Raw genomic sequence first — 64,466 nt, forward strand, 5'->3', positions numbered from 1 at the left:
GATCCTGGAAGGTTAGGTGTGAGAGCCCAAACAGTATATACAAATAAAGAGGTCTTACATTCCTATTTTCCTTCATTATTCTCTGAAGAGACAGCAGAAATCCCTGTGCTACTTCATATAAACAATGTCCATGCTGGAAGAAATTATCCTTCTATGAAACTGAAAGAGAAGATGACATTCAAAAAGAGAACCAGAGGGAAAGGAGAAAGAGAGAGGCTAGCAAAGACCTATGCCAGGAAGGGACACCAAGTGCTTCTGGAGCAGTAACAAGAAGAGCTGCTTTAGCGTCTACCGTTAAGGATGTTCCTCATGCTCTGAGACCATTTGAACTTTCACCTGTACAACTTATTGCAGTGATAGGAAATTATTGTATGTTAACAGTCTAAGCACTCTGTTGCTGCCTCCTCTTGCGCAGTATTAAAGATAATGTATGCAAATGTATACGTAAAAGCACAAGCTGGGCAGTGAGAAGTAGGTAAGCTCTGTTTCTCAGTGTCTGTCCTTGACTATACGCTACGTCACTCCAACATGCAGAGCTTGTGGAGTGGGTGGGTTTTCTCAGGAAAGGTCAGAGAGATTGCAGCGCTAGTTCTCAGGCTCCTACAAAGGGCCTCTTGTGCTCAGTATATCCTTAGGGCAAAAGGGCACCAGAGCCATGTTCAGTCAGGGTTTACAGCCAGTGATTTTTGCAGGCCTGAAAGACTGAATTCTTACATGCATGAAATCTTGATGTCATTACAGTCTCCTGATTGTAACCATAAGGAATACAGTGCACCCTTCCTTATGCTGCTTCCTCTCCAAGTTACAGAGTCTCTCTTCCTCCCATTTCTCCCACGCATGCAAAAGGGAAGTCAGTTGGATCTTGGCACTTTTCTTCTTCAAGTTGCTTTTGGGGCTCTTTGAGCTACCCTCAACAAGAGAGTCTACAAAGTGTTAAGAGCATGAAGTACGACTAAGAGAAGGAGTCAGCTGGGCATTTTTTTGAAGAAAACCATAAAAATAACAGAAAATGTGCTTTTTCTAAAACATGAATTGTTGGGATCTCCTTCCCATAAAGAATTTCCCAATTTCTGGTACTCATTCCAAACGATAACAATTTTTGGTGAATATTCTGTGGAGCAGAATGCTCCACAGTATGGTCCTGACCGTTTTCAGTGGTATCTTCTAAGCCAAAATACTACAGAAGTATCTCTTGGAAGGAAGAACCAAAAATAAGGCTTCAGTACTGAATGAAGCAATATTCACATTAAAACACCATCACTAGCAACCTCGCTGTCTCCTACTGTTGTCTTATGCTAATGGAGATACTCCTGAATCCATGGAAATGCTTATCTTGTGATTTATGGTCATAGAGTCTGTGGTGCAAACATTTGCCGAGGATAACAAGTCTTTTTAGATCAACTGGCCCCATGCGGTCAGAATACCTGTGTTTACTTGATTACATGAAGTGGAGAGACCTATATTTTGCCATCCTCTCTCCATATTGAACAAGGACTACCTGCACTTTGCTGTTAACTCTTTGAACCAAACCCACTGCAAATTTCCATTTGCAATGGAAATCTGGTGTACCACCAATGTTTCTTGCCATTAGTAATTCTCACAACAGAAACTGTTTCAGAAACCATCTGCTGTAATCAGTATTGCTGCAACGAGAAGAGCAAAGTAGAAAGCGGGCAAAGATTGAACGCTCCTGTGCCAGCGTTCCTCCGTTAGAAGAGACTAAAGAGGCCAAACTGCCTGGCTCACTCAAACCACTGACTTAATTCAGCTTTCTGTAGCCAACTGTTTTTGCCTCAGAGATGTATAAATGTACTGGTTAGCAAATATCCCATTTTCCCTAACATCTTTAGCGTTTTAATTTCTTCCTGCTATGTGTAGACTTTAAATACAATGTGAATCAAATTCTTACATTGCTTTCACCAGGCATCTGGTAAGAAAAGATTTACTTCATCTACTGTTCAGGTTTGAATCTAACCCCTGAATTTTTTTTTAATATTTCTTTTCTTTTGCTCATCATGCATGACTGATATTATGACTGACTAAGTGATCAATTATCGTGATTAAAACTGATCGTCTTTACAACATACTCCTGGCTTCACATTTCACAAACTAATGCACGTGAGCTCATTTGGCTCAGTCTTGCAACTATTACACATTGTGGGAATGCCATTGAATATAGTGGAATTATTGCTTACGTCAAGACTACAGTATTGGACTATCTGCAGAACAAAATGCATGCTGTGTTTGTATACTTTATGCCCAATGGTGAAGTCATATTTGGTTTTGAATACATTTTAGAAATGTGCCATTTTACAGCAAGAGGCAATGTTTAGGGCTTTTATACCATATGGGACCTTAGGTATCATGAAAGTAGAATATACCTTTGTTTCCTCTTACAAAATACAAAAAAATAACACCTACTTTTACAGTCGTTTGAAAAGCTTCACATAAATGCTATCTGTAACACTTTGTTATGCATTGATGAGCTCATCATAAACAAGCAGTGTGTAATGCTAAAGCACACACAGGAAAGGGGAAAAAAACAGAAAAAGGGGATGATGAAGAAAGAGTAAAAAATACAAGCAACAGAAAGTCTGAGTTAAAACACCACGGACAGAGAGGCAGAATTTTATTTATTTAATGAGTGTTTTAAACCTCCCTGCCTCATTCATGTCCTAAAAGCCACCACCACCTGTAAGTGTATGCATTAAAATAGCAAATCCATACACCTCCATCATGTTTGGAAATTGAATTCTACTGCAGTTTTTCAGCACTCTTATTTAATAATTCTGATTTTTTTTCTTATTTTCAGTACACTTTTTTTATTCTGGCTCACCCTCTTACCCAGCTTAGTTTGTCAGTTTTATTTCTGCAAAGTGCTATGGAGGGGGGCAACATATAATTCAGAAATCAATAAAATGTAAAGAAAAAATGGTTCTTGCATCAGAGATTAGATGGAGATTGTATAGGAGGGAAGGTGAGGGGGTAGTAGGGGACAGACTTTAACTAAATAGCTTCTTTTGGAAGAGTTCGGAGAATTGAGAGGAGGTAACTCAACAAAGTACAATGTGGCTGAGGTTCTAAAATGGACGTATCAAGAACTAAAATACAAAAAGCAGGAGAAAAGCATTCAGAAACCATGGCTGTGCAGTGTGATTTCAGCCTATAGAGAAGAAAGTGGTACTGGAAATCTATGTTATGATTTGTTTGAAGTAAGGTACTACTATGTTAAAAACCCAACCCCACTGGCTGGAAAGAGACAAGAAGTGCATCTTTCAAAAACAAAGGATACAGCAATCTCCTCGCTTTAGAGGACGAAAGCAGGAAGTCTGTACTAATGGTTCAGAGATTAGTCAACAGCACTATTCACTCCAAAGAGGTGCCAAATAACAGTGACTCAAATGTCAATATTATCAATATTCCTTTTCTTAAATAAGATAGGAGAGAGGGTCTTAGCGCTGAGTTACCATCAGTGATGTCTCGTTCTGCCCCCAAAACAGAGCTCCTGGCCAGCTGAAGAGCTACTAAAATGGAGCTGTACTGAAAAAAGCCTAATGGCAATATAGCTGCACCCTATATGGTATTTTGTTGTGGTGGGTTATACAGGATGCATTTATGTTGTGTTGCAACTTGCCAAAGTAGGACCGTTTTCCTCTCAGACCTGAACGATACTCGTGACAGAATTACAGTTTTCCAGACAGCAGGAGTGAGAAGTCTTGCCAGGAGGGCCCCTCTCTCTGCGTGCGTGGCCATCCCAGAGTCTTGCCCTAATTGTGTTCCCAGCATCTGAGATACCATCAAGAGACAGGAAGGAGGCAAGACTACGAGTCTTCCTGCAGCAATGTGCAGTGCAAGCTGGCTGTGCCAAGGGAGTAAATTGAATCAAAGGGATAATACAACTAACAGAGTTTGTAGTCAGTGATCTTTCAAGGAGGACTGAGCATTTAAGATGTGCTTCTTGCTTCTTCCGGTCCCTTTTCAACTCTTTCATCTGCAAAAGCAGCGCCACACTTCTCTCCTTCTAAGGCAAAAGAACTCTTACTGTTTTCTAAGCACCAGGCTTTTATTTGGATCTCTAATTAATAAAAAAACTTGAAAACTTTAAATGGTTAGGAATTTCAAGGGCAGCTTCCAGACTCCGTAGCTTTTGTGTAAACACTCCAACTGCAATGATAGCTATGGAATTACCCTTGATTTACAGAAGTGCAAGGAGAAACAGAAGTTGTTCCACTTTTGCCCAAGGGAAAAGGTACCCATCAGAGTAGCCTAAAACTGGATGGGGTCCCCTCGAAGCTAGCCAAGGAGGAAGGGAGATGAGGTAGCAGTAGGAGCACCTAGTAGCCCTCCGCTGGACTCACTCCAGGAGCTCCACGTCTCTCTTGTATTAGGGAGCCCAGAACTGGACACAGTACTCCAGATGTGGCCTCACCAGGGCTGAGTAGAGGGGCAGGATCACCTCCCTCGACCTGCTAGCAACACTCTTGCTAATGCAGCCCAGGATACCCTTGGCCTTCTTGGCCACAAGGGCACATTGCTGGCTCGTGGTCCACCTGGTGTCCACCAGGACTCCCAGGTCCTTCTCCACAGAGCTCCTTTCCAGCAGGTCAGTCCCCAGCCTGTACTGGTGCGTGGAGTTATTCCTCCCTAGGTGCAGGGCCCTGCACTTGCCTTGGTTGACCTTCATGAGGTTCCTCTCTGCTCATCTCTTCAGCCTTTCAAGGTCCCACCGAATGGCAGCACAGCCCTCTGAGGCAGCAGCCACTCCTCCCAGTTTTGTATCATTGGCAAGCTTGCTGAGGAGGCACTCTGTCCCTTCATCCAGGTCACTGATGAATAAGTTGTGCCCGTGTTATCTTAATCCTGGCACTTTGACCTTTAAAGAGGAGAACTGACATGGCACAAACTCTCTCTCTTCCATAGGCACTTGTATAACCTCCTGCAGGAAGATCCAGGTGGAACTAAGATTAGAATTACCCACTCTCTTCACGAAGATACTGGATTGTGCATTTGTCTGCAGATTCCCCAAGTTGTAAAACTAGCATTTTGAGAAATCTCAATTGATATGATTTAGCCTGACAGATTTATTCCTCTCTCCATGAAATAGTAAATTTCAAATGAAAGCATGCAGAGAATATGCAATTTTATATATTTTAATGTACTTCCAGTATGTTATTATAATGAAAATGATTACATATATATAAAACTTGTAAGTTGCTTTGCATTCTTTACTCACATCTTTGGGAGCGCCTCCATCTGCAGCCACAGCAGACAAGAAATTTAATTCAGGTTGCTGCAAATAAGTGTTGGGTAATGTGTATTTTCAAAATTTGTGCATGTTCTATTCAGTCAGGAAAATTCCGTGGTGTGTGTCAGTGAAAAAAAAAAAACTTTCTTTCCCTAGTAATGCTGCTTTCCTCTTAATCACTGTAAGAGTGATAGGATTTGATCATAAACAGGCCAATAATCCTTAAAATCTTCTCTACAGTTTAATCTTCTTAAAAACAACAGGACTATGTAGGGAATAATCTATGCCATCTGTGGATAAGCATAAAAGTAACAGGTGGATGAGAGGGTGGAGACCACCTGAATATTTACTTTTGCAGTTAAATGCTGTAGTCTAGCATAACTATATTTAAACAATTTGGTGCTTAGGGTGAAATCCATCACCCATTAGGTCAAAAGAAAACCAAATACTTTACATGCCATATATTGAAATTACCCTATCAAATAGTTGCAAAGCAATAAAATCCCTTTTTTATGACACAACCACAGTGACACTGCCGTCATGGCAATGACTGAGATTCACTTACTTACAATCCTCCAGCCATTTAAAGGGATGTTTCAAAAAAACAGAATAAATTATAGTGTGAACCAACAAAAACACTGGACTAATTTCTCTAAACATTTACTAATATTAAATTAGAAAACAATAATGTAGCAGTTCTCATAAGTGTTCTGCCTTATTAAGTTTATCTTAAACGATTCAACTGACCAATGCTCTGAACTTTACGATGGTAAATTTCATTTTAAGATCCAGCTTTTAAAGAACATCTTCTCTACTAGTGATGTCATGGCACTAATGTTTTTTGGTCTACAAAGAATTCATAGCTTGATTTCATCTTTCTAAACTTGCTGTGGCTCTTTATTAGGGGAACTATCGATGGAGAGTTTGAAAATGCAGCTAGCAGCCAAGTCAGAGGCAAACAGACTGATATCTCGAGGGCTTCCACAACACTCTTCTTGCTGCTGCCTTTGTTTTTCCTTCTGACGGCCATGCAGGATGTTAGATGAAGGACATGAGAGATTTAAGTGTCCAATTTAGGTATCTCTGCTGATGTGAATAACACAAGAGAAAAGGAAGGTAAGCGGTTCAATGGTCACAAGGGAAAAGAGACTGAAGATGGAATTCAACTCTGTTATCTTATGTCCTGAACAGTGCTGAATAGGTTGTGTGCTAGGTGACTCCCTCCTGTGTCAGCTGCGTGAATCTGATTTATACTTTCTCAGGTTTGACTTAGGTAACATTATATGCTGCTATTTCTGAGTGGTTTTTGCTTCTTTGCTCTTTAACATTGTTTTGGATAATTAGCTCAGTTCTACTTCTCTTTGACAACACTGTAATGAACCATTCTTTTCAAAGCAGATACTCACTCTATCTAATGTTGCTGCCACCTCCATATCATGTCCTAATTAATGAGTTCCAGTAATATTATGAAGAAAATGTGGCTATTCAATGATCCAGTGTCTGGTTCTGACCCTGGAAAACCTTAATCATTTAAGTAACTATTACTCATGAGAATCATTGCACAAGCTTCTAGGAGGTTGATTTCAGCAGGACTGTTCATACAGGAGTAGTCTGTTCACAGTCAGTTCCCTATTAAATACATTAAATCACTGCTACATCTCTCTACAAATTTGGTTTTTAAACCAGAGACAATAATACTTCCCTCATTATAGTAACTGAACTCTTGATATTGAGAATAGTGATATTGAGAATTACCTACCAACGTGAGTCAGATCTGGAAAATCATACACTGTAATTGTCTCTTCCCATCTCTTAGGAGCATGATCTTTCTCCTGAAAACATCCTTTACATGTCCCTTTCCTACTAAACCATAAAGCTGCAGTTGTTAGTCACTGCATGTTTGTCACATGTAAGCATTTCAAAGCTTTTGTAGTTAGGATTCAGCCATCTTTATCATTGTGAATTCAGGCTCTTGTGTTGAGATACAAGCTAGAATAATTACTAACTCGGGTGAAAAGTGTCTTCTGCCACACTCATTTGTTCATTTGTTTTTAAGTACTCCTACATCATTACCATATCTACAAGCTATTCATATGTGAATTTTGCTGGGGGTGGGGGTAAAAGAAGAAGCTCTCACAGTTTAGAGACATTAGGTTACTTGGCAGGGTTTTGCTTGAGATGCTTCAGCAGAACACATCATTAAAAATGCAGCAAGCAAGCTTCCTTTCCTCCTGCTGCTGTTCCTGTGACCAACTTAATGGGTCATCTCTCCTAGGCTGCCAGTCCAGAAGCTCCCACTGCCACAAAAGAGAGGCACTCCTTGACCCCCACCTCAGTCTTTGTTGCCCAGCCCCAGCTTTGGGAATTACATTCTTTGTTTATCAACAGTTGATATTGTATGGCATTTTCAGAAGTATCAAAATGAATGAAATGCTTTATTCCTGCTGTCTTCCCATAGAAAGAGTTAAATAATACTCATAAGCATATCCGAGAAATCCTATTTACTGTATCAAGAATTTAAAAGACATATAGACTGATCCTAATAAATAAATATGGATGTGAATTATCATAAAGCAGGATTCATTCCATGTTCCAACACCTTTTTGAGCACCCTGTTTTTGAAGAATACATATAAGCATGTTTAGGACTGAGACGTAAGCTCTTTCTCCTGAAGAAAAAATTATGACCTCACGTTTGAAAGCATCGGTCGCTACAGAGTAATAAATTAGTATTTTTTCCTAAAAATTGTGCTATCTAAAGAAATCCTCCCCTTATGGAAAACAAGCAGTGAAGACGAACTTCTTCTTCCAAATTATCATTGACCGATTTTCACTGCTTCTAACAGCTTCCAATTACAAATGCCAACATATCACAAGACTGCACTCACTTCTCTGGAACCTTGCTCCTCTTGTCCATGACGTATTCAGAAAGAAAATGATATCTACCTTAATACCTATTTGTGTAACAAACAGATGATTTATCGTTAAAAATAACACAGTATTTAAACAGTGTCAAAGAATTTTATAGAGAAAAGTCTATAGAGGGCTTTTACAGACTTTTCAGACTTTTATAGAGAAAAGCCTGAAAAATGCAGTCACTCCCCTAGCCCAAAACCTAATGCACCCAAAGTGAATAAGCCAATAAACTAGCAAGAATGTTCTTTAGGTTTCGGCAGGATTAATCCAGTTATGTTCACGGCAAGCTAGAAAGATTTGTTAAAGCAAAAAAGCTCTACTCTGATAGTTTATTTCATCTAAATTAAGTAATGATGAATGAAATGTAAAACTTTCCAGGGAAGATTAGGTTTTGAAGAGAAAAATATATTGACCTAAGTCTAAGTGCAAGTGATATGCCTCTAAAATATAGTGCATTTAAATTTTAGAAGCATTGCTTCATTTACGCTGGAGCAAGCAAAGTCTGACCAATAAAAAGTTACAGTTTTAACTTAGGGAGAAGAATATATTTGGCAGGAATTACAAAGCTTTTAGGATTTGAACTGAGTAGCTAAGGGTTTTGAATTAACAGTCAAGTGTTATCAGAAATGAAGCTCATGACACTTCTCAAATGTGGGATGTCAAGATTGTATGAGCTTCAGACACCACATGCTGAATTTCCTGTTCACCACAGCCCAACTAGAAGAGAATCAAACGCTAGAGATGGCAACTATGCTTCTGGGAATGATACTGAGAGGACTACCCCAATACTCTTCCAGGATACTGATAGAGAAGGGAGATTTACTTCATGGCTAGCTGATTGTTAATAATAAATTAGTGATTTGAGAGGTCTTTCAGTGTCATAAAAGATTAGAGCAAAACTGTCAGTTCCTGTACATGCTTGATATGCTGTTTGGAACTTCAGCAGGTGAAGTTCTAGCCCCATTTATCTAAAGAAATAAATGTTAAAAAGGAAATAAAAATAAAACAAAAATTATATGGCATTTTCATCTTAAAATATAACATCTATATTTTATATCTAACTAGGATGTATAATTTTGTATTACAAATACTAATTTCACTTCATCCTACTACACATAAATATTTAATTAAAAGCTGAAGGCATTCAGAAATACATTCTCCTAAAGTGATTTCAAGGTGAAAAAATCCTTCAGCTAACGATGAGCTTGTGAACTTTCTGCACTGTCTTTTTTGAAGTTCTGTTCCTGTAACTATGTTCTGTCTAGCAGTAAATGCAAAGGCATAAAATCTCATGTTTTTCACTCTTTCCAGGCGTTGAATAGTTTATTAGATATGGTGAAGGTTGCTGTCATTTTGTTTTGTTTCTTTTTTGACGAGGCTGGGTTTAGAGGGTGGGTCTTTGTCTCAGAAGAACTCTGTGTATAAAGAAATGCTGTTCTGAATTAGTATATATCACAGCTAGTGAGAGTCCTCCTCAATTCTTTCAAAATTATTGGTTCAGACTCTCAGTCTTGTAAAAATTAGATATTATAGCACTTCAACAACTTCTGACTGAACAATATAACTTCAGGAGAAACTTGCTTCTCAAGATATCAGAGTGACTCAGCAAGGTGACTCAAGAGAATAATTTAGCCCGCTGGAGGAATTATCACTTATTAAACCAAACTGTCACGAGCCTGGAAAATGACATCTACAGCACTTGAACACTGAACACAGCTCCCATTTGCTCCTTGTGTTCCAAGTGACCCAAAGTGAAACCTTGCACACTGAGTGGAGTTATCTTTTACTTAGGCATACTGGTATACAAGCAATAAACAGCAAAATTCTAGAACTTGTTGATAAACATGATAAAAATATAGCTTGGTATGAAATTCTTAAACTGGAGGGTTTTATATAGGTCATCCCCTGTGTTATGAAGAAGATGACGGCCTCGGTTCTCCAGAATATTAACCTTTGTATGTGTCACACTAACTACAAGTCGGTGAAAGTTCTTCTAGTAACTCCAGCGGGTGTTAAATCAGTATCTCTTTTCCAGATTATTTCTCTTTTTCTCAATGTAGTAAAAATCTGTAACTCAATCTATTTCTACTCTCTGCAGCTTCAAAAGGAAGAAAAGAGATTACAGTATCCCAGAATAGCCTACAGCTGCAGGTGGGATAGACCGTAAGGAATTCAGTTCATGGCCAGTAAAGTTTACAGAAAAATTGTGTGGGATTTATTGTTCATTTAGTTACCTATATGCAATAGTATTCTGCTTATTTAGAAAAGTAATTCCACTAGTTTCTTTAGCTATTGGAAGAAAAGAAAGAACAGTAGCAGAAGCATGTGATATTACAAGTTTCCAATATTTTGCCCAGTATATCAGAATTTGATATTATTTTCTTGTCAAGTTTAAAATGTATTACCACTAAAGAAGTATTACAATATATTAATATTACATTTCTTTTTTTTCCAAATGAAACATATCCCAAGAGGGAATAATCTTAAAAATAGAATAGAAAATCTTTATGAAAGTATAAATAAATTATAGGCAAGATCAATAAAAAGCTTTAGTCTGTGTCATCTTTGTCCTATATATATAATGCTTTCACGTGTGTGTGCATGCATAGAAGCATATATACGTGACATATTGTATGATAATCTAGCTTTTGCAAAAAGTTCACTAATAATATAAGCCGTAATAGTGTAAAGCAATTAAGCAGATGTTTATCTTTAAACTAATTGTTAAGCTAATTATTTTTTCAGGGGGAAAAAGGAAAGCATAGCTCACTGACTTTTTCATTTGTTTCCCAAGACAAATAAATATAATCCAGATTTTTTAACACATATTTTTCTGATATTTTGGAATTCTGAGATTACAGTCTCTCTAGAAAAATCCTTGTTCTTCAGCTATTACTATTTCATGCTTAGCTCTAGATACAATTACTTGTTTTATTAGCATCAACAGAGTGCTCATTATTAAACCTGCATGTAAGTGGACTGGGTTTTAAAATGCATCTCCTTAGAACGGCAATGGTATTTTATTTTGTGCTGGGCCATATTTACTGGGGACATCAGCTTGGGTTAGTAAATTCTTGGTAGAAAGGTGAGATCTGACTGTGAGGAACGGCAGACACTGAGTGACTGGACAATGAAATTGCAGATGAAATTCAGCGCCTCGCCCTCCCCGGCCGGCCGGCCGCATCGCGCACGCGCCCGGCGGTCGGCCCGAGGCTGAGGCCGTCCCTTCCCTGCGCGACCTGCGAAGGCGGGAGAGCTGAAAGGAGGGTGGCCGAGGCGAAGACCTCTGTGAGAGACAAGATGGGGCTGAGGGGCGGCTGGGAGACAGGGCGGGCAGGAGCGAGAGGAGACGGCGCGAAGGGGCAGGTGTGACACGAGATGGTGCGAAGGGGCAAATGTGTGAGGCAAGATGGCGCCAAGGGGGGAGCGTGAAACAAGATGGCGCGAAGCGGGAAATGTGTGACACGATAGCACGAAGGGGCAAATGTGTGAGGCAAGATGGTGTGAAGGGGCAAGTGTGTGACACGATGGCGTTAAGGGGGAAATGTGTGACAAGATGGCGCGAAGGGGCAAATGCGTGAGACAAGACGGCGCGAAGAGGGAAGTGTGAAACACGATGGCACCAAGGGGAAAACGTGACACGATGGCACGAAGGGGTAAGCGTGACAAGAGATGGAGCGAAGGGGCAAACGTCTGAGACAAGATGGCGCAAAGGCAGGCACGTGTGACAAGGTAAGCGTGAAGGGGCAAATGCGTGAGACAAGATGGCGCCAAGGGGAAAACGTGTGGCGCGACGGCACGAAGGGGCGAACGACAAGATGGAGCAAAGGGGCAAACGCGTGAGACAAGGCAGTGCGATGCGAAGGAGCCAGCGCGAGGCAGAGCGGGGACAAGGCCCGTTCGGCTCAGGCAGAGGAGCTGAGGCAAGGGGCGCCCGGCAGGGAGGTGACAGCCTGAGCGGGGAGGCGACCGGCCTGCGCGGAGCGCGGCCAGCGCGCCCCCCGCACCCCCGAGCAACCGGGCTGCCCGCGCGCGGCCGCCCCCCGCCCCCCGTGACTCGGCGCGACGCGCAGGCGCGCTCCGGCGCAGGCGGTCGGGGGCGGCGCGGCTGCGCGTGAGGCGGCGCGGGGCGGGGAAGCAGGAAGTCGGCGGCGCCTCGACGACAGCGGAGCCCGTGGGGGTAACGCCGGGCCGCAGCGTCTCGTCCCCCTCCCCTCTACCGGGCCGGCGGGGCCGGAGCCGCCATGTCCAACATGGAGAGTATCCTTGGGGCCGGACGAGGCCTGGGGCGGGCGGGGGAGGCCTGGCCAGGCCCGGTCCAGCAGCCGACGCGGCCCCTTGGGCTGGGCCAAGCCGTACGCGGTCTGGTACCGGCGGCCCCGGGCCCGGGGGAGTGAGGGGGGGGGGGTGCGAGGGGGCGTACGGCAGCTCTCCGCCGGGAGAGGAGCTGCCGAAAGGGTGCAGCCCCGCGGGGGGAAGGGGGAGCGGAGGAGGAAGAGCATCCTGCCTCAGCTGCCTGAGGGGCTGCTTGTGCCCGGTGGGTGGTAAGAGCCCCTCTACCAAAAGCCTTTCTCCACAGGGGGAAATTGTGAGTTGTTGGTGCGGAGCTGATAGAAACAGCGCTTCCTAAATTCGGGTTTCACCTTTCGTGTATTGATGGAAAAGGGAACGTGTGTATATATATCCCTTTTTGAGGACAAGATCAGGTCTGACTTTGTTTCATGCAAAGCAGTTAATCCTTGCTGCGGATGCGTGCAGGGGAAAGGTGAAGTTTGGTCGCACAGCTCTGTAGTGTAAAGAGGGGCAGCTCCGTCCCTGCTGCAGAAAACACACATTTGCCAGCAGTGCAAATTATCCTAAAACCCAGGAACATATGAAATGCCCGCACATGGGGAAAGGTTCTGTGTTGAGACAGCTGTAAAGTCAGCATCACTAACCTAATGGTAATTAGGCATTTTCTCAAATAGTGACTGCTGTCAGTGGAATAAACTGCTTGGTGTTTTCTGGTATTGAGAGGAAGTTAGCTGGGGAAAACCCTTGTGGACTTCCTTGCTCTAGAAAAAGATCTCAGCTCACAGGTTACAAAAAAGTTAAGTCTTAAAAGGTTATAGGTAAGGAGTTTGACTCGATGTAGTTGAAATGTGCTGCTAGTGGTGAGCACCATCCCTTACGATAGGGACTGACTGGATGGAAGCACTGGAGCAGCTGACTGTGTGAGTCACGGTTAATTGAGGAAATTAGTTTCACAGGAGTTTCTGCACATTGAGAAAGATGCTTGGAGGGAGGAGCAAGTATGCGTCTGTCATGCGGTGAAAGGTGAGTGAGGTAGCAGAGTGGGCTATTTTAGTGTCAAAGGTAGATGTCCCGAAGCAGTAATTGAGGAAGTTATTTCAAAATAAACTCTGAAAAGCTGTTTCTTATAGCGATCGCTGTAAATAAGTGATGTCATATTTTATCTAGTTATTCTGGTCACTGAGCTGAAGTATGATTTGAATGAATAACCTGCAGGTATCAGATTTCCTGTTTGGTAAATTACCTAATCTGTGACTGTGAACAGGTCAATGTAATGCACTTAGTAATGTTGAAAGGGACAGTGACCTAGCTTTTAAAGCACAAAAACATAAATTCAAGCAACAATTTTAGTATTACTGGTAGGTGCTTTAAAAGGATATTATAATGTGCAGGCATAGCTGTTACCTTTTTGTTACCTCCTTGTAACCTTTATAGGATAACAAATGCATCTGCAAACATTGTGATGTCTACAGGTTGCTGTCAGAGCTTCAGGATGGGTGCCTGGACTTTATTTAAAAAAAAAAAAAAAAGTTCTGGTATAAATTATATACTTAAAATGAAAGAAACCTAAAGTACCTCATAATGTTTAGCTTTATGTGCGTTCACTTAACTGTTAAGCATCATCTTACTGCATTCTTCCTCTTGGGATATAAGAAGGAGACATGAAAGAAATTTATAAAGCTTTCTCTTCATTTTTAGATGGGAAAGACTGATGTTATTTGGGAACTTTCATTAACAGGATTCTAAATATATGCTTTTTTTTTTTTTTTTGGCAACACATAGTTAGCCTCCATCAGTAACAGTTTAATGCAGATCATTCTAAATTACGGTCATGTCTCGTTCTACTGTCTTCTTAGAACTTTAAGCTTAAGCAGACCTTGGGGGGGAAAAAAAAAACAAAACAGAAGTTTCCTTCGCTGACATCAAGTATTTTTTCCCAAAAAAACAGATGATAGAACTTTTAGAGAACTCCAGAATCACTTGAGTGACCCGAGGGTGGGAGGCTGCTCTGTAAAGTGGCTTCATAAGCAATTTAAACCTGAGATCATACTGTTGCTTGACAAGACAGTCCTGCCTGCTAGTTTGTATCTGTGCGTGGCCAGCCAAGCCTCTTTACTACTGCACTGTAAACTTTTCTGTTGTTTGGGAGAGATGTCTTTTTTTTTTGTTTTTATTTCTTTTTTCAGGCAGGTCAATAATGAGCATATAACTTTCATATGCTTTGGTCTTCCAGTTCACTGAGAACCAAGGATGCTCTATCTGTCTGTCTGTGAAAGTAACTGACAGAATAAGGCTTTCAGAGTTTCTCTGGAAGAATGTTTGTTTTATTTGATCAGTCTGAACTAGTTTTACTTTCAAACAAAGCTAGTTTGGGATCTGAACTTATTTCTCTATCGTTTTAGAGTTCAGGTGATAACGATATGTGGCATTGTAATTTTAAAACAGCTTGATAGGTCTCTCTATTGTGTGAATTTCAAGGACTTGTTTAAATCACGTTCCACAAGTTCTAATGTGATTAAAAAGGAAATGCAATATACATTACGTTTGGTGGGGCACCAAACAAGAGCAAAATACTGTACGTAAGTATTGATCCTATTTTTGGACCCTTAACTTGTGCTGTAGAACACCTGTTTAACTTGAAGTTTGCTGCAAAGGAACTTAGCAGGAATTCAAAAAAATGTGACAAAGAAGAAAAGGCCGAAAAGGCAAAAATTAAGAAGGTAAGCAGTGAATCTAAAAGTATGCTTTTTAGATCTGTTATTTACAAATTGCGGCAGAATTTTTCTGGTTTTTTATCATTTTGCTGCTATTCATGCTAATACTATTATGATAGATGCTTGTAATTTAAGTTACATGGCTATAAAACTTATTAAGTATAAGAATACAGTCTTTTATTAAGAGCATGTGGCATTTATTTCCTTAGAAAATTGTCTTAAATGTATTTTGAGAGAGATTACATTATTCCCAAAGTTAGAAAAATTTAGCCTTAATGTTTATCATCTTGTTTTAAAAGTATTTAAGAAGGAAAACTTTAAAATAGTTTTTGAGTCCTTGAAGTAGTAAAGACAGCACCTAAATTTAGTTAACTATTTTTGAAATGCATTTATTCTTAACAGGCAATCCAGAAGGGTAACATGGAAGTTGCACGAATACATGCAGAGAATGCTATCCGACAGAAGAATCAAGCGATCAATTTCTTGCGCATGAGCGCCAGGGTAGATGCTGTAGCAGCAAGAGTTCAGACTGCAGTGACGATGGGCAAGGTAAAGCTGTTTTTGCAGTTCTCTGTATGAATCTTTTGCAAGGACAGGATCTCCAATCTTGTAAGTGTCTTAATTCTATCTGTAACGAGCTGAAAAGTTTGAGTTTTGTTTTTAGATGTAGCCAATAGTAAATCAGGAAATGGAATTCTACTGACAGTTGCTATTTAAAAATAAATTGCTCTCCACTGAGTCTTGTAGCTTGTAACCTATGTTGGTTTTAAAACAGTTTGATAGATCTTACTCATGCTCCTAAAGATACAGGGTCTTCTCTAGTTAGGCTGTTAAGATTATTGTGAAAGATACTGCTCCCTTTCACTTTACAAATGCATAAAGTTGTGACATAGGACTTCCTGATTTTAGACACCTTTTTAGCTCATGCAGTTGTTTAACATGGTACACTACTGTACTGCTGTTCAGACTGACAGGTTATTCTACCCCATAATCAGTATGCCAAGGATATCTCTTGACATTTGACCCTCTAATATGCCATAGAGATCTTGCTTTCTTTAGTGCATTTCAACTTGGAACGCTTATTTCAAGTGAATGAGTTAGTCTATAAACTGAAATGGCAGGAGGCATAAAAAGGGTGAAGGGTCTAGACAGCACTAATGCTTGCCCTAATTGGTATTGTAGAAGCTCTCAGCTAGAGAAAAGAGCTTGTTAAGAAACTTCTTTTTTCTTCCTTTTTTTCTTCTTGTAATAGTTTTCCTTTACCTCATTTCAGGTGACAAAGTCAATGGCAGGGGTAGTTAAATCTATGGATGCCACCCTGAAGAGCATGAACTTGGAAAAGGTAAATAGAAACTTACTCTTCTCGGAGGTGCACGTCGAAAGCACAAGGGGCGGTTGATGCAAGTTTTACATGCGAGGGTCGTTCCAATGAAGTGTAAGGAAAAAGGTTTTAGCAGTGAGGTTACTGCACGCTGGAATAGGTTGCTCAGAGTGATTGGAGAGTCTCCATCCTTGGAGATACTAAGAACTTGACTGCACAGGGCCCTGAGTGACCTGCTCTAACTTCGAAGTTAAATCAGTTTCAAATTTGGCCTTGCTGAGGGGTAGGGATGGATGTTGCACCAGATGAACTCTAGAAGTTGCGTGCAGTCTTAGTTGTTCTGTGATTCTAGTTTTACCTGTTGAGATATATTGCTCTTCTGTTATCTGCAGATCATTGACTGGATTGTTATTGTTTGTAGATATCTGCACTAATGGATAAATTTGAGCATCAGTTTGAAACACTAGATGTTCAGACGCAACAGATGGAAGACACAATGAGCAGCACTACTACACTAACAACGCCACAAGTAAGAATAGTAAATTAAAATTAAGCAAGCTTAAAAAATTGCATGTGACTAAACTGTATGGAAATATTGTCTGCTTCTCTTCTTTCCTTTCTGCCTATTTTGAGAAATGCAGTGTTACCGCTTTGGCTTTGTGCTTCTTTGTGATTTAAACACTAGTTCAAGTTGTATTCACAAATACAGAGGATCACATGTATGTATTGTACTCAATTCCGCTCTTACTGCAGGCTTCATTTTATGTTATATATTGAAAATTTTAGCCCTCCTATTGAATAGGCAGTATTTTGGTGAGTTCTTAATGAGCTTTTGAGCCAGAAGACACTGCAGAATCAATTATCAAAGCAAAATGTACTGTGAAATAATCAACAGTTCTAACTCCCTGATATTAAGAAAACAACATTAGCCACCACCAAATTTAGCAGTAGTATGTGCCATGGAAAGATTGATTACTTGTTTTCAAGTCAGATAAGCGGTTACTAAAATAAATTCTTAAGCAATGATTAACATAGCTAAGAACTCCTCTTATTACCTGTCCCCTTTTGAAAAATGTTACTTCTGCCGAAGTTTTGTCAGAGAGAGAGAAATTTACTGGAGATAAATGTTTTGTAAATAAAAAGTAAACCTAAATCTACATCCAAGAAATCAAATCTATTGGAGATGGAGAGATTTCTTTTCCGTGTTGTGCAAAACAGTGGTTTAGTAGTTAATAATTAGCAGTTGATAACACTTACATATTCAAGTACATAGCTTAATATTTTACACGTAAGCTTAATCCTATAAGAAGTATCGTCATTCAGAAGCTAAAGTTCAAGTAATGGCAATTTGCCAGGCTGAGCTGTGCTCCTTGTTTTTTGAGTTCATATAGTGCCCTCTGGTGCTAAAGTACAGAGTTGTCCAGTCAAAGATGTTTTCCTTTAAATCAGTTTTGTTAAAAATAATTTCTGTTGTCTCAAGATTTAATGGAAGAACTTGTCACAAGCTACAACATCAAACTGATCCAATTTTTATTTCTCTTCTTTAGAACCAAGTGGATATGCTTCTACAAGAAATGGCAGATGAAGCAGGGTAGGTAGTATGCTTGAGTGAATATTACTTGAATAAAATGTCAGTTCCAACAACGCTTTGAGGTTAACTCTGAGCTCAGATTGTCTTGTCATGTCAGGATTGCATTTCGTTATTTACTTGGGTTGGCATTAGCATTAGCAATCCTTGCAACGTCTCTCCGCTCTTTTCTTCTCCCCCTGCCCCGATCTCCCATTAAAACCTTCTGTAGTTCCGCTCTCACTAGTTACACATTGCAAAAATGGATCGTCCTAATTTCTTTAAACCTTCGAGGTTATGCTGAAATATTTCAGAGAACTATCTTGGTGACACATGAGTTGAAAGTGTCACTCTGGCTTGAGGATAAGAACCTTTTACAAGTTCTGCAGTAAAACTTTTGTAGATGTTATATCCTTTTTGTCACTCATATATGTGCTGTTTCTGTTATACCTGTTAAACAGAAATCTTGCTCAGCCTTGATCAAGTAGAATTTATTTATCTATTGCTAGTTATAGTAAAAGACTTACCTTTTTGGTGGTAAATCAAGTTTCCTATTCAAATTGTGTAAACCTGTTCATGTGTTCATTGGACACTAGTGACCTCATGCTATCTCAGGTATTACACCGTTTGTCAGTTAACGTACTACTACTTTTAGCCCTGTATGCCTGACTTGTCTTTGTTGTTGTTGTTCTCTTTTATTACCTGTAGTCTTGATCTGAACATGGAACTACCTCAAGGACAGACAGGTTCTGTTGGTACAAGTGTTGCCTCAGCAGAACAGGTAAATATTAGACTCAGTAGAAATGAATGTTTTCTAGGGAAGTGGGGTATGAGCATTAATGCTTTACTCAGAGCGAGCTTGCCGATTTCTAATCAGATTGTATCTGTCTGTAGTAAATAGTGTGGGTGAAACAGTCTTTAAAAGCAAAATAATTTTAACAGTATGTTGGCCTGTTTAGTAAATAGAGCAAACTTGTAACTTTCAGATGTAGTTTTGCATGATGTTTCACCGAGCTCAAACCAGTTGCCCGTCCTACCTGCTCTGAATCTAATGAATCCAACCATCTCCCAGAACATACGCTAGGCCTTTTTCTTCTCCCTTTAATATGTGAAAGTCTTAAAGAAATAGTGCAAAGGGTTTTGCATTTGTTCTAGATGGATAACTTAGAATTTCTTGTGAATGGGCACGTTCTGAGGTGTAAAGGTTGCACAGATACTTAGAGTTGCTTTTCTCATTCTGAGGAATATTTTTGAAGGCATGCAAGACGAGCAATTTACTCCTCTCATCCTGTTGTAGTGCAGAAGGCTCTAGGGATTTGTGTTAGCTGACATACATTTGAGAAGCTACAAGTGTCTCAGATTCTCTGAAGGTTCAGTTTCACCTTGTACCAATCCTCCAAAAAAAGATTAGATCTAGTGCTATATCCTCCTAGCAGTACCAGCCTTGGTCACTTGAGGGTGCAACTGAGGTTCTTGTCACATCCAAGTAGAGACGCAGTTCTGTTAACTCTCATTTACATTTGCAAAGATCGTACATAATAATTATCTATACTTGATGTGTTCTGCACTTTGTTTTTAGGCATCCACTGTTGGAGACAAGATAGCTAGATGGACCTCTGGTCCAACGCAGTGTAGCCACTCTTAAGGTCTTAAGCAAATCTTTTTATGACTTTGAGTTTATTTCATACCATCTTGAAATGAGACTGCTTCACCATTGCAGAACTTTGCAACAATTAATTTTCATATTACTTTTTTTTTTTCCCCACACTTCTGCAGGATGAGCTGTCACAGAGACTGGCCCGCCTACGTGATCAAGTTTAAGTTAATCAAAGCTGCAGTTCTTTGTACATGCTTTCAAAATACCTTTTATGTAACTAACCCTACACTACACTAGAAAGGTGTATACAGTATGGCTTACATGTTTAAATACTTGTAATATATGCTACTTCACTCCTAGCTTGCTCTTCTTTCTAAATACATCAGGTAATTCAAAAATATCAGCTCATATCTTTTTCTGTACATTTTGAAGTTGATATATCTTTTGCAAGCTCTTTTCACAAAATCAAGTAGTAACGTTGCACCTTCTAGCTGAAAGAAAAGCAGAGTATCATTGACATATTTTAAATTATGAAGTGAATTTTTTAAATTATGAAGACTGTTATGGTTGGAGAACTGATGTGTTCAGTTCAGATGATTCTATAGCTGACTCCCTTACATGGCCAAACTCATGGAACACACAGAGGTGGACAGTGTGGACTTCATGCAAATGCGCTTATTAAAACAAATGAGTGGACTTCAGTCTGTAGAGTTTTTTGTTTAGTGTTTTCAAGCTACAGTAATAATGCTGAAATTAATGATTCAGTTACCAAAAGCTGTTTTCATATAACTGGGAACTTGTATGGTATCATCACTTTAGTACAGGAGGAATAAAATATATTTTTCAACACTTTGTCAGTTCTGTTGAATGCTATCTCATGGTTTAATGCTGAATGCTCCAGCTTTTCCATTTTGCTTTCTTTCTCAGTTTTTTGGGGTGCAGCCAGTTATGCCACTCACTCTTCTGTTTTTTTCTATGCCATGTTATTCCCTGTCTGTCCTTTTCATCTACTCATTCTTTTTATACGCAAGCCTTACCGTACTATTCTGTGTTTTAAATTTCTATCATATGTGAAAAATATGAAAGTGCTCTTGCTCAGGTTCAGGTCTTCATAGTCCTCCTTGGTGTGTCAAGGTTCCTGTTCTGTTTTTGCTAACCAGGACGCTCCCTTGGAGTAGCTTTTCCTCCTCAGCCTCTCACAGGTGATCTTTTCTTAAGTGCAGTGTTGGACAGAGTGAGGAGTGGATAAATAGATTAGGCCGGCTCTGTCCAAGGGGCAGGCTGCGAGATTGTTTCAAGATAGGTATTGGTTATGTTGGATTAGGAATAGCTACTCTTTTGTAAGATAAAGGATTGCTCTCTGCAGGTGTAATAGTGTGATTTGCAATACTGTGATGATGGAGAAGCTAATTTGTTGTACTTATTCCTTTAGCCCCTCTGGATTTCTGCACAGTAAGAGAGAATCTGCTGACCTCTTTCACTAGCTTCCAGTTCTTCCTGCTGTTGTGAAGTAAAGAAATGGCTGTAGAAATTTGAAGCTGAAACTGCTTGTGTTGTGTTGTAATAAATAGTGGTGTAAATAATTTTTTTTTCCTGACTGCTTAGGCTCAGTTTTTTGTTTTATTGTTTTATGGGTGAGGGGAGAAGATATGTAGCTTTAGAATTGGAATTAGTTCTTAATTCACTGGTGTTCAGGATCGCATGGTCTTTCTAGTGTTGTGGAAATGTTAGCTAAGAAACTTCTTATTTTTTTTTTTAATCAAGCAGGATTTTTCAGTGAAAGTGTAGAGAAGTGAGGAAACATTTTGGAACAGTTTCAAACTACATTTTGAATGTGCTACTCGAATCATTTTGAAGCTTTAGCAGGATATTACTTAGTGAAGCATCCAAAGCTACTATGAAAATAAGGAATGGAAAATAAGACTGACAAAATAGCCTAAAATGTTCTGGAATCATCTCTCTCACATTTGCAGCCTAAATTAAATGGATTTCTTAAAACGTGATCGTTTTCCCCATGTTTACATTTATTTTCACTTCAACTTTCTTTTAAACATCTTTGAATCTTCCAATTTCCCCCGTTCAGAGGAGAAACGTGTTATAAACTGTTTGTTCTAGGTACATTCTTTTAATATTATTGATAGAAATATTTTAGGAAAGATACCATATACTATACCTTTTTTGTAGCTACTCTGAACAGTGTAACAAATACAATGGTTTTCCTACACAGCCAAGTTACCCTCAACTCTGGTAGCTGCTTGTGTGTGTGTGCCTTTGCCTTGATGAGTTTATTTTTACTACTTTTTTTTTCATTTTGGAAAGATCTGTTGCTTCCTGTCTCATGATAGGGCTACACACCTGGCTAGTCAGTAGAAAGTTATTAATATGTAATAAATCCACATAATTTTCTTGGCACTTGCTTGTTCATAGAGCTATACCATAAACTATGGCAGTTTTAGTGTTTGATATTAGACAGCTCTTCAGCTAGCTCGTCTGGCATGTTTTAACATTAAGTATTAACATGTTGCTTTTGGACTGTCCCTGGCCATTCTGAAACTGTTTGAGGGAGCAAATAACAATTCTTGGATCCCATACATTTGCTTTTCTGAGTATGTTGCCTCTTGCCTGGAAACTTGTGGATTTGGAGGCATTGAAAAATAGATGGAGATGCGACTGATTTGATAGCCACAAGATAAATATTAAATAAGCTTCATTATGCTACTGGCTATATACCGCTTGTTTAATAATTTTGATCTTCTGGAAGTCCCAGGCTTGCTAACGATGGTAGAACAATATTTTTTCAGTGTCACTTTTTAAAGACAGTAACAAATAAGTGTAAAGGCTTGATTATCATAATGAGCTAATTTTACCTCTGCAGAACTATGTTTTAAAGAGGTAGGCAAGCTTAGCTGACTTAAGGAAAAAATGTATATTTAAAGCACAATTAAATTTTGCCCTGCTGATTTCACTCTGAGAGTTGCTCTGTATTTTAATGGGGCCAGGATTTTGTACTAGTCCCTTCTGTGTATAGATCTTCTGCCCTCTCATGGGGAAAAACTTATTTCTTTTCTCTTTAGGAACATTTGTGTATTAGAACTGGCATTCTGAAAGGTTTAGAAGTTGCATCTGTAATGCATATAGTTTTCTCTAGTATTTTGGAAATGCTTAAAACTGAAGTTACTCTTAGAACAAATTTGACTCCTGTATCCTTTTTCTATTCAAGTTTCCCTAGAAACGTTTACTTGCTCTGTTTTCTTACATCGCTAGTATTTCTTGTAAGTTGACTGTGTATTTTTGTAGAACTTAATTTTCTGTTAAATAGATTGAGCTTTTATGTAACTTTAATACCAGATAATATTTCAATATTTATGTTTATAAGCAGGCACATCTGAAATGAAACCAAGTTTGAAATGCTGGAAGACGTTGCTGCGTTCTTGGAATTACGTTTACGACTGCTAGTGTAATGGTAGCATTAGTCTTTGGTCATCAGAATTCCAAATTTGAAAGCCATAGAAAGCTTCAGATGCAATGAGAAGGAAGGAGAGGAAGAGAGAGAAATCTAACTTTCTCAACTGAAATGGGATATAATCATCATGTTGCTTTCGTGGAGATCCTCAGAGCCAAGAAATAGTGAAATTTCGTTAACTATAATCAATTCTGAAGCTAGTGACATGTTAGAGAAGATGATAAACTTTTAAAGCTCGGGTAGGGTTCATTTTGAAAACTGCTTTATCTTTTTCTGAGTCAATTTGTAAATGTAAGTGGAAGACAAATAAAATTCTACAGCGGAAGTATTTCATGTGTGTTCCTAGCTTCTATGGATATTTGCTGCTGGGTCTTAATAAATGAAACAAAAGGCAGACTTCATAATATCATGAATAGATTCTTGTGAAAAAATAATGAGAAAATTAAAACTTTAGAGAGGAAAGAAGGAGAAAGAAAAGTGGGTATTATCAAGAAAGATTTGGGCCAATATTTTATGAAGTAATTATGATCAAGTATAACAACGTAAAATACAATCTAATTATGTTTAAAATTTTATAACGTAGTAAAAAATTTTTAGTGCGGACACGAAAGTATGTCCGTTATCTGAGAAGCTTTCTGTTTCCCTTGAGGTATGCGACAAGGGGGAGAAGGAAAGAGGAAAAATAGCAGGAGATGGTCTATTCTGATTTGTCTTCCATGGAGCTAAAAACTTTCATTTTTATTTTCCCCTTCCATTGCTGTTTAGCAACCAGCAGAGGGAGCTTGAAGGTTTGTTTTTGCGGAGGTCCTGTTATGCTTTAAAATCCTTAAAGAGGGCTTTTACAGAGTCATCACTAACTAGTGTAAGGAGCTATTTGTTGCCTTTGGGACCCTCACTTCTGGATAGTGTCAAAGCTAAATAGGAAGCTACCTTCATCAGAGTTTGGATCCTTGGCTGTGAGCTGCTCTGTTACACAAAACGCAAACTGGAAGTGTTGCATAGTGTCATCTGGTAATTTGTCTTCATATCTAACTACGTTTTGCTAAATGCACTTCAAGGCTTTTTCTTGCTGTCTTTAGGAGTTAATGTGGGAGTTGGAAAATGAGGTAGTGAATAACTTGGTCCTTTAAATTTGTTTTCTTTTATTTCTAGCTAACTCTTCTTGGGTCTCTCTGGCTGTCAAGTATTCTATTTTTGTCCTGTGATAATTCTTCCACTTCTTACAGAGAGAAATGCACACTGTTTACTGATTGAAAAATGTATTTTCATATGAGAAATCATTTTCTTATTAAAAGCGTTGCCTATGTTGAGATTTGATTTGATGAAATATTTATTTTGGTTTAAGGATCCTTTGTTCACACAGTGTATTGTGTTTGGTTTTAGCGTTAGCATTTATGCTAATGCAAAAGCCTGGTTTGCACTAAGTGCAGTGTAGTGCTCAGTATTTTCTTTTTTGTCAAACAATATTTTTTCAGTGAAATCACAGGAAGGGTCAGTGGCCTTACTTGTATCGGAAGCAGCTTTCTTCATTACCGTTCAAAAAAGGAAAAGACCTATCTGAACAATCTGTAACTAATTTCAAGTGCCAATTGAACCTTTTTAACTTGGAAGAAGATGCGATAAGTGAGTGTTATAGGCTTTCATTTGGCCTTTACTGCTTTTTGTTAAGAAAGTCACGCTGAATCAGTTGTGATATACAGTTCAAGATAGAAAATAATGGGCTATAGGTTCCCAAGTCTTTCCAGTACTTTGGAAAACTTTACAATGTCTTCTGAGAGTGCTGGGCTTGCTCTGTTTGCCACAAGAAGAGGTTAGAACCAGACTATCTTATAGAAGACAGCCAGGTCGTTTTCAAGCTAGTATTTAGACAGCAGTGACTTCAGAGTAAGAGAATTTACGTATGGTTTTTTTTTTTAATCAAAAAGATGATTTCTTGATCATGATGTTGGCATGACCTATGAATGCCGGTTAGTATGTTCTAAACTTGTTAAGTGTAAGTGAACTAACTTTTTCACAAAAGTCTGAAGTAGTAAATATTACATACCAACAAATACACATATCTAACAAAATAGTAATCAGCTTGGTTTAATTTCCCTAATTCAGAATGTTTCATTACAAGCAATTAGAAAACATACTGTGTCAAGGATGGTGAAACATTTTAAAACTTCCTTTAAAATACTTAGTATAGCGGTATTTAGGAACTCTTCTTTCTTTTTTAAAAATTAGTTTTAAAAGCTTTGACATAATCCCCAAGGCTCTGTAACGGATATTTTACTTGGTCTTTATCGTAGTCAAGACTTCCACAATTTCTTGTCTATTGCTGCAAAATGGTGCTTACTGGTTTTAACATTAACCTATTTCTAACTCTGGTGACTTTTTTAGTTCCAGTTACCAGTATGAATCCACAACATTTGACTTGAAGTTCATAGGAAAAACGGACAATTCCATTCAGAGTGTTGTAAATTAGTTCCAGTCTCCGAGAGAATGCTGTAACTAATTGATATGACCTGGAAGTGGATATAGTCCATAACAGTAAGATCAACTTTTCTTCTAGTAATCTGACAAATATAATCTTTTTTTAAAGTCCCATGTAGACTACAAACCCCGTTTGTTGTTTTGTGATGGTCATTGTTTCCGCACTGAAGTGATAATGATTTTCCGCATTTCTACTGATTTGTATAGCAGGTGCCTTAATTTATTAATGCCAGAAGAAGAGAGAGATTCAATAACAGCAGCAACAAAAAAGGATTCCTGGCAGCAACTGTATTTCAAAGTCATTGCTTATCCAGGTATGTTGCTGTAAGTATTTGACCACCACTTGATATCTTTGTACAAAATGTATATTTAGAGATATAGCTGCGGAAGAGCTTGTTATACTTGTAAAGATAGCAGAGTTATCACTGTATAGTAGTCGGTGGAAATAATTACATTTAACAACGGCACTTTTTTTGTTCAAATATCTTAAAAATGTACTGTACGACAAAGATTAACGTTAAATCCAGGTCTGCCTAGTGTATAGTATGTTTAAAGCAGCAAATACAGAACATCAAGGTTCTCTTCCAGACTTAATGTTTGATATTTAAAAGTTCAACATTTAGACTGTGATTAGAGTATTCAGTAGATGCAGGTATTCCCAAGCTCTTCATAAAGCTTTACTGTGATGTCTGAGAAATCTGGATGTTTTCTTGAGTACTGTTTACAGAACAGCACAAATATCCTTCTCCTTAGTCTATAAAAAAAGTCATGCAGGAAGACTGATGGTTTGCAGAGTCGCTGGATCTCCTTCATTTTTCTATAGCTGCATGGAAATCAGGAAGTCTTTGCTTGGTGTGGGGTTTGACTCTCATGAAATAAGTTCACGAAATGGGACATATGTAACAGAAGCTGTTTAGATACTCAGTATTTCGGTATCTTATTAAAACAGCAAGTTTAGGAAGTCAATAAAAATAAATACATCCCAGTTTCTGTACAGGTAGTGGTTTTAGAAATTTCTTATGCACCTCTTCTTACAACCCGTTACAAGGCTGTGTTCTTCCCATCCTCTAACATCTCGTAAGGAACAGTGACTGACAATTCTGTTAGACTGTGTAACATCTAATAATGATGTAAAATCTCCAGTAGCACCAGTCAAGAGAGTAGAGTTTCCTATTTATTTGTGATCTAGAGGGATGTGAACCTTGGTCTTTAAGGGTGAAAGGTTAGAGGATGTGTGTCTTGTTTACCTGTGCTTTTCAGAAAATGTTTTTCTTTAATCTGTTAAGCAGACACACCATTTTGTCCCCGTGGCCTACAATGGAATCACTAACAATATGCTTAATTACTACCAAACCACATATGAGTGACTGATGCCCACAGACAAGAAGTGTCAAAACACAGTTTGTCAACCTGGAGGAATTCAACAAGATGTTTTTTTTTTTTTTTCCCTTGTTTAATTGAAACATATTTTCACAAGCACTTTAATGTCGGCATGATTTACAGACAGGTTCACTGGTAGGATAAAATCATATTGAATGGCTTTATTATGAACGTTGAACCAATGACTAATGTGAAACTAGGTACTTAAAAGTATGAATGGGCAGATCCCACACTATCACTGGATTTGAAAATATGAATTTGATTCTTTTGAGGGTTATATTAAAAAAGTATAGATGTGCAGAGTAAATTCAACCTTTTAACTACTGCTGACTTTTAACATTTTTGAGGCTTTTTTCTTTGCTGAAGCTATTAATGTAGACGTTTGCATGGCATTGCGTACTGCAGAAGGCATTTGGACTTATTTTTTGGCGCTGTTGCAAAACTGTCTTATATATTTATTCTGCCAAGGTATATGGCTTGGTCACGTTATGCTTGGGCTCGTTCACAGACACAATAGGATGGAGAAGGTACGGCAACACAGCTGGTAAACATATTTAACATTGAATAGTTAGTCACACTTCTGGAGTTTTAATTGAATTACCTTTGACAGTGAACAGCAAACCTGGTGGGTGATCTACTAAATTAAACTGATGAATGGGCTCCCTAAAATCAATTAGCATATAAGGCTGAGAGCATGAACACATCCTGTTGCTCTGCAGGGACCTGAGAAGGATTAGAATGACAGCAGCAAATGTGAGACAAAGTGAAAGCATGCATCTCCTACTGCTGCTGACCTCTGCTACCAAACATGAAAGAAAAACAGGAGTCTAACAGGAGCTGAAAGAATCTGACAGTAAATCATTTAAGCTCTGTTTTGCAGAACTGATATAGGATGCCTCTAAACTGCTTGATTAATGCTGGGCAGTATATTAAAAACAAGACATGGCAAAGTAAGAAGGCTACTATGGAGTACCAGCTCTGCATCAGGGCACCAAGCTGTAAGAAGTAACATCTGGTTGCTTTTTATTTTTCAAATGTTCAAGGTAGTGGGTAGCCAGTGGGATTTAGCTATTTTCTTTTATTTTGATAGAGTGATAGGGTCCTGTCTGTAGCCCCAGAGAAGTGCTCAGTGTTTTGGATGGTGGTTTGTTATCTGAATAATCAACCTATCACAAAATACAGGCTGGAGGTTACTCTGACCTTTGCCTCCTTGCAACCTGACTCCATGCACCATTCAGCTAGAGCATGTAATGAGGTACAGATGCTATAGATAGGATAATTAAATACACAAAAAATATTTGAGGGACTTTAAGGTTGTGACAAACTAGTAAAGGCAGAAAGCTCTTGGTTAGGACTGCTATCTTGCTTTTTAGCGGGTGAGTGGAAAGAGGGATGCAAGAGCAGCAAACAAGGGGTTAGCTTTCATTTTACTTTTTTTTTTTTTTTTTTTTCCAGAAATACTGGATGATCACTTCCACAGGAGTGATTCTGCAAATGCGTGACTTATTTGATTTGGCTGTTGAGCTAAATGAAGAAGATTCAGTTTGGACTATACCAAATGTGACTTTTTTCTTTAAATATAATTATTGCTGAAATGAAAAGCAAATACATTTTGAGTTTAACAAAGCCTGTACCGAAACTACTCCGATAGCCCTTGGAGGCACTTGCATGGGAGACTGCAACTCAAAGTCCTACTTACCACAGGGGGTTACCTCTTCCATATGCCCCTTTCCAGGCAAGTGCTCTGACTACCACGTTATGGGATATTCTGAAATCAATGTAGGGCACAGTGGGGTTTTGTTTTCCTTGGCCTCATAAAAGGATAGCACAGCAGCACCTCTTCCATTTCTGTAATTGGCGTGCCACAATTATTTATAGGCAAAACACTACAGAGTTCTGGGCACATTGATCTTTTTTTTTTTTTTTTCCAATCAATTTATAGTTTACTTATGTAGATTATTTGGCCTACCTGTCCGTCTATATAAAAACAGGAAAGATGTATTTTGCTCAGACATGCTTAAAATTGTGCTTTAATTAGTAAGAGTTCTACTACAGGCAATGAAATTACTTTTGTCTGTGAGACTGTGGGACCTAATTTGTTTCCAGCTCTGGGAATACACACGTATTTCAATTAAAGGAACCCTCCTGATTAAACTGTTAGGTGCACGCAAACAAATCCAGGCATCAAGCTAAGCGTTCAGAGAGTACTGAAGCTCAGGCTGCAATATTTGAAACGCATTCTGTTCCCTGCAAAATCAACAGCATTGATGCTACAGGAAGCTTTCTTTCCTTCAGACTGCAGGTGTGGCTTCCAGGTGTGGATGGGACTTACGACGTATGATTTTATTATCTCTTCTCCCTGGGTGTTCAATTCTCTGCTTATCTTTTCCTTCAGTTACTTAACATGGTATTGGCACAGGGTCCCTACTTTATTCGGAGCAGTCTGGTAATCGTTAGTCCAACTAGGACAGGGCAGTTGAAAAAAAAGTCTTTAGAATTGGTATGAAAGAAACCTCCTGGTTTCTCTTGCATTATCCTAAAATTCATAAACCTGAGTAAAATGCTATCTTTTCTGTAGCTTTCTCTTCCTTTTCTTTAACTATCCTGCAGATTTCTCCAGAGGACTTTAATTCTCTGTTAAATTGGGCTGACCCTAGACTATATAAAGGTTTCAGTGTCCATTATTGTATAAATGGATACACATTTCCATTCAGGAGTTTAACCCAGCAAAAATATATGTAACTAAATTCATGTGAAATTTGGGTTCTTTACAGGAGTTTTTAAAAGTTGCTCGCTAGTGCTGGCACAACCAAATCCCGAGTATGAGCTCGGCTTAGGGGGATGAATGTGAAAAAGGATAAAACATGTCCACGTGAGCAGCTAAAGCTCTTTCCTCCTGTACAGGTGAGAGACCCCCTTTCTTCCAGCTCTCTCCAGAAGTAGGGCTCCCTGCCCACCCTATTTAAATAGATTGAGTGAGGTAAGAACATACAAACAGAGCAGCAAGCGTGGTCTCATCCTGGGGCACAGGACTGAGCCCCTGTGCCCTGCTCAGGGACCCTGTGGTGAACGTGACTTTCAGGCACACCGAGCAATAGAGTAGACTGCATGCAGTTTATTGCTAGTGAATAGGTGAGTTCAGCTGATACTGTGTCCCTGGCCAAAATTTCTATTTGTCCCATATTTTTCCATGAGTTTTGGGAAATTGTTTAACATTATTATCTTTTTTCAGGGTTAAAGACATCATCTCCTCCCTGCAGGTAGACATCACCTTGCGGCACTGACACATTGCTCTAGGAAAGTCCAAAACCAAGAGGTCTGATGTGATACTTACCAAGAGAGATTGTGAATGTGCCGTTAGGAGGACACAGTTCCGGCTGAATGTCATCTTGGACAATCCCCTATCTGCATATCCGGAATATATCTTATCCTAGACTGGAATTCCTGACAGCTTCAGTCTGGTCTTAAATACAGCTTTGACTGAAACCAGTTGGAAGGCTCCCATCAGTTTCAAATATGCAAAGGTTAATTTAAATCCAAGGGAGTTATGCAGCGAGAAGGTTGCAGCGCTGTTGCCATTGTGAATGAATCTGAGCAGTGACACCACACTGACTTTGCAGAGAAATAATTCCTAGTGGAGAGACTAGTACAGAAAAAGATTTATTCTAGCCTCACACAGAGGGTACTAATGTCGTAGGAAACATTAGACTGCAATATCCCATAGCTTGTCTTGATTTCTGAGCCTTCATAGCTGAGCTGAAAAATCTCGGGACAGGTGTTCTTGTGAGACTTTGAGTGTTTTATATCATGCTGTAGTGGGATGTGTTAGGAGAAGAGTATGGTGTTTGGGCCAGACCTGGAAAAACCTCAGTCATGAAGATGAACGGTAATGGGACAAGTACCATCAGATTGCTCAGGCTGGCAAGTCCTGGAGATATGGCAGGTATGATTCCAAGAGTTTCATAACTGATCTGTAAATGTGATTCCCTCCTTGTACAGCAACAAAAAGAAGAGGGCAAAATTCTCAGCTTGTGCTTGTTCCCTTGGACACTAGCTGAAGTTGTGAGTTTTTACATAAACTACTTCACGCATAATACAATCAAACATGTTTGTTATTTAACTAGCTTGTAGCTGAGTAGCTACTCACTGCATTTAAGAGCAACTCCTCAGAAACTTATGAACTGTGTCTAACAACAATTTCTGCTCTCTTCTGTCTCTTCTTTCACAGAAGGCAATTCTTTCTTCAGCAGCCCCAAGGTTTCCATCTGAAACTCCGGTGCTTATGTCCAGCTAAGTTCTGTCTCTGCAAGGCTAGACAATGCCGTGTTGACAGCTGCACTGCAGAGTTCAACTTCAAACACGCCCCTTTTGTGGCCCATCCAAGTATTTGGCTTAAAAAAATGAATAAACGGGAACACAGATCCAAGTACCAGAATCAATCCCCTCAATAAGATTTCATGCATTTTTAAATGATGTCTGTCTTGATTTGAAAAACAAAAAGCAATGAAAAGACAACAACTAAAAACCTTTCCAGTCCATAAAGTGAGAAATGTGGCTTTAATTTAGACAACTAATCGCTTCCAGCTGAACCAGCCATTAAAAACAGTTGAAGAATTACAATGTAAATAGATTAATGCAGACAAAGCAACATGTGCACTATTCCATGTCTTCTTGTTACCTACAAAATACTTCAGCAGTGACATACTGTTAGTGTAAGCCACTTGTTAGGTTCTGTGCTAATCAGCTAAAATTAAATAAACATGACTGATAAAAATGAATGTTGTGTTTGAAAATTGATGCACCAACAGAATTTACTCCAGGAGATAATTACAGATGATTAAGTAACAAAGAAATAATTCCTACAGCAAAAGGAAAAAATCCACAGTGCAGAAAAGGGTCATTTCTCTGTGCGTCTTTCACTTCTTTTGGAGGGACAATTATAACCTACAGGAACCTCAACTAGCAGGCAGCTGAAAATAAGTAAAACATATAAAAACTGAAAGAACCTTTCCATCCCTAAAGTATCTAGTAATATGTTTAAAAATAGCTGAAAATGCAGAAAATCAGCATTTTGTTCTCTGAAGCGTATATACCTAGATTTTACTTCAGGAATCCACCCTCTTTCCACCCAAGGAATTTTTTTTGATGATTGACTCTTACTGCGACCCAAATGGCATCTGAGCAGTATGACGTTCTTCCGTTCAGGTTCAGCTGAGGGGAAGGATTAACTCTGATATCAAAGACCTCAAAGATGCTTATGATTTATATGAAGCTGATTTGGCTTTGTTGCTGTTACTTTGCATATCGGAGGAAGTTGGTTGGATGGGACCTTGGGGTGAGTGTCCTGTTGGCTTGAATTGAGCCCGGCATCTGCCAAAAACCCCAGGTCCTTCCTGCGGCCCTGCTGCTCGCCTGCCGCTCCCCAGCCCCGAGCAGCACAGGGACCTATCCTGCCCCCGCAGAACCTTGCACTGCTCCTTCCTGAACTTCATTAGGTTTCTCTTAGCTCCGGGTTACCCTTGGAGATGAACTTCTGCCAGGTGCTGTGTCAGCAATCTATTCATTAAAACCTGTCCCTTTAAATTGTTAATAAGGGATAAATATAGTAAATTTTTAAATAACAATGTTAATTTAAAAAACAGAACCAATTTCCTTTATCTTCGGAATGATAGTAGATTAAGGTCCGTCTTCTAAAAGTGCAAATATTCCTTAGATATTCTTTTTTTTTAAATATTCATTCTTAAAGCAATTTATTAACACAATAACATGGCCGAAAGCCTAAGAAAGGCTATATTTTCCCAAAATAAAGAACAGCTAGATTTTTGCAATTTGTTTTCATCTCCACAAGGTGTGTTGGTAGTAGCTTTATGGTAATAAAGACATCCAAATGGTTGCCAGGATGACAGAAATAAATAAATGAAAGGCATTTGCAAACACAGAATCTTAATTGTTAGAACAAAAAGGCCCTCATTAATCACAAGTGAGCTTTATCATCACCTATAAGATGAGCTGCTTGTCCTGAGGATGGTAATAAGATACCCACCACGCTGACAGTCCCTCCATTTACATAAACACTCCCTTCAGATATGACATAGTGATAGCAGCAAATTGATGGCAGATGCGTGGTCCAGAGCTGTGTGATCTCACCCTGCTGTTTGCCTCTTTTATCAGCGACCGTTTCTCAGAGCTTGGCACACAGCGTAACAAGCCACATAAGATGTGAATAATCCTGCCTAGGTTCTGCCAAGGCAGATGTCATGAGCTTATCACAGCAGCGACAGTGCTTTGACTATTGCTCTGTACTAAGTCAACACTTTGATGGGCTCCTACAAGCAAGTCCTGCAGTAAAGCACATGTTGCTGACATGTTTTTAATACCAGTGCTCGTAGGGAGGATGAAGAGCGCTATGCTGCAGAGGAACTGTGTTGCAGGCGCACCGGGTGGGCAATGACAGAAAAGCTCTGTATGCGGTACAGCAGCTTTGAAGAACTTGCTGTGCAATTTTAACGAAGCAGCCATCACGCTTCGCTTTTCTCCTTGATGCCTTTACAAGGTCTCCACAGGTCAGCTCATTTCAGCGATGAGGGTATGATGCTTACTTACGTTTCCTTGTAAGTACTTCAGGATCGTTGATCTTGTAGGTGCGTCTACGTAAGTTAAATAGTCAAATTCAGCCAAATTCAGTGTATGTAATCTCAATGAAGCCAAAGATTTCCAGCCACTTACAGCAAGGTTGAAATTTGCTCAAGAACTCGGCTCCAGTAAAGTACTTAAAAGTATGCATAGCTTACATACAGAAATATAAATTATCTGCTGCACCAGGATCCTAATATCACGGAATATTTGGGGTTGGCAGAAACATCTGAAGATCATATGGTCCAACCCCCTGCTCAAGCAGGGTCATTTAGAGCAGGTTGCCCAGAAATATGTATGTGAGGAAGATAAAATATTATACTTTTAGTATTTAATTTGTTGGAGTATTTTAAATATATGTTAGCTACAAAAAGAAAACTCAGTAGAGATTTCAGTAGGCACAGTATTTCTGAACAGATGCACAGATTGCTAAGAAAGCTAGTTGAGAGAGCTGAGGCCCTAAGATGCATAGGGAGATTTTGACTGGATGCATGTTGGTGTTTGCAGGAATTTGTAAATCTGAAAGCATGCTTGCTCTAACGGGAGAAAATGTGTCTTGCTGGTCTGCATGCAGTAGACATGACATAGGTCATTTATCACATATTTTACCGTGCTAAATGCAATTTTTTGTCACAAGGAGCCATATAATTAAGTTGACTCCTCAATAGATCCTAAGCCAGGTATTTATGTACAACTTTGTGTGTATTTTCTTTAGCACATTTACGTTCTTTAGCGTATCACCAAAACTCACATTCAAGTTGAGATTAGCCTGAACGAAATGAAAATAGCTTGGGGTGGCGGGATGGGAGGGAAGTAGAATATTATTCTTTATACTGAATTGAAATATTAGAAGCTCATTTCTGAATTATCCTCCGAGTTACTGAGGTATAATTGAGATCAAAATTGGTCCACTATTTTTGGTACGGCCTAGACAGTTACAAGTCTTATTCCCATTTGTGCCTGTGGAAATCCCCACCTATCATCTTAAATTCTGCCCTGCCGGGTACAACTAGTAGTCAGCGTGTTCAGGATGAAGAATGCCTTGCTGTCTCTTTCCTTCCAAAATAATGATAAATGACAGCTAGTAAAAATTATAGCTGGCTGTTGATTTTTGCCGACCAGATGCCAGTTGTGTAAGAAGGGGGTTTTCTCCCTGGCCGCTGATTGACACGCGGGGTCAGAATGTGGAAAGCATTTGTTGGACTCTGTCAGATCACAGTGAGCTGCTGACAGCTTGCTCTACAGTTCACTTCCTTCCCGCACCGACCAGATTTATGCTGCAATTGTGAAGGTGCTAATTAAACTCTGCTCCGCAGCAGAGTCATTTAGAACATCCTGGAAAAAAAAAAAAACCCGTACAACACATTCCTTTAAATCTAACCTTTATTCTGTAAGCGCTGTCTATCTAGACGATGGATAGTTGGATTCCTACTGAGGAATGACTAGCAATGCTTCATAAGGCTTTCATGACAGCGTATCATAAAACTTATACTTTGCCATAAAGCAAAGTTTATGTGACTTTGTGTTCCTCAAGTCAGGGTCATATAGCAGCAAGCAGCATTTCTCAGCAAAAGATTGGCAGTCGACTCTGGAAGTTGCTTATGGACCAGGACAGGAGAGATCAGGATGTCTCTGATGCAACATCAGTGTCTTGTGCTGCTTCTGGCCTGGCTAAGGAATAACCATGGTAAGTGATATTCTTGGTCTCTTGTCCAAATGCAGTTTGGAAAGTGCCAAAAGACGTGTAAACGCAGGGCTGTGAGCAGCCTTACGGCTCTTTCAAATCAGCAGAAAATCCACGGAAATAGATCTCACAGAGAAGCTAGTGAAGTTTTTTTTTTCTCTCTCTCCTATGGTAGCCCATGAAGGGGTGGTCTCAAAACCAGTTTCTCTGCAGGCCTTTCTCCTTCGCGTGCCAACAGCGCATGTCCCTGACTCATCCAGATGTGCTCAGACCAGCTGCCTCATCCTGAGCGATCGAAGGCAGCAAGCAGCTCGCGTGCCCGAATACTTACTCCGGCCTCGGAAAGGCACTGAGCGTGCACAGGCAGCTCTGCCGCAGCGCCCGCCTTGCTGGTGCCACGCAGCGAGGCAGGGCCACCGTGTGCCACCTCCCCGCAAGGGCAGCGAGTCAGCTCCTCGGTTACGGTAACAACAGCCACGCTGCTGGAAGCGGCCTGTCCCTGGGGTTAGGAGAATAAACCAGGCTTTGGAAAAATACACAGGTGTATTAAGGACAGACCGGTGCTTATGCACTACGGCAAACAGGACTGGAGAACTCCCCAAAAGAGATAAACCAATGTGTTAATGGTCATCGCAGCTAACTGCTCATGTTGCAAACTGGTGTCTTTGTGGGTGTTTCGCTATTAATAGCAGCAATTAATCAAGAAGTTAGTTTAATATTTATAATACATAATATTAATAACTCACAGCAACCAAACTTTTTTATCTCCTAGTTATCCGATGCACTAAAAAGCTGAAGTGCTGTGATTTGTTGTGAAGCATATAATTTCCTCTGCAGAGCATATATTTACATGTAATGATAAATATAATTAATTATTGTTATGTATTGAATGTTATTTGGACAGCAAAAAGCATTGCAACTAGATCACCGTTCAGCTTAAAAATAATTCGGGAAGCCTATTGCACCGGACTTGGTGGTCAGCAGGACGCGACTGCTGCCGGCTCTAGGCTCCCCGCTGCTTCTGCCACGGCGAGGGTCAGGCCTTCTGCTCTCCCGAGAGCTTCGGCACCCGGCTTCAGAGACCCCAAAAAAGCAGCTGAGCTCTGGCAGTGCCTTCGCATCACTATATAACCGGACACCGCTATGAAACGCATGTGTTCGCCACCCGTGGTGAAGCTCAGCCCCAGCGCCGGCTCGAGGCCGCGGTCCCCTCCCGGCCGGGCAGCCCCTTCTGCCGCCTCCGTGCCGGGGAGGAAGGAAGAGCAGAGCCCTCCAAGGAGAGTCGTCACTGCTTTGGTCTTGCACGTGTCTGTTGAAGGTATCGATAAAGTGTTTCTCCTAGTAAAATATGAGCATTTGTTGGAGGACCATCCCTCGGAGAAGGTACCTGGCTTTTCTGCGATCCGGAGAGCTCTCCCAGAAAAATGAAAATTTCTGGGAGCTCCAGAGCAATAATTGCTGCGGACACCTTTGCCTCAAATCATGACACCCTGCATGTTTTTCCAAACAGCTTAAATTAAACGTAGCAGGTTACTCCGCTAGGCCCCCTGAAGTCCTCGGGAGTTTTCAAAGCAGCGGGAGAAGGATGAGGCTGAACGTCCCCGTGCGGCTCCAGCCCCGCCATCCGGTCTCCTGGGCTCTCACCCCCAGCCTCTTCACGCGTTATACGAAGCGGTGTCCTGTTAATAGTAGCGCGTGCCGTTCGGTGTAAGGCGAGGTGCGAAGAGGCGAGGGGCAGAGCTGCCGCCTTCTCATCGCGACTCGGGTCCCTGCTGGAGCGCCGAGAGCGGGGAAATTTCAGAGGAAATCCTTGCCTGGAAGCACCTTCTGCAATGAAACGTTTATTCTTAGTGGCTTTTTCTACAACGATTTTCTGGCCGAAAAAAAAAACATCCAAGCACCATCAGGCTGGAGCAAGCGGGGGCCGCGGGGAGAGGGCCGGGGCGCTGCCGCGGCTCCCTCCGGCACAGGAATTTCAGCTGACTCTCTGCTGCCTTTTTACGAGCTGTTGCTCCCCCAGCAGACCCCCATCGGCCACATGTTAGGCTGTTTCGCTTCGGGTTACCCGAACCCGTCCCAGCGGCTGCGATTCGACGCGGCCCCGGCCCCCCCGGGCGGCGTGTCAGGAGGGCACCGCTCCGGCATGTGCCTTCCCCCCGACACATGTTTGCCAAACTGTCACTTAACCTTTCAGACCATTAATTTGTTAGCAGATTTCCAGCAGACCTCGCGGGGGAAGAGCGTTACCCGCAGGCCAGCGGTCTCAATGTGGAGCCCATTTCAACGACCCTTCCAGCTCCGTCCCGGCCGCTCACCGAACGCAAGCGCTCGCCTTGTCCCCGGGGGTGTCGTCGCACCCGTCCCGCTCGGGAGCGCTCGGCTCCGCCGTTGCCTCCTGGAGCAGACCGCAGAGACCAAGGCAGGACTCCTTCCAAACCAGCTCCAGCAAATTTGTGCTTTAATGCAGAAGGAAATGCCAATAATGCTGTTTCTTGAGCGCGGTTCTCCTCGCACCAGGCTTGGCTTTGGACAGTGTTGACCAGTGACAGCCCAGGAGCAGCTGCAGAGGTCTAGTCGGGGTCCACCAGCATCACCCGCCAGCCAATGGTGCCACCGGCCAAGACCGGCGTAACTGTGTGCCTGTGGTTGGAAGTAGTTCAATGGAGCTGAAAATATTAAAAATATAAGCTTTGAAAACAGGCGGCACGTTAGGTATTGCGCTCCTCATGGCAGAGCTGGTGCACCGGCTGGTGGTCTCCAGCTGCCAGAAAGGATTTTTAACTTTCTAGCGAGCTTCTGAGTTTCTTTCCTCTGTTCTTCCAGACATGGTACTTCTCGGAAAACATCCCTGCTCTTTGGAAAAATGAGGCTTAAACCTGGGCAGCAAACAGAAAGCAGTACACAACGGTTAACGTTGAAGCGTTAGCCATGGAGAAAGACAGGGAGGTGTCTCAGCGAGGGCAGCACGTCTCCGCACCCCTGCCGCAGCTGACCTCGGTTTAGCCGAGAGGACAAGGGGTAAGAGAAACGGGAGATCGAGAAATACCTTCTCAAACTGCCAACGTGCAGGGATCGGGATCCGTCACCTCGGCCGCTCGGGGAAAGAGCTGCGGTACCCGGGGCAGCGGCACTTTGCGATAGCCACACGAATGCCCCGGGGAGAGGAGTTAAAATTGGCCCGGCTGCTAGAGCTGTTGGAGGCAGCACCGTCACGCACGGGGGACTCCGACATCCCATGACTTTTGCAAGGCGGCACGAGCCCGGGAGACCCCCCTCGGCCCTGGGGTGGTGCCTGGGCGTGCAGCCCGCTCCGGGCACCGACGAGGCAGGATTACTGAGCAACTTGTCCTTTTCTGGCTAAAAGCCTTGGGCATCCGGAGTGCTTCAAATGCAAGCCAAAATGGGACAAAAAGCGCTGCGGCGAGGGGAAACGGGCGCCGAGCGATTCCCTAGAGGAGCGACGCAGCGGAGCTGCGCCAGCATCAAACCGAAGGAAAAAGAGCGCTGAGAAAACACAGCAAAAACGAGGAAAGAAAGGGCAACCCGGCCCAGGCGAACGCCGCGGTAACCGAGCTCTCGGTTTCTGCATGTTATCGGCGCCCACAGGTTACTGCAAAAACAAAGCGACCAAATGGCAGCCCTTTACTGTAGGTCAGTGACCTCCAAACGCGGCGGCCCGAAGCTCCAGCCGTTTGGTGAAGGGGCGAGCGGGCAGGTGGCAGCCCCGGCGCCGCGCAGGAGGGCCCAAAACCCCCCGCTCAAATCTCAATTCCAGATTGAAGCTGCCGCCGGGGCGGGCTGCTCCGGCCGTCCCCGGCTTCCTCCTTCGTGTGCCTTGGATGCCATTTCTGTGATGGCTTTTTCAAAGGAAAGCTGTGCACCTAAGTGCTGAAAAAGACCTCGCTCCCCTCCGCCCCGCAGCCGCCAAATCTGCAGGTGCAAAGCGTGTAAATCAGAGGAATACTCCTCCCTGGTTTTCTGCGTCATGGGGGGCAAAAATGCCTGCGAAACACCAACGTTGGAAGCCAAAACCAACACACGATAACTTCAAGCCTTTGCTTCAAGACCGAAGACAAGTTTCTCTTGCTTTAGGCTTTCAACAAACACACTGATTTGAGCTCGTATTTGCTGTTACTGAGAGTAATGATCTTTCAATGCAGTCGGGGCACAACAGTCAGCATTTTAATATCATATTCCTCCCGATATTTAAATGAAAAGGTTTAGTGGTGCGAAGGGCCCAGGGTGCTGGGAGAGGGGGAAGAGAGCAGAGACCTGGAAACGTCTATGCACTGCACGAGGAGATAGTGAATATTAACAGAGGAATGAAACCGTTCATGGATTTACTAATTCCAGTGAGGGCAGTTAATTATTTATGATACTACTGCGAACACAGAACCGATGGGTGGAATTCAGCTGGTCCTAGGGAAGATGTTAAATTACTGTAACCTGCTCCAGGGGGTTGCCTGGGCGGGAAAGGGGGCACGCACCAGCACTCGGCGGGTTTGGCAGCAGTAACATGAACGACAATGCTACCGATGGCACCAAAGTGCTTTTCATGCAATAACTTTAAAACATCAAAATGTAAAATCTCCATCCCACCGCTCAGAGCACAAAGCCACGCGTGTTTCGCTCCCTCTCTTTCAGCTCGGCTTTCCTTTCAAAATCTCAGCCCATCTGCTTGCTTGCGTTTATCCTTCCGCCACGCTGGGTGGTTTCGCTGCTTATTTCATTTATTCCGTTCGACAGATCTTTGGGAGGGATCAGAGGGGGAGAAAAGAAGCCCCCAGAAGGTGCCGTGGGCGGTGGGCGGTGGGCGGCAGGCAGCCTGGGGGCGAGCGGCTCTCTACCGAGCAGAAATCTCTGTACTGCCGCCTGCTTCTTGACTTCCTTTTCCCCAGGAGAGGAGCGCTGTGCAAGGGAACAGGCGCCCTCCCCGAAGCCGAGCTCGCGGGCGCAGGAGCAGCTCGCCTGCCTGGTGTGATTTTCGCACGCTTTTGGTGCCCGAGCACCACCCGTTATCGGCCGGGACCCGCCGGGGCTTTGCTGGCCCCAAGTCCTGCAGGGCCCCTCCGCTGGCTGGAGGACAGGGATGGGACAGGGCCGTTGGCCAAATGGAAGAGGAGGAGAGAGACAACAAGGGCAGGTTTTTAATGCCGCCACCAGCCCTTCACAGCGGGTTAAAGAGCAGCATGTGGTTAAAATCACATAACAACTGCAAACTGCAGCACGGGACCAGGAAGCCCCAGGCATCCCCCAGCCTTCGGTGGAAGCACTGGCTGCAGAGGATCGTGCTGTTGCTTGCACGCTGCTGGTGCAGGAATTAGGGTAAAATTGCCGAACTCGCTATCGCTGGCTAGCTCTGCACGGGAGAGCACCCGCCGAGTTAGTTCAGTGCTGGAAACATGCACAACAGGGCAATGATTAGCAGTCAGGGCATGATTAGAAATTGCTGCGTTGAGAGCTGAGATGCACCAAAATAAAGTACCAAAGAAACCCGTGTCTGCAGCAGCGATGCTCCTTCGCGCCAGCTGACCATGTAGGAAGTCACAGTTTTTAATAATGCAACCGCTCTACATTTAGGGTGCTGAATATATACTGTTTCTTGACACTTCTGGTGTATTAATATGGTGCTCAGGCTTTGCCGTATGGATGCACGAGGGATACTCAAAACGGTTAACAAATTGCAGCTCCCGTCTCTCTGGCTTCTCCGCGTGGTTGTGCCCCCCGAGGCTCCCCGTGTCTTGAAGATCAGTTTGCAGACACATGTCAGCAAGTCGTCTTGGTGCAGTTATGGTATTTCCTCGCGAAGCTGTGTGATTGGCATGTGTCTGTTGAAGGCAAAGTATCCCATTTCAAGGAAAATATATGTCAGGTGCACGTGTTGGAAATAGAGCACTTATACACTGCAGAATTAACAACCTTAAAAAATTTGATTTAATTCAATTTATCGATTGGTGCAAACAAGCAAAAAGTATGTTCTGTCAGGATGATTAAATGCGATGGGGTCTTTTTTTGAAAGCGGTGAAAAATACCAAAGGCATGACCAACGAATTAATATGCAGCTTATAAACACGCTGCAGGGAGAAGTCAAAGGGAAGCAAACAAGAACCAAAATAGATTTATCTAAAAATGCTCCATGAAGCCAAGGCATCCGCTGATGTAAACACAGTAATTGAAACTGGCCACATGAAACAAAGCTTCGCTTTCAGTGGCACCTGGGAATGGCGAGATGGAAGTAATTCCTCTTTAATGAAGATATTGTTATGTGTTTGAGGCTTTCGACAGAGCAGCAATCTCCGCTGCCTGGGAAAAGAATGGATTAAGTTACAGTTCAGTTCTGCTGGATGAGAAACTATATGTTTTAAGCAAAACCTTAGCTTTCATTATCTGTTTAATGCGTTGCACGCCATTTGTGGCATAAACATTTCCAGTTCATTTTAATTTCATATCATAGGAGAACAATAAAGACAGCACGGTTATTGGTCACAGCTGCGTGAATGTGGCAAATGTAACTTGAAGAATTATTCTGTCAAGGAGACAGAGCCAGATATTATTGTTTTTTCCCTTACAGTCTTGCCAATAGTTAAATACGGGATTTTATTAAAAATATTTGTGTAATTAAAATCTATAGTCTTGAAAGCCTTTATAGTAGCAGGGATTAAATCAGAATAGCACATTTATATTCAGATTCAGTTTGTAACAGGATGATGTCGGCTTTGATTTATAAAGCAAAAGAGAAGATCTTCAGCTTGAGTCTTACCTTTTAAAGTTTAGGTAGCTTTGACACATGTGATGATTGAATCATTTAAAAGAACAATCTTTTCACGAAGCAGCGACTCGCGTAGTCTGTGTGAAATTAAATCTACTTAGAGAAATTCGTTAATGGTACGACCTGGGGAACCGGTGTGTTATGGGTTTGAAAAACAGGTTTCCTTCAATGCACAAGTAATATGGAAACAACCGAGCCTTCACCCATGGTCAGGCCGCTTGGTGTAACTGTCCCTTCAGCAACGGTTTTCTTTCTTTTTGTCATTTCCAGCTACTTTTGGAAGACGCGGCCTCGAAGCAGGCGCAGCGATGTCGGCGGAGCCAGGGGGGCCCGGCGGCGCGCCGCGGTCCTCGGCCTGCGTGATTTGCAACGCCGGAGAACTAACCTCAGCTGAAGCGGAGAATTGTTCGCTGCTTCCAAAAGCGGACGAAATACCCTTGGCAAAAAGCAGACTCAACAACTACCCAGAGCCTCTTTTTTTTTTTTTTTTTTTTCTACAGCTTTGTCCAGTAATAAACAACGGTTTCAATCTGCTGCACTGATCAAAAGAAACGTTTTAATCAGTCCCAGGCAAAATATCATGCTATTATGCTATCACTGGAGCAAATCATCAAAAATAGAAAACAAAAATATCAGTTTAATACGCTCCAGATTAGGAATGTCTTGAAGAAACTTGCTTTCCTCGCAGGTGTGTTCTATTTTAAGAGAAAAGACAGAAGAATTAAAAAGCACAGGCTGGACTTGGGGCTAGCGTGGCTGTCAAAGTCGAGACTCTGAGATCAAAACTAACCAAGCACAATTACAGGAAATAAAACGGGCAAAATGCTCTGCTCTGTTCCGTGTATGTTTTCATTATTTTTTTAAACTGACAAATTATCTTAAAATCATTCATCCATGTTTTCACCTGCTGCAAAGCAAATCCTCTTCATGGCGAGGCCTCTAAATTTCTTTCCTGTGATTAGAAAAAGAATCATTATTTCTGAACTAATTCTACCCGGCAAAGGCAAAACGTTTCAGTGCTCTTCGGCGTTTAATCCACGTGCTAATGTGCTACCAGGGTTTTTCCTGATTCCGTACCTGGAGAGGGACAGGAGAAAGAGGAGGAGCATGTGCTTTCATTTGCGATGGGAAAGATGGCAGGGAATTGCCCGGAGCAATCCGGTGAGAGGTGCCCTGGGCGGGAGCGCTCAGTCCCTGCCGGGGTGTCTGCAGAGGTGCTCCAGTGACGCTCAGGGAAGCAGGTTTGTCGAGTGTGGGGTGCACTCTCAAAGAAGCCCAGAGGCCCCTTTCTTCACATATTGGAAACAATTTTCCAACAAAGCCAAGTGGCTAAATAGGGTCTAGATCCAATGCTGTTGTGTCAGAAGAGCAAGAAATAAGGGGAATAGGCTCTTGCAAGATAACCCGAGCAGTCTGTGCAGCCAGGGTCTCCTTTGACTCACAGTGAGGCGAACTCCACGGCGCAGGACGGCGCAGTGATGGCCAAGACCAGGACTTTCTGCAAAAAGGACCGGTTTGGGCAAACACAGCATGCCCAAAGCATTGCCTTGCTCCTCTGAAGTGTCGGTGTTCAACAGCCACCGCTGGGGAGGTGACTGGGAGCTTAGATCCTATGGATTTAGAAGGCTGGTGTTGGGTTGTCCTCTTTGGAAGACCCTCTCTATCCCAGCTATCATTTATGCCTTGCTTTACCTGTTAGGAGGAGAAAGTCTTTAAGATTGTTGGAGAGCCCTTTACCACTACAAAGAAGAAGAAAGAAAAGGCCATCAGGTGTGACTGGAGCGCTCCTTACATGTGGGTCCTGCAGAGAGGAAGGCGGCTGCACAAGCCTGGGAGGAGGAGAAAGGGGGTGGGGGCCAGGGAGCGATGGGAACAGCATCCCAGCCATCCTCGCTTCTGGCGCTGCTGGCCGTCGCTCGGCTCTTGGAGCTGGCAGCGCGATGAGTCCCAGCCTGGTTTAGTCACTCTTCACCTTTGCAAAAATACCCTTGTGATGGTGAACGTTGGGAATGGCTGCATCAGAAACACACTTTTCACGGTAGTTTTGAAGGCACTTGCGGAGGGAGCAGCCCACACAGCATGCCTGGTGGAAACAGCAGTGGCCGGCTTGACTCTCCTGACTCATCTGTCATCACCTCACCCTTTGGAAGCACCTGGTGAGGGGAGAGAGGAAGCTTAAAGGAAAATGGCTCAAATACAATTTACCCAGAAAAGGCAGGTCTCACTGCAATTCATTGCAGAGTGATTCTCAGTAGAGATGATCCAGAAATTTTTCAAAAGATCAAGAAATCTTTGGGGTGCTAATACGTGTAGCCTGCCATTTCTGAAACTAGAGACATGTTGTCATTGACCTCCATGCAACCTGCCCACAGAGCCGAAGTGGAATCAATAGCAGAGGTATCCATTGTCTTCTCTGAGAAAACAGAGCTTCATCAGACCTGTATCTCATTTCAATTCTCTGCTCTGTTCTGTGTCCAGAAGATCTATCCAGTAAAATTCCTTCTTTTTATGGGCCATGGCTTCAGCTGCATGAATGATATTCAAAACCAATATTGAAATAAGTTACATTTTTATCATTTGGTAAGCTCCAGTTTTGAGCAGTGTGCAACAGCTGTCTCACCAGCCAGGCAATCTGGCAATCATGGTCTTCTGGATCAACAAGCAATAAGAAACGCTGACAGAACGTGCCTTTTGCATACGCTGAATGGAAGAAATACTGGCTTTTCATACGTTCTTTCAGATTTCAAAGTGCTGAGAACCAGCTACTCAGAAGAATACGGGTGTATGTTGGCACATGGAGCTCTCAAACACTGCATAAAACGATTTTCCCAAAAATCATTTTAGAAAATTTGATTGTATGCTTGGGAAGGAAGAACTGCAGAAGTGACACTGATTTGCCTTTTTCCAAATGAAGCCTTTCCCTTCCCCTTTTTGAAACACCTTTTGTTCAGTATTTTCAAATTTGCAATTCCGTTATAGAAAATGCCCAAGTCAGAACAGTATGAAACATGACAGTATTTGCAAAACAAAAAGAACTTTGAAATGTTAGTTTTCATTTGAGTTTGAAATGAAGTTTGGAGCTTGCTTTACTTTATTTAGTTCTAATCTTGAAATTTTTCAGGAAATAGAATTATAGTTGTTCTATCAGTCTACTGCTCACTTAAATTCTGGTAGTATTGAGAATTTAGTGAAAAGGGACCGATGTTATTTGTTAGAACAGCCCAGATAGAGACATTATTCTGTTTTTATGAAAGCCAAAGGCGGAATTCACATTTATTTGAGTTGCAGTAGAATCTGGCTTATATCCGGGACGTTACAACATATTGTTTCAATCTATATTTTTATTAGCAATATTGATAACGTTAGAAGAAATACGATACAGGAAATAGCTTCTCTACTTCAATTAATTTTATGGTAAGACTTTTAATGAAGATAAAACAAGAATTCAGCAAATGGCTGAATCTAAAAATGTTGTCACTGAGTGGAGAGGAGAGAAGAGAGAAAAGTGGAGGAAATTTGAGCCGGAACTGCATGTTCTGAACTGGACAGCTGAATATTCATAAGGATTTTTATTCAACGGCAGCAAATTTGTTGGTAATCAATGTTTTTAAGACCCTCAGTTGTTCACTTCAGCATCATTAATGCTTTAATAGAGCTCTACGTTATGATTCCCTGAAAGACTGTAGAAAGGAAAATATTTGTGTGAACCTAAAAAAAAAAAATCTTTATTCTGCACAAGTAGCTGCGTTTGTGGCTCACACTTCTGCTTTTAATGCCCTGGGGAAATATGCATATGGTAAAACTGGTATTAGATGGTTTCATCACATGAAGACCATCTTCTAATTCCAGCTCCTGAAAGCTAAAAGCCTGGGAGGCTATCAGATCTTTTGTGACCTGAAGGCTCTTTGAGACTGGAAGTAGGTTTTGCCTTTGAACAGTCCCACCCTCTGTTCACTGGAGTTTTGGCGTGTGCAAAAGTTTCCTCCGCTTCCGGCCCTCTCTCTTTTGTGTTGGGATTCTGGAAACTTAGTTTTTAGTTTTAACATTGTATTACTGTACTATGAATAGTTTATTGCTTGGAATATCCTACTATACCTGTGACGTTCACAAAAAACAACCCAAAAAGCCAGCACGAGCCTGGTGCCCTCGGCCTCCTACCAGTGCCTGGTCCGCAGAAATCCCAGTTCCAGCTCCGTGACCAGCTCACAGCAGCTCTGGTCCAGCAGACACAGAGCAACCGATGGCCAGGACCAGGATTTGGGACTGATTTCTTCCCAGTAGTGAGAAATGTGCTGAATCCTGTATTTCCTAAGAATGCATTAAGATTTCTTTATTTGTACTTATGAATGATTTATACCTTTTTTTAAGTTTAAAATTACCATCTGTGCACAGGGCTTGGTGGTGTAGCCTGAGGATAAATCAGTCCAGCCTCCCGGCTTGTTCCATTTTGTTCTTCTATTGAAAACATCCGTGAAATACAATCCCACCCCCAAATTTACCAAACTGTCTTAAAGCTATGGGGCTTTTTCTCCACTCTATTTAACATCCTGTCAAAGGCAGAAACTCAAAGGCATCTAAATTAACATTTAATAGAAGATGACAGTTATAACTGATGAGAGTTTGGGGTTAGGCAGATACGAGCAGGGTGGCTTCAGATGGGGCAAAACAGACATAGTGGTCCTTGTCCTGTCCGATCTGTATTGATATATAATGTCACATTTTCTTGACAGTATTTGAAACCTTCTTGGTGGGTGCAACGGCAGCTTGCATGTTCTCCCGAGAGACCTCCACTCTTCTGAATAAGGAAGGGTATTTCTGCTGGGTTTTGTTGGTTCGCCATGAAGTTATATGGTAGCCACACTCAAGTGGACCGATGGCCAGAGCAGAAGGCAAACGACGATCCCTGGAGCATCAGCTGAGTAATAGCAAGAATAACTTCCAGTAACTGCACAAGTCCATTACTCGAGGCCTTGTTTTATTTGCAGGCCTGACTCAAAGCAGATGGACCTGTCAAAGATCACTCACACAGGTGAGCTGAATTGGGCTGATTAGCTGTTAAGTGCTCCCAGCTGCTGGGCAAGGCATGGAGGAAATTGTTGGAGCTGGGATCCGGCTCAGAGATGAGATCTGGAGTGAGCGCCAAGAAGGAAAAAGGGAATTTCTCTAAAAAGTTGTTCTCTTGAAATCTGAAAGAGCAAGGTTTTAAAACAACAGAAAATGTCTGAAAACCTCTTTAGTGCATCTAACGTAATCAGAGTGCTAGAAACCATCTTGAACCCTCATCCCCATCTCTGGTTTTGTTCAGGACCTGCCTCTTTTAGGCAGTGAATATTACCTTTCCTGGGGTTCTCTGTTATTGCGGGTGTTTTCCTCTCCAGAAAGGTCTTGTGTTTTACTTGCTGGCATGTGTGATTGGATTTATAAGCTTAAAGGATCCTTTACAAAACCTGGAATACTTATTTTACTAAATTGCTACAATAACTGTTTTAGGATAAGCAATCTACTTCATGCGGAAGGAAATTGTTTGATGTATGGAAGTAGACGGTAGGTCCTTCTTGTGAATGTCACCAAGGGGACACGGAGGAGAAGTGGTTTTATAAATAACTATAAAATTCAGAAACTACACAAGCTCAGTGAGAGAGAAGCTCTGTTAAGCATGAACAGCTTGCAGTATAATACCCAACATCTGCTAAAATCCTTCCAGCCACTATAATTCTCAACAGCTTAAAGAGTTGCATCCCGTCTGTCTTACACCAGTTTAACTCCACTGAGTCTAGGAGGTTGCGATCTGCCCCCAAAAAACTGAGACAGAATGGGGCAGTCCAAGTTTGAATCCTAAAATGCAAATCAAAGGGTGGGAAATAGATGATTAACAGCCTAAAGTCTTTGATCCAAATTGTGAGGGAGAGTTTTCTTCCTTCTCATACTTACTTTATCGAAAAATAACTCTGTATTTTAAGAGCTGATTTTTACAGCTCCCTGCAGTTGCAGAAGCGGTGGACGCAGACACCGCTGCCCTGGCAGGGCTGCGTGGGATCGCTGTCCGCGGAGGCTGAAGGCACGGTTGATTGCCGCGACACTGAGGACTCCGTGTGACACGGCAATACGGCAAACTGTCAAATGCCGCCATTGCATAAAGATTAAGGAAATCTGTGCGCATCACTTGTGGCACTGCACCGAGCATGCTAGAATCACGTGGTCAAATCCATACAGAATGGGAAGTGGTTTTAAAATTGCAATAGAAAGGGGATGGAAGGTGACTTTGTTTTTATAACCAGAGAAAACATTTCTAAATTGCTTTTAATAATATTACGAATAGATGATACTAATATTACCAATAGATGGCTTAGATACTCATCCTACTAATAGATGGCTTATAGCCCACCCTAGAGCTTGAGGCGATAGTGGACGTTACAGAAGGTTTCAGGAATACAGAAATAAGATAACACAGGTCAGAGAGGCCTCTCGCTGCCTTTAGGATCCCATATGCCCCAGCTATGCGGTCGGGCTGGTACCAGACCACAGCCACATACTGCTGCTAGCGAAAGCCTGGAAGGAGCAGCCTGCTGGCAGGGGAATCGCGTTCCTCCGCACCTGGTAGACCAACACAGCCAGGGGCCAGCGGAGATGCACGTGGCACCAGCAAAGCCAGGGCCATCGTGGGAGTCTGTCCTGGGGGCAGGAGCAGAGGCCGGCGGGAACCGCGGCCTCGCGCCAGGGATTTCTGGGGAGACGCAGAAATTGCGGCGTGGCGCTGCGATGGTCCGGCACGGCGGCTCCGGGCACCTGTGGGACAGTGCCAAGACGTCGCCACCTTCAACCAGCACCTCGCGAGGGGGAAGTAACCCTCTGGGTTGCTCTGCTTTTTTTAATGGAGTTTGCAGAATGTTTGCACAACATTGTTTCCCAAGTTAATAAGTAAAATATGTATTTTTTGTGATTTTCCTGCTCGGTAAAGAAAATGCTGCTTGGTGTATCCTATCTTCAGGTTGATATGGATTGATTGGAAATTGAAAAAGAATGCTATGCCTTTCACTAAACGAATAGAAATTATACAAAACGATTTAAAAACTGTACATCGTACTGGGTCTTTTGCTTAGTTTTTCTATCCAAATTTTAAAAAACTCACTGCATATTTTGTATATGCTATAAGACAAACACACACACAAAAGTAAGAAGAAAGCACATGTAAATATTGCACAGTCATCTGTTTCCAATAGTGCATGTTTACATATTAATGCGCAATACAAATTTGTAAACACGAACATTTGAAACGTTTGTAGGAACTGATACTGGCCTTTTCCCTTTCTATGACTTTATTGGAACAACATGTCCAACGTGGCCCTGGCCACACATGTAAATAGTTTTAATACTGGATACATTTCAACTGTTCTGTGTGCTTATTTGTTCTGCTCTATTTTGCTATCCAGTCTTGGTTTGTTTTGCATAATTATGATACAAATTATCATCTAATTACAGCACAAACCTCAGAAGATCAAATATATAGCAGGGCCCTTCTATCAGAACAGCTACACCCAAGGCTCCATCTGTGCACTCAGCCAACTTTAAACTTCTCCAATAGATATATTAAATTTTGGAGAAACTGGATAGTAAACTGCACTTTGATTAAAAGCACTACTGTCGGTTTTTGTCTCCTTGGTCTTTAAATCAGCCTCTTGGTTTTCCAGCGCCGAGCCCGTCCCGTGCCCCGGTGCAGAGTGCAAACACGGTGCCTCTGGCACTGCTAGTGCCCTTTGCCAAGCGCCATAAATGCGCTCAGATATTTCTGAATAGCTTCAAACTTCTCCCGGGAAAGGTCAATGACTAATAGCCCAGACTGTGGAGTAAGCTTAAGCTTTTAGACAATTTTGGATTATTTTCTCCCTCTTCCCATTTAAAAATAATATTGATTTTATATTCTCCCCTTGGTCTAGAAAATTGAGGACTTCTGCAATTGTCACAGGTTTCCAAATAATGTCAACAGGAGGAACAGCAAAGCAGTGTAAAATGTGCTTTTATTTTATAAGCAGATGGTCCCTCTTGAAGTATTTACCTCCTTTTTCCTAGACTCTCATTTAATAAATAATGATGCATTACTGTAACAGGGATGGTGATTTACCCTCGGGTGCTCTGCACTCAGTTCCCACTAGCAGCAATTTTAAAAAGCATCACTAGAAGGCAGCATGCAAGTTATCGATTATTTTGAGCACAATTTTCCTCTTATAAGCAGAACTATCTATACTATAGTACCAAAGATTCAACCAAATTACCATTGTGACTATTGAAAGCTCTTATTTGTCAAAGACTTTTCCCATTTATCAAAACCGCCTGCTCACCCACACGGTATCTCCTAACTAGCTGCTCAGATTGTAGTTTTCTGAACCCCATGGGCTCCACAGATTGTGAAATATGACCCAGCGGTCTAAAGGCTCACAAAGGGCTTAAATCACATCTTTTCTGATGGCAGTAGCATGCGTGGAGCAAGAAAGCTATCCATGATATCAGCGGACTTCGCTGATCACTTTGATATGGTGGGAGAACTCCAAAGGCAGCAGTCGTAAATCTACTCCTCTGTCTCATGTGTCTTTAAAAAGAAGCGTTTTGTGCTGTGAACAGAAAAAAATGAGAGGAGGCTACAGTGGATTTGGGCTGTGCAGGGAAATAGAGAAGGTGAGCTCTGCGTGCTGGGGCGAAGAGCTCTGCTCCTCTCTCCGCCTCCACCGACCTAAACCAGGGATGCTCTCACTGCAGCGAGTGGTCTGGAAGCAGCACCCAGCATGGGGAAAAAGCACATCTCAAATTTAAACCCCATATGGAAATACCACGATCTCGCGGCACTGGTCCTACCCAGCTTTCCCAGCTTCACGGGTCTCGTAGTTTTGCACTAGGGTTTGGTCTGGGGTGACCGGCCAAGTCCTCTCTGGGCACATCTCAGATGTGACTGAGGCATCTCTCTGGGCTTTCTTCTCCTGCGCCCAGTCGGATCAGGGCCAGCGTGCCGTGATGGTCAGGCAGCTTTGGCCTGGTCTAACATGACGACACAGACATTAGGACAGAGAACTGGGACCAGCTGAGAATATTGTTTTGTTGCATAAAGAACCACCAACATCTTTTGCATTAGCTACAGTAAACTACTTGATTTTTGAAACTACAGAATCAGGAGATAAACACAAAGGGAAAATAACGAAACAGGTGAATTCAGATAATCCATGTTTAACAGGCTCGCTCGTATGGTGCTTACCCTCTCACACAGAGCAAAGTTGTATCTATGCTTCTGCGTAATCCACTTTTCTTTGGGCCTGAATATTAAGTCCTTTGTGGAGTTCAACACTGGAAACTAGAAACTGTGGTTCATGGCACCACGTGTCCGCTCCGTGGCCAGGCTCAGAGTGCATTTTCCATGACAGTGTGGGCAGGGCAGGGTGACCAAGGCTTGGCGCCTACCAGACCTGCCATTATGTAACAGAACTTCTGAATTCAGCTGAAATATCTTCCAATTGCCGTGAATCAGCCAGCGATTTCATCATCTCAAAGGCTGGCTTGCCAGAACTGCATGAACCTAGCAAAAAATGCTCAGCAAACGTTTGCTGAGAGCATCTGATCTCAATGTCTGTGTTCCCTTTTCCTCTTTGTGATTAATTATGTGTTTTCCTGACGTGCCCGAAGAACGCAAATGTTAAGGTTGTCCACTCGCAAGAACATTCCTCTCGATTTGTTGTCAGTGAATATTCACACCAGCAACCTGACTGAGGCACAGCTAAGCCAAAACCGATTTCACTGGAATTAGCTGAGCAGTCACAATGAGATGGGATCGCTCAGATGTGGGATTTCCAGCTTCATACAGAAAGGCACAGAATAAACATGCAGCTTTGGAAAATACATGTCTTGTTTGCAACCATTCTGTGAATCGAAAATGGGGTGGTTCTGTCAAATAAATAATTTGTTCAGCTTTAGTAGATGGAATTTCTTTGACCTGAGTATAAATGAGCTAGCATCATAAAAACATCTGTACTGAAAATATCTATTCTATTTTCAGTCACGTTTTTAACATGACGAACACAGATTTGCTAGATCACCCAATCCTGGCCATCAGTTCTGCATTATTTTACGCAAGTGTCCCTTTTTGGAAAATTGGAGGTTACCTGCTACATCAGCCCACAAAGCAGCGGCTGACCCGGAAGAGCCTCCCAGCCCCCTTAAAGCACAACCTCGCGTGGGAGCAGATGTTCGGTCACGCAGCCCACGTGAGCCGTCCTGGGCAGCGCAGATCCGCTCCGATGTGCAAAGCCCGTCCCAGCGTCTGCGCCAGGATCGCCCGCGGGAACCGATCCACTGCAAGTGATGTATGGTGGCTTGGAAATAAGCACTCCCAAATGAAAAAAAGTTTCATTTTTTTTAATAAAAATAGAGAGATAAACTGCTAAGAAACAGCATGAGAAAGCAGGTTTGTTCATTTTTTACAGCTGTACAGACCATTTAACAAGGCAATGCCTGGCCTATTGTCTTATACTGATATCACTGGGGGATCTGGGAATGCTCAAAACAAGTAAATTGGAGAAATCAACTCTAGCTGGTTTTTAGCAAAGTCACATGAAAATAAAAGTGTGACTTTTGTTACTTAACAGCTTTTTATACTGTTTTTGTTCTTAATTTGTCATCCGTTATGGATGAAAGCAAAACCAGAACTCGGACACAAATTCTGTTTCTTAAACCTACATTTATTCCCTGTACAGTGCTATTTTGTCTTTGTAAATATGGGGTTCTCTCATCCTAATCCCAAAACGTGGCTGGTTCCAGCTGACTATTATTTGCAGATCTCTGTCATATGTCAAGTAATAAAACTGGCTTCAGGTAGGGACTGACCATTGATCAAATAAAGAATGAAATCTGTGCCCCAATTTATTGCTAGTTATATTATGCTCTTGGGAGCTAGAGATTATTTACAGGAATAACAAGACTATCCGTAGGTTATAATAAAACTAACAGAAGTTTTGGAAGGGATTTAACATCTCATGTGTCAGAGCCCGTGGAGTTGTAGTTCTCAGGAGGCGACAGATGTTCCCCAGCGGATCAGCCCCCAGGTGCTGTCCGGGAGCTCCCCTGCTCCATCCATCAGGCTCAGGATGGTGGATGTGATCCCACGTGGCAACCCCGCGCCCTCCAGAGCTGCAAAAGCTGCACAGACGGCTTGCAGGAGTGTCCTTCAGGGCTTCTGGAGGTGTTTCACCTCCCACAGGCTCTCCGAGGTATATCCCCTGTCTCCCTGCGCAGAACTAGGTCGCAGCGTGGGCGAAGATATGATCCAATGCCCTTCATCGTTCCTATCACACCGACGACGCTGCTGCTGCTCCGCGCTACCTCCTGGAGGCACAGGCATAGGAGGGCTCTTCGGGCAGCCTTGCATCAGGCTCCACTTTCTGTCTTTTAGCCCGTCTGTCTTTACCTCAGCATCAGATACTTGAGCTTACAGCCCCACTCTGATAGCTGAGTCATCTGGGTCCTGAAGCAGCCTTCAAAAACTTTCGTGTTTTTAATTAGGACCCATAAAAGTCCAGGGAACTTGAGAATGTGCTCAAGCACTTGGCCAAATGCGGTTCCTTGGCTGACTCAAGGTCTCCAACAGTCCCTTTGAAATTAGTTGGACAAATCAAGTAGGGTGAGCTATTAGGCTGTAAGCTAGGGCTGTAGCTAACTAAAGGAAAGCTGGATGGAGACTTTCAGGAAAATATATTTGAAGAGATATATACTTCTATGTTCCCACTTCAGAGTGCAAATATTACAAAGGTGACTGTACAGTTTGCGCTTAACCTATAACCATTACATAAATAAGCATTAACAGAAGGTATCACTTTGCTGTGAATCATCTCAGGTCCTTCGCACTTCCAACAATACGACACGTTTGCCCACAAAAAGTTAAATGCCTAGACAGGTCCTTCCTGCATCCTGAAGTATTTTATATTCAGTACTTAGCAGGCCTTTGCTCAGGAACGAAGAAAGGGCTTGCTTTACAAATCAATGCTTAGCAATATTATGTAAGTCCATTAAAGGCAATGGTTAATTGTCGGGTGCCAGTTAGAGTGATTACATCTGCCATCTCTAAAAGGAGCGGGAATGCTGTCATTCACTTTGAAATGGCTTGCTGCATTCATCAGTCTAGATGGCATAGAAAAGTTATAACCGTACAAGCCATATGGTGGATGTAAAGAACAATTAAGTGCTTCCCGAGCAATGGGACTTGAAGGGAAAATGTTTCCAGATGCATGTAATCCATATAGCATTTGACTAGCAGAATTGGGTGCTTGTAGACACTGCCCACTTAAGTCTTCAGTTTTACCATTTTTCAGATTTGTTATGCCGAGGGAAGAGAGTTTTGGCATATCCACCATGAAGTGGGGTAAAACATGCGGGCTGGTGCCTCCCAGTTTTTCATGGCTTGGAAATACAAGAGATTGTTGTCTTAAAAAGCTTGTAGGACAAATCTTGTAGTAGAGGGGCACGTTGAGGTTGTGCAGGTAGGTGTCAGGACATGACACACCAATGTTGCTCGCTGACAAATGAAACGCAGGAGGTGAGCAAGATGGAGAAAGCAAGGAATTCAGAGGAGATGGCGTCCCACCACTGGAGGCCACGGGTGAAGAACTGGAGCTCCCACCTGAAAATGAGAACAGAAGTCATTAAAACTGTGCTAGCTGATGTTCACAAGCAAGAATCCCTCCGTGGACTCCCGCTCTCACTCCAGATCTCCCTGCTACCGGTATCCATCCAAACGCAAATCATCTCCTGGGAAATGGGAAGATCTGTCCATAAATTATTTATTGTCATTACTTGGCACTTGTCTAAGAAAAAAAATTCATGCACACCTATTCCCATTAATTTCCCCAGGACAACTATCAGGTTCGGTTCCACACAGACTAGTACCTGCCCAGCTCTGTGCCTCTCTGTACAACTAATAACCTTCTCCTGTTATACACACACCATTGGTATTTTAGGTTCCCTATTTTTCTTGCAAATTATAGGCAGCTTTTCCCCCTTGTATATAAGAACAAAAAAAGGTATTCAGCCTGATGGGGAATTTTTTGCACCTTCCTGCTCACAGGAGTTGACTGATTTTACTTGGCTTGCCATGCAGTTTGAAACACACACTTGAATACTCTAGGTGTCTCAAGAAGCTTTAAATGTAGACGACATTTTAACATTCTTTTTTCTTAAGTGAATCAATGAACACTTTCATAATTTGGGAGAAAATCAACACCGGCTTGCTTGTTTCATACGTGTGAGTGCTCTTGCAGCTACTTGTGTGCAACAGCCTTGTTCAGCGCAGGTTCCCTGCTCCTCCCGCGGCACATCACCCGCCAACGCTGGGAAGCGCTGGTTGCTCCAGTGTGAGAACGGTGCCCTGGAACAGCCATTCCTCACGCTAAACAGATGCTCTTTTAATCTAACTCCATTTAAGAGCCATATGTCCCGCTTCACGTTCACTATCCTATTCTTTCAGAGTTTCCTTTTACCTTGTTTTCAATGTTTTGTTTTGTTAATGTCTCTGGGAAAGAAAGCAGGGGAGTGCAAGTTCAGTTTTGCTCTGTGTTTTTCTGTATTTGCACTTAATTCAAAGTAGTATTTTGTCTGGATGTGATCTGCTCAGATTTTACGTGCAATCAGCTACATAGAATCAACTGGGGTAATAAAATCATATCTGCTAGTACATTAGATCTAAAACACACAAAGATTTTGGATGCGATGTAGTTAATTGTGCTCACAAACTCCCAGCAAACAGCACATCTTACAGGCTGAGGAAAGCACAGGCAGCATCTACTTGCAATAACGCTGGAAAGTTTTACAGATTGGAGGTCTCATCCCTTTCCCGCTGATGTCAACGGCTTTTTTAATACTGACATCAGGAGTGGATGCCGGGCGGGGATCTCTTCCCTGCCTGATGCACCCATCCTGAATTCCTGCTAGCATTAAAGGACTTTTGGTCATGTAAAAGGAGGTGATTAAGGCGGTATTTGCAAGCGAAGGAATCCCGCTGCAGCTCCCGGGCGCTACAGGAGAGCACACGGCGCGTTAGTGCACAGTACCAAGTGTCTCGAGCAGGAATATCACCCCATTTCCAGGGCAAGTTCGGAAATGGAGATCGCAGTAGGGAAGACAGAATAATGCAAATAGCAAGAATAGAAATATAAAATAGAAATATTTTATATAGAAAGAGTAGAAATATTCAAATAGAAAAAAATACTTCCTGGCATTTTTATTAGACTTAAAAATAGTAAGTGCATGGCCAAATTTGTCTTCATTATTCAGCATACTGTTCTCGCTTTCTTTTGATTTTGTCTCCTGGTTTGGGGGCTGCAGTATTTCTATCTTTCAGCTTTTCTTCAAAAATACGGCTTTATTTTAAGTAGGAATGGAGATTTTGTTATATTTATATTATTTCAGGAAATCGACCCTTAAGGAAAATACCAGCTCTATTAAGACTAGCAAAAAATTCCTAGGAACCGCTGCTGTTTTGGAAGCTGTGTGACAGACTGCAAAGGCTGAGCAGGGTCTAGCAGTCCTCTTGCAACGTGTTCGTCGGTCCCTCGCCACATCACAACCTTCCAACCAGGTTCAAAAGCAGCATTTTACACGACGCCTCTTCTGAAAAATGTAGCTACCTTTGCGACCGATAAACCTCTTACTTTCTCCTATATCGTTACAAATCTGATTTTTATGTCTTTGTATTTCTACGCTTGTACAGCATAAAATCTGTATTTGCTGTGATAAAACCAGCCATATTTTCCCGGAGAGACAGGAAAGATTATGGATGTGCTAATACAAATGTCTTCGAAAAGTTTATAACGTAAATAAGAGTTAGACTGGCAGCTTTAATCTTAAATTAGAGCTCTCCCGTGCACAAATGCGCCGTTAGTTTTTCCCTCGGCGCTCTGAGTAGGCACTTTCCAGGCAATATTTCCAAAAGCCATTTTTCTGCAAAAGGACTGCAAGGGATAGACCTGCATAAACCAGGCGGAGGGAGACGATTTTCACTAACAAACTTTTCCATCTTTCCCATATCAAAGGGGCTGTGGGGCTGCTATGTCCTGAATATGCGATAAATTTCGACTGAAAAAAGCGTTTGTACAGTAGAGCTACAGTAGACACCCGCATTTGCTACTGTCACGTCTGCAGATAACGGTCTACAAAAGGTGTGGAAACAATCAGAACAACAGGACCAAAGCGATAACAACCTTATTCTAAATTAACCTTTTGCATATCTAGACTATTTTTCTCCGTATCTAGATCTTACTGCAGAGGTGCATCGAGCCGTTACTCGTACCTCCACGGGGCCAGCGCTCTGCTTCTTAACTCGATTTTTACAGGAGGTTTTTCTTTTCTTTTTTTTTTCTTTTTTTCTTTTTTCTTTTCTTTTCTTTTTTTTTTTCTTTCTTTTTTTTTTTTTTTTTTGCAGAAGACACGCGGCGTTGGATTCGCAGCACGCCGCACTTGCCGCCCGCTCGCCCTGCTTCACCCCGCCGGGACGTCAAGCCCCGCGCGCGCTTGCCGAACCGCCCGGGCGCGGCGGGACGCGCCGCCCCCGCGCAACAGCGGCGGCCGCTCCGCGGCTTTCCCCGCGCTCTCGGCGGACTCACCCTGGCTCTCGGCGCCGAAAGCCGGGAAGTCGAGGGCGAGCGGGGGCCGCCAGGGCAGCGTCTCCAGGAGCCCGTCCAAAACGCCCCTGCGGAGCGAGAGCGCGGTTGACGGCGGCGGCGGCGGCTGCGCGGCGCGGCCGGGGCTGCGCGGAGCCGCCGCCGTTACCTGTTGCGCCCGGGGTCGCGGAAGCCCTTGGCGAAGGGGTTTCTGTCGATTTTCAGCTTGGTGATCTGCGGGGGGGGGGGAGCGAGAGGGAGGCGTCGGGGCGCGGGCGGGCGCGCTGCGCGGGGCGGCGCGGCGCTGCGCGGGGCGGCGCGGTGCGGTACCTGCTGGTTTTGGTAGGCGGTCACCGTGGTGAACTGGGTCTCGCCGAAGGAGAAGGTCTGCACGCCGGCGGCCGGCAGCGCCTGCAGCGGCGCCCCGTCGGGGCGGCCGTCCCGGGCGATAACGTGCACGCGCGGCTGGTACTTGTGCATCGACTGCAGGATGATCTGCGCGGCGGAGCGGAGCGCGGCGCCGTGAGCGCGGCCCCGACGGCCCGCGCCCCGCGCCCGCGCCCCGCTCCACACCTACATGCCCCTTGTCGTCCATCTCGTTGTTGGTGAGCTTGACGCGGTCGAAGCTGATGACCTGCCGCATCCACGTCTCCCCCGAGCACGGGGAATCGGGGTGGATGTAGAGCCGCGGCGTGATGCACGAGTGGTCCGTGTTGCCCGCCACCATCCACTGCGAGCTGTGGTAGACGTACCTGCGCCGCGGGGGGCACAGGCGGCTGCAGGCGGCCCGACGGCGCCCGCTCCGGCTCGGCCCTGCCCGCCGCCGCGGCAGCACCCCCGGAGCCACGCGTGCCTGCAGACCCCTGCCCAGCCACCTGCCTATGCGCTCGGCGTTTTAGAGGCGTGCATATACATATATATACGCACACATATCAGCTGCAGGTGTATATACATATGCACTCTGTATTATGCATTATATATCTTTGAGATGCAGGTACAGATGCATTCCGTATTATACATATATCTCAGGTGCACATATATACATATGCATACTGTGTACACATTTCTCTCTCCGATGCAGAGCTATATCACACATGCATTCTATATTATACCTATCTATATCGCGGGTGCAGATTCATATACATGCATTCTGTATTTTACATCTATATGTACGTATCTCAGGTGCAGAGGGGGCTGATCAGGCTGCTGATTGCAAATACGGGTGTCGCACGCGGGGACCCCCGTGTCCGTGTGTCCGAGGCGCGGGGCGGCGGCAGCGGGGCCCGGCCTTTACCTGTATCTTTTGGAGTCCACCGGGACCACGTCGATGGCGATGTAGTACTGCTTCAGCGGCTCCAGCCCCTTCACCTTCACCCTCACGGAGGGGAACATCCGCCTGCAGGCACAGGGCGGCGGTTAGCGGGGAGGATGGTTTGGGGGGTGGGGGGCGTTCGTAGCCAAAGCTGCCGTTTTAAGAGTGGAAGGAGATTGGAAAAACTAAATGGGCACCAAAAAAAAAAAAAGTCCTCAAAACAGTAACAAAAAACAACAAACCTGCAACGAAGGAGAACCAAAAAATAAAAATAAAGCGGGGAGAGGGGGACGAGAAGAAACGGGCGCAGGAGGCAGGGAGGAGGAGGATGATGACTCGCAGCGGGGATGCTCAGCGCAGCGTCGGCCCCGCGGCTCGGGGGGCGGCCGGGCCGCGGCTCGGGGGGCCGGGGGGGAGGGGGGGGCTGCGGCGGCGGCAGCCCCCCGAGCCAGCGCACCGCGGCCTGCAGCGGCGCCGGGCGGCGACCCCCGACGGGGCCCCCGCCGCGGCCGGCGCTGCCCCGAGCCCGGCCCGCGGCGCCGCTACCTGCCGGCCTTGGTGATGATCATCTCGGTGCCGATGTCGTGAAACCTCCTCCAGAGCTCGGAGCCCTGCAGCTCCACCTGCACCTCGCCCCGCGCCTCCCGGCTCTCCGCCGCCGCCGCCTTGGGCCGCTTCTCTGCGGGGACACAGACGGGGCGGCTCGGGGGCTGCGGGCCGGGGCCGGGCGGCGGCTCCGCGCCCCCCCGCGGCCCCGCCGGGGCGCTACGAACCCGCGTCGGGCGCTTTGCGGCTCTGCCCGCGCCCGGCCCCGGGCTCCTCGTCGCGGGCATCCGGCAGCTTCCTCTTGGCCGATCTCCCCACCAGCGCCTCCACGGAGAAGGCGTGAGCCCGGGAGCTGAGCGCCATCCCCCCCCCCCCCCCCGCCCTGCGCCGGCAGCGGCGAAGCCTCCCGCCGGGCTCAGGCGGCCCTCGGGGCTCCGGCCCGCCGCTCCATCGGCGCCCGGGCAGCCCCGCGGGGGGCCCGGCACCCCCCGGCACCCGCCGGCCCCGGCCGCGCCGCTCCCGTCGGGGGGCAGCGGCCGCGGCGAGAGCCGCTCGCTTCCGACCGAGCCGACAGACGGCTGCAGCCTCCACTGTTTGTTTTGGAAACTGGTGGGAGCATAAGAAACATTGAGTGACATTTCGTAGGGCTAAAAGGGGGGCGGAGGGGAGGGGAAAGCGAGCGGCGGAGGGGAAGAGCGGGGGAAGAGGAGCCGGCCCCGTCTAGGATCAATAAAAGAGTTACTGTTCTCCATTAAATTGTAAAACTCAAAGAAATTTGACATAATTGCACACTAGGGGCCACTTTTCCAACAAAAGTGCAAATAACGTTTAACCAGAACCAGCATCAAAAAAAAAAAAAAAAGGTGCATTTTGGCTTTCCCAGTACGGCTCAAGGCCCCGGTGCGGCTGGCCCGGCCGGGCTGTCCCACGGGGACTGCGCTCTGCCCGCAGCACGGCGAGCCGGGGTGCCCTGCCCGCCCCCTCCTCTCCCGTGTGGCAGCGCGGAAACGGGGGGGGGGGTCAGATTTTAGCTCCCCGTCGGGTTTTTTTTTTTTCCCCCTTTGTTTTACAAAGGCAGAGAATCTGCCTCCGCCCGGCCTGCTCTGGCGTGACCCCAGGGCTGTTTCCACGGCTCCGCTTCAAAGCGCGTCCCCGCAGCGGCAGCTGCAGCGAATTAGGGGCCAAAAGCCGAGTTTTCCACTCGGGCGGGTCCCGGGAGCCGCTGCGCGCCCGGCCGTCGGGGGCCGCGGCTCTCCGCGCTGCCGCAGACGCGGCCGTGCCCGGGCCCCCCCCGCCCGCCCCGCGCCAGCTGGGAGCCGGCCGGGCCGTCGGGGGCCGGGTGTCCCCCCCGGCGGTCCCGCCGCGGCCCCGCCGCTGCCGGAGCCGCGCAGGGAGGGAGGCGGCGGGGGCAGATGGCAGCGGGCGGCAGCGCGGCTCCAGCGGCCGCCGACGTGCGGCTGCCCGGGCCGGGGGTCTCCGCGCCCGCGGAGGGGCTGCGCCAGCGGGACCCTCGGCCCCGGGGTCCCACAGTCCCGCCTGGGCACTGCCCTGCCAGGAGCAGCTCGGTGAGTTGGGGGGGCGAAAGTGACTCGCAGCAGCTAGAAAAAGGAGGGAGGGAAAGGGGAAAATTTGTTTGTTTTTTTTTTTTTTTAAAAAAAAGGTAAATTCGCAAATGAGAAGGGAGCGCAGCGGCGGGGAGCCCCCGGCCCTCCCCACGGGGCTGGCTGCTGCCCGGCCCGTCGCAGAGGAGCGGGGTGTCTGCAGCGGAGCGGGGGCTGCCGGGTCACCCGCAGCCGAGGTGCTGGGGCGGCGGGGTGCGCGGCTCCCAGGTGGTAATACAGCTCCCCGGGAGCCAGGTCCAGCTTTGGGGGGCAGGTGCTAGCGAGAGGCAAAATGCCTAATTCCCTTCCTGAGTTTTAGCTAAGGACCATCCCCTCCTACCCCATAAGTTCATCCAAGCCTAGCAGCCACCCTGGGAGTGGGGCTGGGGCAGCTGCCCGGAAAGCAGAGCTTTGCTCCCTTTGCTGTGCCCTGGGGAGGGAAGGGGAGATGGGTCCTTCCGGCTGCAATGGTTCAAAACCAGACCGAGCCCTGTCCTGGTTTTCCTTGCACCGGGGCTTTGGGGAGCGTCAGGCTCCTGGGTGCTCCAGAGCTGCCCTCTGGCCTGTGAGGTGTTCATAAAACCTCTGCTAGGACAGAGCAAGATTATTGAAAAAAATGTGCAAGTGGCTAAAATTCAGAGGTCAGCTAAGAAAGCAGCGTGCGTAGGGTGGAGGCTGCAGGAACATCCTTGCTGCCCGCAGTTCGCGGCGTCTTTGGTGGCCAGGGAGGGAAGGGAATAGGATACACGGCTCATCTTCCTGTTACCTTTCCAAGCACTTCTGTAGTTTCGGAGGAAGCTTTGGTTTATTCAGGTGTGAAACCTTTCAGGATTTCTTGCAATATTCGTCAGGGTCTGTTCCCTGATGCATACATTTCTTCCAAGCCTTGGACTGGCAGCAGAACGAAAACTGCTGGCTGCAGAGAGACAACCAAACAGGCCACTGCCTGACAAGGCTCCTCTCAAACGTTGTGTGCTTTAAACGCCACAGCATCGGGCTGTTGTCCTTGAATACCACTGCAAGGACACCCGTTACTCAGCTTCTGGGGAGCCTGCCATGTCGGACACGGGCCCGCATACAGATTTAGGAGCTAAAGGTTACCTTCCCCTTTGAAAAGGAATCTCTGCAAGATCCAGCTGAGCTCACATCGAAATCATTTTGGGAAACCAACAGCAAAGTTTGTAACGGCAGTTGGGACAGACGCAAAGAAGCTGTACAAAGGAGCAGATGGAACGATATTCCTAGAAGTTTCTTCCCTAGGCTTTTCTACAGAAGTGTGTGCACCTGGCATTATATGCCGGCTGGAGATAGCAGCCCAGATGCTGGAATGAGTGCCGGAGTTTCCTACCATGGATTTCAAAGAGAGTAAGATGCTGATTAACTTTTGTTTTAGCTTTTACCGAGGCCAGTGGTACTTACCTTCCTTTGCCAGGTGTCTCTGGAGATGGGCTACGCTACGTTGTAGTCGGGATTATTTGTTTCTTCCTACAACGTAGACTCAGCCCTTCCTCTCATTTTACCCAACGGTGGCCTCGCAAAGCCCCAAACCCTTTTGACATGATTTTCCTTAGTATTAGGCATGCTCAGAGGTACCTGCCCGTGAGGAGACGGATATCGAAGCCATGTCCACATTTCAGGAGGGCTTTGCCAGGGTGACTTTAGTTCTGGTGCGGCCGGCACAGCCAGAAATTCATAGGCGTTGGGAGGGTGGAAGAGACCTTGAGATTATCTCCTTCTGCTCTAACCCTGAGGCAGGATCAGCCCTACCTGTGCAGACACTTACTTCTCCTTAAAAAGAGACATGAAACAAATTTCATGAACGTGGTCATAATTACAACAACATAAGCTCATGATTTAAATGCAAGGTGAACTACAGGTCCTTCCCGCAGCATGGCCACGAGTGACTTTTTGTCCTTACCAATTCTGATAGAAGCCAGCTGAGGGCATTAAGTGTAAACTTTTATCTCTGCTGACATGACATATTATTAAAAAGTATTTCAAGTAATCTTTTATTTCCTTCGCATTGCAACACATTTCAAGAACTTGGACAAGGATCAACCAACCCTTTTTAATTTCCTACAATGAAAAATAAAACAAAAATAAAGCACAATTGAGATGATATAATCAGGAACATTTTGAGGGTTTAGGTCAAATTAATATGTCAGAGAAGTGTTTTCAGGGGACTTGGAAAACTTTAATCTGTCAAAGACTGACTCAGACCGTTCTTGAGCTTTGTAATCTTATTGTCTTTAACAAATTATTTGATGGTATGTAATATATTACCGTCATCAGAAAATCGAGCAAATAATCATTTGGCATAAAGTTCAGATTGACTAACTTAATTTTAAGGCAAATGTTATACAATACGCTCTGAAATGTTTGCTTAACTTGGAAATGATCTTTTAATACTGTCCATTAATCCATTAAAGCACACAGGTAAATTCCCAACACAGGCTTTTCTGAACACTTTATGGTCAGACTTTGAGAGATTTAATTTTGCTCAAGCTGCGCTTGGTTTTGCCAAGATTTACTTTGCATTTAACAAAACAAAACAAAACAAAAACCCCAAACCAAACAAAACGTGACTTGTGGCTTAGGGATAACATTTGAAGTATACAGATCACCTGCACCCAATTATGCATCTAATACTTTTATCACTTATATCTCCATCTGATATGTCACAGATTTATACAAAACTGCAGTTAAAAATTTGATACTGAGACATTTTCTGCTCTAACAGGCAAACTGGGGAGATTGTTCGTTCCCAGCTTTGAGAATCGTTAGCAAGAAAATCTTTTTGTTAGCATTTTGGAAAAAGGGTTTCCCGTCCTGCGGATTTTCCACTGTACTTTTATATGATCCTAATATGAACGGTATTTTCAAGCAATAGCAGAGTTACACAGTAGAAACGCTCTAAATGGACGTAAGCTACCTAAATATTTTGACAACAAAAACCTTTGAAAATACAACTTTCAGCATTATATCCTTCAGACGGGTTAAACACAATAAACAGCCCTTTGAAAAGCACTGGCTTTGCTTGTTTCTAACTCGCACCTTTAGCAGTAAAAGGTGAGAACAGCCTTCCCCGGTGGCCAGGGGCTTTTCAGTGCCTCCTTTTTCCAGCGGCAGCTGGAGGCTCCCTTGGAGGCAGGGTCTAACCAGGGGAACGCAGCACTGCGCCTTCACGGGTCTTTGCAAAAGCCGCCGTTGCATTTGTTCTCTGAAGTGCAGCAGAGCATATCTGAGATAGAGAGTGAACCCTGACTCCTGTAGCGCAGCCTCCGCCGCTGCTTTGCCGCCGCATCCTCGGCACCGAGCGCTCCGG

At 43.7% G+C, this 64,466-nt stretch overlaps 2 protein-coding genes across 2 annotated transcripts; one reads left to right on the top strand and one right to left on the bottom strand.

The window, feature by feature from the left end:
* The first annotated feature begins 12,219 nt into the window (after positions 1-12,219).
* On the top strand, positions 12,220-20,504 carry CHMP1B (charged multivesicular body protein 1B). Its single transcript, XM_068956563.1, has 8 exons — positions 12,220-12,420; positions 15,076-15,173; positions 15,570-15,716; positions 16,441-16,509; positions 16,910-17,017; positions 18,036-18,079; positions 18,764-18,836; positions 19,832-20,504. Exons 1-8 carry the CDS (start codon positions 12,405-12,407, stop codon positions 19,874-19,876), a joined length of 600 nt encoding a protein of 199 aa, XP_068812664.1. The 5' UTR covers positions 12,220-12,404; the 3' UTR covers positions 19,877-20,504.
* Positions 20,505-52,431: 31,927 nt separating this feature from the next.
* On the bottom strand, positions 52,432-59,903 carry TBX22 (T-box transcription factor 22). Its single transcript, XM_068956998.1, has 8 exons — positions 59,768-59,903; positions 59,541-59,673; positions 58,977-59,078; positions 58,260-58,434; positions 58,013-58,177; positions 57,852-57,916; positions 57,686-57,771; positions 52,432-54,708 (listed from the first exon to the last, which is right to left on the bottom strand). The coding sequence occupies exons 1-8, from the start codon at positions 59,901-59,903 to the stop codon at positions 54,098-54,100; spliced, it is 1,473 nt and encodes a 490-aa protein (XP_068813099.1). The 3' UTR covers positions 52,432-54,097.
* Between the last annotated feature and the right edge of the window lie 4,563 nt (positions 59,904-64,466).

The sequence above is a fragment of the Struthio camelus genome, chromosome 11, assembly GCF_040807025.1.
Source record: "Struthio camelus isolate bStrCam1 chromosome 11, bStrCam1.hap1, whole genome shotgun sequence".
Taxonomy (NCBI): domain Eukaryota; kingdom Metazoa; phylum Chordata; class Aves; order Struthioniformes; family Struthionidae; genus Struthio; species Struthio camelus.

What these genes read in the sequence shown, in the direction of transcription:
- CHMP1B (XM_068956563.1), top strand. An exon ending in AGAGCATGAACTTGGAAAAG is followed by an intron (nt 16,510 to 16,909) that starts GTAAATAGAAAC and finishes TATTGTTTGTAG; the next exon opens with ATATCTGCACTAATGGATAA. An exon ending in GTGTTGCCTCAGCAGAACAG is followed by an intron (nt 18,837 to 19,831) that starts GTAAATATTAGA and finishes ACACTTCTGCAG; the next exon opens with GATGAGCTGTCACAGAGACT.
- TBX22 (XM_068956998.1), bottom strand. Translation starts at nt 59,903, where the DNA reads ATGGCGCTCAGCTCCCGGGCTCACGCCTTCTCCGTGGAGGCGCTGGTG. An exon ending in ATCATCACCAAGGCCGGCAG is followed by an intron (nt 59,079 to 59,540) that starts GTAGCGGCGCCG and finishes CTGTGCCTGCAG; the next exon opens with GCGGATGTTCCCCTCCGTGA. An exon ending in CGCGACCCCGGGCGCAACAG is followed by an intron (nt 57,772 to 57,851) that starts GTAACGGCGGCG and finishes CTCGCTCCGCAG; the next exon opens with GGGCGTTTTGGACGGGCTCC.